Source organism: Glycine max, chromosome 7 (assembly GCF_000004515.6).
Source record: "Glycine max cultivar Williams 82 chromosome 7, Glycine_max_v4.0, whole genome shotgun sequence".
Taxonomy (NCBI): Eukaryota; Viridiplantae; Streptophyta; class Magnoliopsida; order Fabales; family Fabaceae; genus Glycine; species Glycine max.
Window position 1 is genome coordinate 28,623,860 of NC_038243.2, and position 72,089 is coordinate 28,695,948.

Below are 72,089 nucleotides of genomic sequence, written 5' to 3' on the forward strand. Positions count from 1 at the left end.
ACAACGAAACCAAGCAATTTCCCTGATTTGACCCCAAAGGTACACTTAGCGGGGTTCAACCTTAATTGATATTTCTTAAGCCTTTCGAACAACTTCCGCAGGTTGACAAGGTGTTCTTCCTCAGATTTAGATTTAGCAATTATGTCGTCCACGTAGACCTCGATCTCTTGATGCATCATATCATGGAACAAAGCTACCATGGCCCGTTGATAAGTTGCCCCGGCATTCTTGAGTCCAAAGGACATCACCTTGTAACAGAACGTTCCCCACAGGGTGACGAAAGTAGTCTTTTCCATATCCTCGGGCGCCATCTTTATCTGATTGTAACCAGAGAAACCGTCCATGAAGGAAAATAAAGCGAAATTGGCCGTGTTATCTACGAGGATATCGATGTGTGGTAAAGGAAAATTGTCCTTGGGACTGGCCCGATTCAGGTCCCGGTAATCTACACACATTCGTACTTTCCCATCTTTTTTAGGAACTGGTACGATGTTGGCAACCCATTCTGGATACCGAGCGACGGCCAGAAATCCAGCGTCAAATTGCTTCTTCACTTCTTCTTTTATCTTCAAGGATGTTTCGGGCTTCATCCTCCTCAATTTCTGTTTTACCGGGGAACACCCGGGATTTAGAGGTAATCGGTGCTGCACAATGTCAGAACTCAAACCGGGCATATCTTGGTATGACCAAGCAAAGATGTCTTGGTAGTCTTTTAGCAGGATTATTAATTCTTCACGGATAGGTGCGGTAATGCCTGTACCTATCTTTACTTCCCTCTTTCCACTGCCAATTCCTAAGTCTACTAGCTCTGTTTCTTCTTGATGAGGCCCCATTTCTTGGTCCTCATGGGCGACCATTCTTTCTAGTTCCGAAGGAAGTCCCACATCCTCATCTCCTTCATCTTCCGTTTGATTCATTTCTTGCTCGAAGTTGATAGACGGGTCCCAGGTATTAGTACCTTCGGGGGACTCGTCATCGAATCTGCCGTTTCAGAAAAAGAAGTAAACATGCAAATGAATGAGAATGGGTAGAGACCAGGAACAGATGAAGAAAGATCCTTGTATTATAAATTCAAAAACAAAAGACACAAAGCCTTAACAAAATGAAAACTCTAAAGCCTAGGCCCAACTATAGAGCTTTTAAAACCGTAAAGGTTTACATTATGCTTGTTGCGTAAATGCCGGGGCGTTCCTCCACTCGCCAATTTCCCAGCTGGAAATCAGGAGGGCATGGTCGTACCAAATCCAAAGTACTCGGAACATCATCTTCGCATATCGCGAACACTTGACCTTTGTCTCCCAGACCCGCACTTATAAAGCTTCTACTTATGTGGCAGGGCGGGCTTCCTTCACTTTCTTGTCTCCAACGCGAGCTCTGACCACTGTTCTTCCTTCCCGCGATGCTTCTTTTCATGTCCGCCTGAGTGGGCTTATAGCCTAAACCATACTTCCCACGATTTCCTTGGGTTTTATCAGGCTAGTTATGCCGCCATTGTCTTTGCCTAAACCCATCCCGGGTTCATAACCGTTCCCCAACATAACTCGGGCCATCATTACCGCTGCATCGGACAGACAAGGTTGCCCAAAGAGGGAGTCCACGGAGGAAATGCTGACCACCTCAAAAGACTGGAAAGCAGTTTCTAACGATTCTTCTGCGGCTTCCACATAAGGCATGGAGGATGGGCAGCTTACCAAGATATCTTCCTCGCCTGACACGATGACCAAGTGCCCCTCCACTACGAATTTCAGCTTTTGGTGGAGTGTAGAAGGCACAACTCCCACTGAGTGGATCCACGGGCGCCCCAACAGGCAGCTGTAGGGGGGTTAATATCCATTATTTGGAAGGTGACTTGACAGGTGTGAGGGCCTATTTGTACTGGGAGATCGATCTCTCCCCTAACCTCTCGGCGAGTGCCGTCGAAGGCCCGAACCACCATTGAACTTGGTTTTAAGTGGGAAGCATTGAATGGTAACTTCTCCAAAGTGCTCTTAGGCATCACGTTTAAACTGGAACCATTATCGATGAGTACCTTGGCTACGATATGGTCCATACACTTGACTGATACGTGTAAAGCCTTATTATGCCCTCTCCCCTCGGCGGGGATTTCTTCTTCGGCGAAGGCAAGATAGTTGTTGGCAGTGATATTGTTGACCAGCCCTCCGAAACCTTCTACCGAGATATCTTGGGCCACGTGAGCCTCGTTCAGCACTTTTACTAGCAGAGCCCGATGAGGCTCGGAGCTCATAAGTAACTCCAACAGCGAGACCCTAGCCGGGGTTTTGTTGAGCTGTTCGATAACCTTGAATTCGCTCTGCTGAATTATCCGAAGGAACTCGCTGGCTTCCTCTAGCGACACCTCCTTTCTACCATCCTTTTTCTCCGGGGGCCCCTTTGCTGGAATATCTTTATTCGAAGCGTGGGGTGCTTCGCCATCTTGTTCCTCCACCACTTTTCCTTTTCCCTTGACGTCGGCGGGTTGGACTGGTAGGTCCGGAGGTGCGAACACACGACCACTACGGGTCACACCACTCAGTCCCGTGATATTTGTTACTTTAGCTGACAGCGAGCTGACGTCAGTGACTTCTTCTTCCTTCTTCCCCGGAGGTGTATATCTCCACGGGACCGCGTGACTATTTTGGTACGGGAAAGGAACAGGTTTGGCCATTAAGGGGTGTCCGGGCTTTTGCAAAGCTGCGCTTTTAGTGAAGTATATCACCAAGGGTTTGGGCTTCGCAACACCGCTCCCCTCCGTAGATTGCATACATATATGCTGCTCTTCTTTTCCTTCAATGCCGACTTCCAGTCGACCTTGATCTATCATCCGCTGTAACAATTCCTCTACTTCCAAACACGTCTCCATGTCATGCATCTCGCCGGAATGTAGCAGACAGGAATCCTCCTTACACCCACTATGGGGAATCACACCTCCCTTTTGTAGGGCCTCAAAGATAAACCTCCTAGGGGTTGCCATATCCCTTAAAGGTTTAGACCTGTGCGGCCTATCGGATTCAACTGCATTAACTGCTCCCCCTCCATGATTGGCGAGCGGGTTGGTTCTCACATTGGGCCGATCCTCTTGGAAAGTCAGCCATCCAGCATCCATTAAATGTTGGACCTTGTATTTAAGGGCCAAGCATTTTTCGACGGAATGCCCCGGGACACCCCCATGGTACTTGCAAGTTGCGTTAGGGTCATACCACTTCGGGAAAGGGGGTTCGAGGACCCTTCCGGGAGTTACCACGGCCAAATGATTGGCGATGAGGGATGGCAGAAGATCTTCGTACGTCATTGGGAGTGGGGTGAATTCTGGAAATGGCCTCGGAGGGAAGTTCCTTGTCGTGTTGGAATTACCGGCCGGTCGAGTCGTGTTCGGAGTTGGAACTTGGGGAGCTTCCCTCTGGGTGGGTGCCTTAGGTTGCACGGGTGTTGAACTAGAGCTATTCCCAGTATGAGCCGAGAAGCTTGGGTGATGTTGCGCGTACTGATGGGTACCATGAGGTGTTTGCTGGGTTTTGACCCACGCAGGTGTTGAAGAGACGGCATGGGCATCTCCCTCCTTCCTTTTTGCCCCTGTTGCCCCGATTCTTTTGGCATTCGCGTTTGTGGAGGAAACGTAATCAAACTTTCCTCTTTTCAATCCAACCTCGATTCTTTCCCCGGCAAACACCAGATCCGCAAAGCTGGACGGAATGTAACCTACTAGCTTCTCATAGTAGAACACTGGCAGAGTGTCCACCATCATGGTGATCATCTCTCTCTCAACCATGGGAGGAGCTACTTGTGCCGCCAAATCCCTCCATCGCTGCGCATATTCTTTAAAGGTTTCACCCTCTTTTTTGAACATATTCTGCAGTTGAGTACGGTCAGGAGCCATATCAGAATTGTACTGATACTGCCTTAGGAAGGCGGTAATCAGATCCTTCCAAGTACGGATACGGGAAGCCTCCAAATTAGTGTACCACACTACCGCAGCTCCGGCCAAGCTATCCTGAAAGAAGTGTATCAACAGCTTTTCATCTTTAGAGTGGGCGCCCATCTTACGGCAGTACATTTTGAGATGGTTTTTGGGACAAGTCGTCCCTTTATACTTGTCGAAGTCCGGCACTTTGAACTTCGAGGGAATAACAACATCGGGTACTAAGCAAAGATCCGTCATGTCTGCGAACGGATAGTCCCCAAATCCTTCTACGGCCCTCAATCTTTCCTCAAGGAGATCGAGCTTCCTCCTTTCTTCAGTTGCTGGGGGCGGCCCTTCCGTGGATAGAACTATTGGTGGTACTGCGATGTTGGGTTGAGGCAACGTGCCTGGTGCCGGCCCTTCGGGGATCGGGGGATAGAACTCGACATCCCTCCGAGCATAATCTTGAGGGTCTTTGTGGACTTCGTCGGGCTGCTGAGGAGGCTCTCTTTCATGGACGGGAGAAGCAATGTGGCCCGCATCTTCTTGCAAGACGGGTGGTGAATAGTTGGGCGGCAATCCATAAGGGTAAGCCGCTCGGTTGTATCCCAGGTGAGGGCTGCCATCGTGCCCCAGTGTGTCCCTTCCCCGTCCTACTATGTTTGAGGGAGGATGGTGCGTAGTCGCCAAGAGAGTCGGGTCTACTTCGGCAGCCGAACTGACAACGGCGGCGGTGGCCGCGTTCTTCTCTATGAGCTGCTTCATACTTAACATGGCCTCCATCATGGAGGCCATTTGTTCTTTCAGAGCCGACATGTCGGCTTTCATCTGTTCCTGCGTCTCCTCTTGATCACCCATCATTCTAGATTTGGATCTGGTGCGATAGGGATCCCTTGCGGCGCGTTTAGTTATGGTGTTTTTCCCTAAAAAACCAAACGTGAGGAGTGGGTAAAGAAAGAAAATGCATGCTAGAGATGAAATGTAGGAGTGATTTGATTTGCACAAGCTTTTTGGAGTAGAAACATGGGACCAACTCATTTTATTTCAAAAAGGAAGTCGTATCTAGTCAAGGTCTTAGAGACCATACAAGTTTCCTAACGATTTCTAATTATGTGGGCCATTAAGTCTATCATATGCTGACAATAGCCGAGAAGCCCATGAATCTCTTCGGGGGCGGAGTAGGTGTCTGCCATCGCCTTGGCCTTGGCTAACAATCGGGGAAGTTCTTGACTCCCGTTCAGGTAAGAGCAAACTGATCCATCCACATGGTTGCCTCTTGGTGTAAGAGTCGATCACCCTTCCTCTAGCCTCTTTTTCCGCGTATACTTGGGCATATTCGTCCGCAATCCTATGCTCGTGGGCCGCGGCTAGACCTAACTCTTCTTGGTACTTGGCAATGATAGCTAGCATGTTGGTCTCCGTCTCGCATAAACGCTGAGACAAGCTTCTTTTGGACCTTGAACAAGCAATTAACTCCTCTTTCAAAACCATGCTATGTGCTCGCGACTGGTCCCTTTCTTCCTTTCGCAACTTGAGTTCACTATTGCTACCCCATAGAGCTCCGCGAAATTTGTTCCGGCCATACTCTTCCTTGCGAGCCCTCTTGGTCTCTTGTTCAAGGGCTCTTGCGGTAATTGCATTCTCTTCCCGTAACCCGGCACACTCCTTCCGAACGTGTGTAGCGGCCAACTTGAACTTCTCCTTGGCAAGTTTTGCCTTTCCTAACTCGCTTTTGAGAGCTTGGACTTCTTCGTCCTCTTCCGGTGCTTCAAAACTCTCTTTGCTGACGACTTTTAACTTGGCGAGCCAATCTAAACCTCGTATATGAACTTTCAGCCATTCGTGGTACCCACCAATGATGCCATTACGAATGCCTCTAAGCTCTTGATCTTTCTTTAACGGGGTTTCCCACGCCTTATGGATTCTTTGTATAGTCTTGGAATTTTGTGCGCCGAAATCCCTCACAAGGAAAGGAGACATGCTTTCTTCCGTCGGTGCTCCCCTCATGGGGTACCCTAGTTGTCTTATAGCGAGCGCGGGATTGTAGTTAATACAACCCCTCGTTCCTACCAGCGGAATGTTTGGGTATCTTCCACATGAGAAAAGGACTCCTTCTTTTCCTTCCTTCCATCGGGGGAACCAACTGATTGTTCTACCTCCTATCCCGGCCAAGAGCTGGTCCCAATCTATTCTCCTCTTTTCAGTACACGAGCGATGGCTCAGGAGCGGACATGGATGTCTTGTGTCTTGTTGGAACAAGTGTGAAACCAACCAAACACAGAGGGCGGGTAAGCAACAGATGATCCGTGCGCTACTCTTTTCGCACCTTCGGTCAAATGTGTCAAATAGATCTGCCAAGACAGCTACCACCGGACTTTCCTTGCTATGGTGGTAGGCAAGGAAAGCGTCGATTGCTGCTAGGTCTACCAAACCATCCACGTTTGGAAAGAGGACGACCCCAAAAATTAGCAAAGCTAACACATCCATAAACGGGACCCAGTCTCCTTGATTGGCCATACCCCTCGCCTTGTCTTCTAGGTACTTCTGTGGTAGGCCCGCTATGCCGTTCCGAGTCTGTTTTATGCGGTCCAAACCTCTTGCTGAATCCTTGACCACAGTTGCAATTCTGCTCAAAGAGGGGAGACACCCGGAGGAAAGATATGGTTTTCTTCCCCCGAGAGGACATCCTAGAATTTCCTCAAATTCTTCAATGGTTGGTACTAATTGGAAGTCTGCGAATGTGAAGCACCTCAAAGGCTGGTCGTAGTATTGGGTAAGTGATGCAATGGCTTCTATGGACACCTCTGCTATGGTCAACTCTAAGATCTTTCCGTAAGTCTTGCGGAAGGCTTGCATTTGGAGGGGTTCCATCAACTGCCCTAATTCCTTGATGCTGGTGGTATCTAGGCTTTTGACCTTGACTTGGTAGAACCTCTTGCCGGTTTGATTTGTTCCCATGCTTACTAAAGTGAGACAAAAGCTGGTGCAAATCAAAACTCCGATATCTCATGGGTGAGATGGATGAATGCATGATGGAATGCATATGACACAGATGCAATCTAGGAATGCGGGGGTCCGGGGAATTTGTCCCCTTCTTAGATACGACGTCTAGGGGTAGCGAAATGCCCCAACGCACGTTTTTAAGAAGGCGACACGGACCCTCCGTTGGTTTGTTTACAGTAGGGATCAAGACAGAACCCATATGCAATGCCTATGCAAAAGACACAATGCGGGAATGTGCACAGTATGACAATATTTACCGAACATAAGCAAAAGGGTATATGATACTCATGCATGGCAGTGTGAAAAATGGCACGCAGCGTGTTTGCTTCGTGCCCCTATTTAAGGGACCTATAAGGGAGAGAACTAACTAGGCTTTTAGCAATAATCCCCAAGGTAGTTATATCTCTCTTGATGGTTTCTAGAGGTATCATCCCCTTTGAAGAACATATTGTAGCAGTAGGGACTACTAGCAACAATAGGTTTTCAAAGAGAAAAGCTCTAGATGAGGGTTCACTGTAATCAAGCAAGTCGGAGACCTAGCATGATCACAGATTCACCTCCACTCCTTATGCTCCCATGAACCCGGGTATAGGGCCCTTTTTCACTCACAGTGTGTGCAAATAGTGTTGGTGTTTGTGTGCATCAAATGAATAAATATTTACTTCATGCATACATTTAAAACGCACTAAAAGCAACAAAGAGTTTATATACACAAGAACATAATGAAAGGAAACCAACAAAGGGGTAAGTCACGGTAAAACATTGCACAAAATTAAATGGCCTAACTCTCTAAAAACTTTCCCCAGTGGAGTCGCCAACTGTCGCAACCTACCCTTCGGCGGGAGGGCGACGCGTGACTCGCGGGATGCGTGTTCCACGAAAGGAATACGCGCGGAGTCGCCACCAACGTTTATTTGAGGAAAACGTCGGAAAAACCGGAAAAGACGCGATCTACGAACTTTTAAGTGAAAGGTTCGGGAGTTGTATTTACGCGCGGGGAAGGTATTAGCACCCCACACGTCCGTCACAAGGGACGACAGCCTTTAATCGAATGTGCAAACATGACTTTGATTTTTACGTTCCCTTTTATGTCCTTATATCCTTTATACCCTTTTTATATTTTCTCTTTTTGTGGTCGACAAGGGTGTTTCCCTTTGCTCCTACGTATTCCTCAATTGGGATGAGAAAATCAGACCTACGTAGTTCTTTCTTATCAAGTGATTCTTTTTTACTTTAAGAGGTGATCATTTTAAGGCGTTGGACCTTAAAAATGATCCATTTTACTTAGTGAGAAAATGAAATGACAAACTTCAAAAGCCTATTTTTATGGACGAGCTTGACTAGGCGAATTGATTTTAGCCTTTAGTTTCACTTTAGTTATTAATCAATTCGATTAAGAATGAGAAATCCCAAAGAGAAAACGTCCGATTGATTTTCCGCTTTATTTTACTAAAAGATGTCTTTTTGATTATTATATTATTTTTTACCTCTTTTTGATTTCCAACGTGGTTACGGCACGACCGAACGGTCGAAATTTATTTTAACCGAAGTTAATGGATAATACAATTCAAACGTTCGGTGGAAATTTATTTTATTTTTAAGTTAAGCGAGAAATGACTTAAGTAAAATGGCTTAAGCACGTCAACAGGGGGTATAAAAAGTAAACAAAACGAGAATAAAAATGCACGAAACACAATGTGGACCACTACGGGTACATAGAATGAATCGAAAAGCTTGGTTCGAGGTACTTACCTGTTGAAGATCGAAGAACGATGAAGAACGAATGAAGAACCTCGAAGAACGGTTGAAACCTTTGCGAAATTCTTCACGGAAAACGTTACGGAAACGTTTCGGAAGCGCCTCGGCTTAGATTTTCTTCACGGAAACGATTTTTCCAAGCAAATTCGAAAGAGAGAGAAGTGCCAAAGGGGCTGAACCCTTTTCTTCTTCACTTCCTCCCCTATTTATAGCAAAATAGGGGAGGTGGTTGCCGCCCAGCTCGCCCAGGCGAGCTAGGTTGCTTCCTCCAGAAGCAACAGCCTTCTGGAGGAATATTCTGGAGGGCCCAAGTGGGCCTGGGTGCTATTTGCACCCCCATTTTTACTAAGTACACCCCCCTGCTGTTTTTTTTGGTGATTCTTTTTTCGTAAAGTTACGGAAACTTACGAATTTCGTAACGATACTTGTTTTCTTTCCGTAATGTTACGGAACCTTGCGGATTACATAATCATCCCCCTTTTGACTTACGGAATGTTACGGAACCTCACTTAATTATGCAACGATGCTTCCATTTGATTTCCGGTGTGTCACGGAAACTTACGGATTGTGCATCAATATTTTTTTGATTTTCCGGCATGTCCTGGAATTTCACAAACTGCCTAATGATGGGTGTCAAGCACCTCACAAGGACCAAAGAAAGGTCGCATGTCACCAAGCAAAGGTCCCCGGACGAAATTAGGGTATGACAAGTACTATTCTGATATGGTTCCGGATAGGATGCAACTACAGAACATGTGCAAAAAGGGAGACGATAATCGTGATGGTAGACACATTATCGGTACTCTACTATGAAAAGATGGTGGGCTACGCACCTTCAAGTTTTACAGATTTGGTCTTCGCCAGCAAAAAGATCGAAGTGGATCTGAAAAGAGGCAAATTTAATCATCCTGCTTGGACAAATGAGAAAACTGGGGCAAATAAAGAGGGTGAGGATGAGGGAGAAACCCATGCTGTGACTGCCATTCCTGTACGGCCAAGTTTCCCACCAACCCAACAATGTCTTTACTCAGCCAATAACAAACCTTCTCCTTACCCACCGCCCAGTTATCCACAAAGGCCATCCCTAAATCAACCACAAAGTCTGTCTACCGCACTTCCAATGACGAACACCACCTTTCGCACAAACCAAAAACACCAACCAAGAAATGAATTTTGCAGCGAGAAAACCTGTAGAATTCACCCCAATTCCAGTGTCCTATGCTGACTTGCTCCCATATCTACTTGATAATTCAATGGTAGCCATAACCCTAGCCAAGGTTCATCAACCTCCATTTCTTCGAGAATACGACTCAAACGCAACGTGTGCTTGTCACGGAGAAGCCCCGGGGCGTTCCATTGAGCATTGTAGAGCTCTGAAGCGTAAGGTGCAAGGTCTAATTGATGCGGGCTGGCTAAAATTTGAGGAGAATTGCGTGTAAATCCTGACATTGACAAGAGATGCCACACATGGGGCAATTTTGAAAGCTGTTGTTAGATGTCTCTAATGACTCATCAGGATTTTCAGGTGCGAGCCATTGGTTTGTTTGCTCGAGCGACATGCGCTCCTGAGTGCTGACTTCCAAGACCGTTCAATCAGAGATTACTCGTCTTGCACGTTGGTGGGGTTGTCGTAAAACGAAGAGTAAAGTAAAGTAAAAAAAAAAAAGAGGGGGCATTTGATTGACTGTGTTTTCAAGTAAAAATATAGACGTTCATGTGACCTCATTTTATCATTCCGGAAAGTTTGTCTTCTTAGAGAAGCGAGTTGTCAAGAATAGGATGTTGGACAAATGGCCTCAGTTATCTTAAGAAAGGGGGGGTTGAATTAAGATGCAAAGACTATTCCCCAATTGAACTATCACTCTTTCTTTTTGGATTAACAATGCACCCTTAACATGAATTACTCAAAAGACAATTCAAAATAAACTTCTTTAAAGCAAAAGATAAATAGCAATAAATAAAAGAAGTTTAAAGGAAGAGAGGAATGCAAACTTGATTTATACTGGTTTGGCCACTTCCCGCGCCTACGTCCAGTCCTCAAGCAACCCACTTGAGATTTTCCACTCTCTTTGTAAAACTCCTTTTACAAAGTCTGAACCACACAGGGACAACCCTTCCCTTGTGTTCAAGAATCCCCTACAACAAGAGACCCACGGTCTCTTAATCCCTTTTCAGAAATAAGAAGAAGAGGTCTCTCTTAAAAGAGATGGATTGTACAATGAAGATCAATCAAAATTCTTTATTGAATATGCAAGTGGTTGACCAAGGAATCTTTTGAGAGGATAAAGACATTTCAGTTTGGAAAAACTCTTAATCTTTTGAGAGGATAAAACTTTTTTGGGCAATGAAAACTCTCTTTAAATTCGTGTTTCCAAGTCACATATAAATAGACCTTTGATGGCCGTTCATAAACCATTTGAATAGATGTGACTCCTGGGAATTATATTCTGAAAATCCCCTCTGGTAATCAATTACAAGACTGGTGTAATCGATTACAGGTTTTAAAAAATTTGAATTAAAACATTTTCAACTGCTAGTAATCGATTACCAGAAAGCAAATCTCAATTTGAAATGATAGAATTCTTTGGTCAAACCTCTCGTTTTTCAATTTGGAAACTTCTTCCTAAGATTCTAGAGATCAACTTGATCATATATCTTGATTTTCTTGGATTCTTGGATTCTTGTCTTGAATAAAACTTGGAAGCACTCGATCCTTTGGCATCATCAAAACATCAAAACATCTTGCTTCTACATAGGAGTCATTTGACTTAATCCATCAAAAAAATCCTTCAACTATTTCTCGTCCTTGGAAAATTCTTTTTGCAAGAATCAACTGCTTCTTTCATTCTTCCTCACTATGAGGCTATGAAAACAAGACAACCATTGGTACCTCAAAGCCTTACACTGGGGCAATGAGGGGCATCGTGCATGAGCCTCAAGTGAACCTAGGGGCAGATTAGAAGTTCTCACCCAATAGGTTCCCTCCTACAAGGTCATGACGAAAGACAACGATTGGTACCTCAAAGCCTTACACTGGGGCAATGAGGGGCACCGTGCATGAGCCTCAAGTGAACATAGGGGCCGATCAAAAGTTCTCACCCATCGATGTTTTTAACAAAAAAAAAGGGGGACAAACCCTAGGATTTCAATGGATTGATTAAACATCAAACGACTCCATTGCCGTCATTCCAAAATGGTCAAATGACTAAATCAAACAGAACAACACTCAGAGGGAGTTCTCGGAGAGATTTGCAAAAGATAGGATAAGGTTGCATGGACTATCACCTCTTTCAAAAGGACAGTCAATTTGTGTTTTCCAAAAAAAATCAAATCAAAATCAAAATCACAAAATAGGGAAAGAATGTCATGAGCATTGTACAACTTTCCATTACATTGCATTGTTTCATATGAAGTCTGCATTTACCAAATTTCACGACAAAGGTTGCATGCATCTGCATCCCTAAAAATCATGTTAACTGCATAGATTTCCTACATCTAATGTCCAAATCTTGTGGATTAGGGATGACCGGCCCTCTCGATGAGTCGATCTCTTGCTTTCTCATAATGGTGGACCCTTGGGTACTTGTACCTATCACCTTTAGAGGACTACACGTCCTCGCCTGAAGAGGACTACACGTCCTCGCCAACAGAGGGCTGCACGCCCTCGCCATCAGAGGACTGCATGTCCTCACCTTCGTAGGGCTACACGCCCTCACCTTTAGAGGACCACATGTCCTCACCTTCAGAGGGCTACATGCCCTCGCCATCAGAGGACCACACGTCCTCACCTTTAGAGGACCACACGTCCTCACCTTCAGAGGGCTACACGCCCTCGCCATCAGAGGACCACACGTCCTCACCTTCAGAGGGCTACACGCCCTCGCCATCAGAGGACTGCATGTTCTCACCTTCAGAGGGCTACACGCCCTCGCCATCAGAGGACTGCACGTCCTCACCTTCAGAGGGCTACACGCCCTCGCCATCAGAGGAAAACACGTCCTCACCTTCAGAGGGCTATACGCCCTCGCCATCAGAGGACTGCATGTCCTCACCTTCAGAGGGCTACACGCCCTCGCCATCAGAGGACTGCATGTCCTCACCTTCGTAGGGCTACACGCCCTCACCTTTAGAGGACCACACGTCCTCACCTTCAGAGGGCTACACGCCCTCGCCATCAGAGGACTACATGTCCTCACCTTCAGAGGACCTCACGTCCTCACCTTCGTAGGGCTACACGCCCTCACCTTTAGAGGACCACACGTCCTCACCTTCAGAGGGCTACACGCCCTCGCCATCAGAGGACCACACGTCCTCACCTTCAGAGGGCTACACGCCCTCGCCAACAGAGGACCACACGTCCTCACCTTCGTAGGGCTACACGCCTTCACCTTTAGAGGACCACATGTCCTCACCTTCAGAGGGCTACACGCCCTCGCCATCAGAGGGCTGCATGTCCTCACCTTCGTAGGGCTGCACGCCCTCACCTTTAAAGGACCACACGTCCTCACCTTTAGAGGGCTACACGCCCTCGCCATCAGAGGACCACACGTCCTCACCTTTGTAGGGCTACACGCCCTCACCTTTAGAGGACCACACATCCTCACCTTCAGAGGGCTACACGCCCTCGCCATCCGAGGACCACACGTCCTCACCTTCAGAGGGCTACACGCCCTCGCCATCAGAGGGCTGCATGTCCTCACCTTCAGAGGGCTACACGCCCTCGCCATCAAAGGACTGCATGTCCTCACCTTCGTAGGGCTACACACCCTCACCTTTAGAGGACTACACGTCCTCACCAACAGAGGGCTGCACGCCCTCACCTTTAGAGGACTACACATCCTTGCCAACAAAGGGCTGCACGCCTTCACCTTGAGACGACTACACGTCCTCGCCAACAGAGGGTTGCACACCCTCACCTTGAGAGGACTACACGTCCTCGCCAACAGAGGGCTGCACACCCTCACCTCCAGAGGACTACACATCCTCGCCTTGAGAGGGCTGCACACCCTCACCTTTAGAGGGCTACGTGTCCTCATTTTCAGTGTGCTCCACATCCGCACCTTAAGAGAATTTAAGGTCCTCTATCCTTAAATGCTTAACCGAGACTTGCACTCCCGGTTAAGGGACCAGTAGTTTCCTTTTAACGGTTCCTGGGCCACCCCCTAATATTGGAGGGCGACCAACTGTGCAAGCACAACCAGAGAGGGAGGCTATCACGCAGCTACTATGCATACCGGGGCAAGATTTCACCCGGGCCGCTGCAAAGAGACGAGTGTGGATCATGAGCACCAACATGACCACTCTTACACAGATATAAATGACGTTGTTACTTAGCAACATTCTGCCCAGTGATCGTAATGCCGATCTCCCCCTGCGGAAGTATCAGTTGGTCTGTGCCGTCCCGACATAGGTAGGTATGCATTATTTCCAACTAATTTCTAATGCCATCTACTATTTGCAGGGATCGCACCCACAAGACACCCAGTGGACCCGGAAAAGTCCAACAGGGCCCTGGGGTTTCCAGCTCTGGTTACGGGCCTCTATCAGTCCTACAGGGTGCCCGTACCCCCCCCCCCCCGGCAAGGTCACGTCATCATAGGTAAGTATGCACATCGCTCAACTGATTTCTGATTTCCTCTATTGTTTGCAGGGATCGTGCCTGCAAGACACCCAGTGGACCCGAAGAAGTCCAACAGGGTCTTGGAGTTGTCAAGCTCTAATTACGGGTCTCTGTCAGTTCTACGGAGTACCTGTCACCTCCAGCAAGGGCATCAGGCCCCCTACTAATCGAGCTTTCATCAAGAAGTACTGCGTCTCCAGGCAGGCGCAGGGCGAAACATCACAGCAGCCTGGGGATGGCCGGCAGCGGGCAAAAGACGCACCGCCATCACCTCTAGAGTTCACCTCTGCTCATCCACAAAAAGGTTTGAGTATTGCCTACACCACATGGCCGACCAATAGGCGACCAAGTCCAAAGCCAAAGGTAAGCAAAGTACTAGGTCAGTGACCGACAAGTCATAAGGCGTCCAGCTCAAGACGTTAAAGAAGCGCTACTAGGAGGCAACCTAGTACCTTTTGAATCTATGCTTGTTATTTGATCACTTTTTATAGTAGGACGCACCTAGTTGCTCATGATCCTGGGAATTTAAATAAAACAAGCGCAAGCTCGGAAGGTAGTCATACCTCACAAAATATATATATGTATGTTTAGGTAGTGAAAATACCTTAGATATGCATGTATGTAAACAAAAAAACACTTCACAAAATATATATATGTATGTTTAGGTAGAAAGATACCTTGGATATGCATGTATGTAGCAAAAAGATACCTCACAAAATAAAATATATATGTTTAGGTAGCAAGATACCTTGGATATGCGTGTATATAGCAAAAATACCTCACAAAAATATACACATGTTTAGGTAGCAAAATACCTCATGAAAAAAAAATGAAAAAAAAACAAACAAGAAAAAGAAATAAACAAATGATAATGATAAAAAAAAAGAAGAAAAAAAAAAGTTGTCTAGCTTAAAAACCAACATGCTTTTGAAAAGAGATGACTTCCAACTCTTCTTAGGGAAATTCGCCGATCATAGCTAGTTTTGGAAAAATGTGTGTACACCTGAAGGGTGAATGCTGCGAAATTTTCCCGAGTACCCGAAATGGACTCGGATGAATGCACAAATTGATAAAAGAACATATTTTGGAAACATTGGGTTGACTAAAATAGAGGAAATGAATCTTGAGCCCTAGCATCACATGACCATAAAAATTTGACACTTGAGTGTCCACATAGGTGCATGCATGACCAGTTTTGCATAAAGTTTCCAAATCATCATTTTTGCATTTGTGTCATGGAAATAATGCGGGGCATCCCTTTTATCCTTGAACCAAACCAAACCCTGACATGTATCATGTCTAGCCATTCTACAAGTCTTGAGCCAAAATCCTGACTCACCATAAACCTTGACCCAGGGTGAGAATGTCAATCCTTACCCTCGGAAGCAAAAAAAGAAAAGAAGGAAAATTTCCAATCAAAGAGAAAGCAAAAAGAAAAGAAAGGAAAATTCCCAATCAAAGAGTGGGAGAAAGCAAAAAGAAAAGAAAGAAAATTCCCAATCAAAGAATGGGAGAAAGAAAAAAAAAGAAGAAGAAGGAAAGAAAGCTCCTGATCAAGGATCGAAAGAAAACAGAAGAAATGTGCAGAAAGGTCTTTGGACCGGACAATATCTGTACAATACAGAATTGTCACCAAATGAACCAAAAAAAAGGGGAAAGGAAACCACGACCTGAAAGTGGTCTTCTCCCTTTGATTACCAACCAAAATCCTGTGCATCGGTGACTTGTTCGCCTCGCGCAAAATAGAAACAGAAAAGGAAAAGGCCAAAAACACACAAAAGCCAAAAAAACCCACCAAAAGAACCCATTCCCAAGGGAAGTCCTATTGATCCATGATCACGCATGTAATCTTTGATTTGATAGGAAATAATTCGCAAAGTCAAGTCGTGACATATCTATGGTTCGGAATTAGGATGAAACACTTACCTGTGCGAGATTGATACTCTTTGAGTGATTTTCTTCTATTTTTGTCGAACCCGGTGTTTCCTCTAAATGGTCATTTAGAAACGAAATGCTAAACATCCAAAATCTCATTTTGTGGTTATGAGAAAATTTCATCAGCAGACTCTCCTTCCCTGGTAGACGCATTGTTTTTCACTCAAAAAAAGCATATGCTGCTCTAATCAGTTGGAATATTTGTCTCTTTGCTAAAGCATGTTTGCATTTTAGGAGAGAGAACACCGAGACTTTTTCAAGTCTCACAAGTTATCAAGAACTACGTAGGTCTGAGTTCCTCATTGGAGGATACGTAGGAGCAAAAGCCTCGCTTTTGTCGACCACACCGCTTTCTGTTACCATGACCCAAGAGCTGGTAGCCTGCGGAGACACCTTACGGTTATCCGCACCTCGTCATTCAGTGACCCCAAGTGTGATTGACGAGCAGAGGCCAATGTGGTCATCTGCGCCCTTTCCGGAGATGTCAGCATCTTCCGATGGAGACTTTTCAAGTCTCACAAGTTATCTAGAACTACGTAGGTCTGAGTTCCTCATTGGAGGATACGTAGGAGCAAGAGCCTTGCTTTTGTCGGCCACCCCACAATCTCTGTCATACTGACCCTGAGGTCATGTGACATGCGGAGACAAATTATGGTCATTCCGCACCCCTTTGTCATTCAGACACAGTCGTGTTCGATGGCACGCAGAGACAAATTATGGTCATTCTGCACCCTTTTGTCATCCAGAGGCGACGGGCCCGATGACATGCGGAGACAAATTATGGTCATTCCGCACCCCTTTGCCATTCAGACACAGTCGTGTCCGATGGCACGCAGAGACAAATTATGGTCATTCTGCACCCTTTTGTCATCCAGAGGCGGCGGGCCCGATGACATGCGGAGACAAATTATGGTCATTCCGCACCCCTTTGCCATTCAGACACAGTCGTGTCCGATGGCACGCAGAGACAAATTATGGTCATTCTGCACCCTTTTGTCATCCAGAGGCGGCGGGCCCGATGACATGCGGAGACAAATTATGGTCATTCTGCACCCCTTTGCCATTCAGACACAGTCGTGTCCGATGGCACGCAGAGACAAATTATGGTCATTCTGCACCCTTTTGTCATCTAGAGGCGGCGGGCCCGATGACATGCGGAGACAAATTATGGTCATTCTGCACCCCTTTGCCATTCAGACACAGTCGTGTCCGATGGCACGCAGAGACAAATTATGGTCATTCTGCACCTTTTTGTCATCCAGAGGCGGCGGGCCCGATGACATGCGGAGACAAATTATGGTCATTTCGCACCCCTTTGCCATTCAGACATAGTTGTGTCCGATGGCACGCAGAGATAAATTATGGTCATTCTGCACCCTTCGTCAATCGCGGCCGACAAGCCCGTTGACACGCGGAGATTTACATCATCTTCCGCACTTGCAAGATCTGTCATACTGACTTTTGAGTCACGCTGACGGGCGAAAATACCCGAGTGGTTATCCGTATAAACATTCTTTTGCTATCTGTAAGACAGAACGCTTGATAGCAGACGGAGACTGACATCGTCTTCTGCACCTTTTGTTCCCCCGGGAACAACAAGTCATTTGCATGCGGAAATTTTATGGTCACCCGCGACTCTCGTCAACCGAGAGGAACGAAATTAGTGTCTTATCTTTACTTTCCTTTTATCTCCAATAAAAGACAAGTAAAGAGGGGCAACTGTCATACCCTAATTTCGTCCGGGGACCTCTGCTTGATGACATGCGACTTTTGTTTGGTCCTTGTAAGGTGCTTGGCACCCATCATTGGGCAATTTGTGAAATTCCGGGACGTGCCGGAAAATAAAAGAAAATATTGATGCACAATCCGCAAGGTTCCGTGACACACCGGAAATCAAATGGAAGCATCGTTGCACAATTAGTGAGGTTCCGAAACATTCCGTAAGTCAAAAAGGGGATGATTATGTAATCCACAAGGTTCCGTAACATTACGGAAAGAAAACAAGTATCGTTACGAAATTCGTAAGTTTCCGTAACTTTACGAAAAAAGAATCACCAAAAAAAGTAGGGGGGTGTACTTAGTAAAAATGGGGGTGCAAATAGCAACTAGGCCCACTTGGGCCCTCTAGAAGATTCCTTCAGAAGGTTGTTGCTTCTGGAGGAAGCAACCCTGCTCGCCTGGGCAAGCTGGGTGGCAAGCTTCTCCCCCAATTTTCTATAAATAGGGGGAGAAGTGAAGTGAAAAAGGGTTCAGCCCCTTAGGCACTTCTCTCTCTTTCGAATTTGCTTGGAAAAATTGTTTCCGTGAAGAAAATCTAAGCCGAGGCGCTTCCGAAACATTTCCGTAACGTTTCCGTGAGGAATTTCGCAAAGGTTTTGACCGTTCTTCGACGTTCTTCATTCATTCTTCATCGTTCTTCGATCTTCAACGGGTAAGTACCTCGAACCAAGCTTTTCGATTCATTCTATGTACCCGTGGTGGTCCACATTGTGTTTTGTGTATTTTTATTCTCGTTTTATTTACTTTTTATACCCCCTTTTGACGTGCTTAAGCCATTTTATTTAAGTCATTTCTCGCTTAAACTAAAAATAAAATAAATTTCCACCGATCGTTTGAATTGTATTATCCGTTAACTTCGGTTAAAATGAATTCCTACCGTTCGGTCGTGCCGTAACCACGTTGGAAATCAAAAAGAGGTAAAATAATAATATAATAATAATAAAAAAAAAATAATACCTTTTAGTAAAATAAAGCGAAAAATCAATTGGACGTTTTCTCTTTGGGATTTCTCATTCTTAATCGAATTGACTAAAAACTAAAGTGAAACTAAGGCTAAAATCAACTCGCCTAGTCAAGCTCGTCCATAAAAATAGGTCTTTGAAGTTTGTCATTTCAATTTCTTACTAAGTAAAATGGATCATTTTCAAGGTCCAACGCCTTAAAATGATCTCCTTTTAAGTAAAAAAGAATCACTTGATAAAAAAGAACTACGTAGGTCTGATTTCCTCATCGCAATTGAGGAATATGTAGGAGCAAAGGAAAACACCCTTGTCGACCACAAAAAGAGAAAAAATATAAAAAGGGTATAAAGGATATAAAGACATAAAAAGGGAACATAAAAAATCAAAGTCATGTTTGCACATTCGATTAAAGGCTGCCGTCCCTTGGGACGGACGTGTGGGGTGCTAATACCTTCCCCGTGCGTAAATACAACTCCCGAACCTTTCACTTAAAAGTTCGTAGATCGCGTCTTTTCCGGTTTTTCCGACGTTTTCCTCAAATAAACGTTGGTGGCGACTCCGTGCGTATTCCTTTCGTGGAACACGCATCCCGCGAGTCTCGCGTCGCCCTCTCACCGAAGGGTAGGTTGCGACACTCTTAAATTTGTATCTCTTTGGCATTTTAGTTCTTTTTTTTTATGGAAGATTTTAGTTCCTGAAACCAAACTAAGAAAAACTTAAATAAATTCTTGAAATTTTTTAAAGATTTCATTTAAGTTCATGAAATCAACCTTTTTTTCTCATTTGAGTCTCAAAACTTTTGTTGTTATTATCACTTAAGTTCTCTGTCCATGGACAAAAAAACACTAAATTCAGAGATTTATTTAAGTTCTCCTTAGTTTCAGAGACTAAGACAATTAGAAAATACAAATTAAAGGACTAAATTAATTATTTACTCACCAAACTATTATAAGTCACCTCACACAATCCGGACTATGCTTTCACAATGCAATTAAGAATACAAACAAATTAGCAAAATATGGCAAGAATCTAGGGGTTATTTTTGGATTTGGGTGATCACTTTGGGGGCATGTGACCCTACTACAAAACCTCCCTCCACAAAAAGTGTAAAATGATAGAACTACCCTTGTTGCGTTGCTGTATTGGGACACAGTAAACAAACATTGGCAGCATGGGTATCAAAAGAAGAGTTGTTGGTAGGTGCATCCATTTTCGAAAGTTGAGAGCTTGGACATACTAGTGGCTGGTAGAAACATGCTAAAATTTATGGAAATTAATCCTCTATATAGTTTAAAAGGTTCACTTGTCTTGTTCCAAAACCTAGTTCTATCAATCTATCTTGAATGGCCAATATCAGACTTCAATGCCCATCTTACTTTGGGGATAAGAAATTGGCTTTTTTGCATTTTTTTTACCATTGACTCTTTAATTTTTAGCATATTTTACCCCAATAAATCAAGATTGAGTTAAGGTTATTTAGTGAAACTTGCATGAAATTCAACAACAATAGAATAAGGAGTGCTTACAGAAATCTAGGCTTGGGAAAAGCCAACCACTACAAAGTTGTTGTCACAACAAGCAAGAAGGTGACTCTTATAGCGTATCTGGTTTAGCAGCAATGTTGGCATGACTAGTAGTTTATTCTGTTACTTCTCATTTGGCTTTACCATAAGCAAACTATGATGGTCTATAGGAATTCCAGTTTTTAGGATAATCACATGTTAATTGGTTTGGATAATGTTTTTAGGTAGAAAAACATTTGCAGCTTAGGTTGATGAACTTTGTCTACTATTCTCAGCTAAGTCACTAAGTCCGAGAAGCTCAACCCTCACTATAAGTGATAGAATTCAATAATAGCCATTTATTCACTATCTATGACAGTAGATAACATGTTTGTGATAATTGACCTAATATCATCGAAGCCTGCAGTTGATATGAACAAGAGCAGGGATGACAGATTGAGGCAGATAACATGGCCACAACACCAAAGAATGTGGTTGTGATCCAGGATGCATCTAAAACACTTAATTTAAGAGTTTTTATTGGATTATAAATGGCTCATCTCTTAAGCCACAAGATGTGGTGACCCTAGTTGCAATCCTGCATGAGGTTTATCATCCTAGTAAGTAATCTTCCACAGATAAGGAGCTTTTAAGATTAATTTTTTTTATGGGATTGTCTAACTTATCATTAGTAAAAATGAGCCATCATAAATGATTGGTGCAATTAATATCTTAAAGTATATAAGAGAATTGCACCAATCATCTCTGTTGAAATTGTTTAACCCCATTTTTACATGGAGTAAGTTACACAACCCCTTTTGATATTTCAGAAGTTTAATTATTTATCCCCACGAAAAAGAAAAGAAAGTAAAAAAAATAAAAATAAAAATCACAGATTAATCAATGGTCGAGCAACCTCCGACAAGGTTTTTTGAAGCAGTAGAGGGCAGTATTACTTGGAAAAACAACAGATGTAAATTCCATATATAACCATAGTTTGGTTCCTATTTAGACTATGTTTCGTCTGTCTGAGGAACCATTTATATGGTTTTTACTTATATACTCAGTACCTCTGGTACTTCTTTTACAATTATATATATACATATATTTTGTCGATAAAAAAAATAGTGTTTGAGTAATTCAGGATGAATAACATTGTAACCCTTTTCAGAAACATATTCATTTTACTAAGGAGTTGATTCATTCCAGGTGTGGGATGCTTTCCCAACATCTAATTTCTTTGTTTTCTTTATATATTCTTATGTACCACCCTTAAAACAAAATCAAATTATGTGTACAAGCATTATCGGCATATATATCTCAGAAGGCAATTGCAGCCACTAAACAACAATGAAACAAATGGATGACAGTGACACACAAATTAGGTCATGGAAAATAAAATCTATACAAATTACAGCAAATAACAAATATCCATGGATATCATTCAAATTAAAACATGATGGAAAACAGATAACACATAGGTACTTACAGTGAGCTTAGTAAGTCCCTGAATTGGTTCCAAAATGAGCGAGGCTTCAGCTACTGAACTAAAAAGGATGGTATCAAATAACAATAACCTGGACAAACTTTACCATATAACATAAGTCAAAATTAGTTCTCAAATTATTTTACCTTAAAATTTAGCTATATCTCCACATAAATCACAAATACAAATCAAAGCAAATTATGAACTCAACAAAAATAAGGTGACCAATTACTTGTGTTCCTTTCAAAAGCAGGATAAGAAGAAAAACGAATATGATGTCGTGTTTTATTCTTGTGATTAGCCATTATATTTCACCCACTGCTTCAAAATTTAACGAGGTTTTGTAGGAATTGAGTAAGTAGTCCTTAACAATTGCATGAATAAATGATTTTGTTTTTTGGTATATCAGAAGGATAACAAGAAAACAAGAAAGACCAAGATGTGAAAAAACAGCCACTAGCAGAGGTCCCTACTGAGGAGGAGGCTGAATGAAACGAATAACAAAATCATAGCAGACAACAACAGAAACCTTTCAAGTGTGAAAAAAAAATTATAAACTACACTGTTATAAACATTACCTATAATGTGGCTCAGCTTCATCGGAATGTGTTGCGGAGTAGTAGAAGACCCACAACCACTGTTGAGATGCCCTGAGAAGAGACGAAACTGAATGAATGAACATTCCATCAACCAATGCAAATGCAGGTATAAACATTACCTAAATGCGGCCTCAGTGTTGACGGAGGTTACGACAATGAGAGAAGGGGTTGCTAGCAAATGAGGGGGTGCATAGTGAGGTAGGGCACAAAAGAACGGGGTTACGACAAAGGAGAAAGGGGCGCGTAGTGTCTGATTGTAGGCGCCAAAGAGAGAGAATTAAACCAATAACGATACAAAGACGGGTCTCTGAACAGGACCGTCTTTGTATGGTAGCGAGGAAAATCACTTGTCCGCCACGTGAAACCAGCAGTAAGGATACAAAGACGGGTCTCTGCCTAGGACTGTCTTTGTATCCTAGCAAGGAAAATGACGTGTATGCCACGTGCAACGAGCAGTAAGGATACAAAGACGGGTCTCAGTCAAGACCGTCTTTGTCTCGCAACCACGAAAATCACATGACAGCCACGTGTTAAAGCACACCATACAAAGACGGGTCTCTGCACACAACCGTCTTTGTATCATAGCGACGAAAATCACGTGTCCGCCACGTGCAACCAGCAGTAAGGATACAAAGACGGGTATCCGTCAAGACCGTCTTTGTATCGTAATGACCAAAATCACGTGTCCGCCACGTGAAACCACTAAGGATACAAATAGGGTCCTGTGTACACAACCGTCGTTGTATCATAATCACATAATTACACATTGCCATTGAGTCTGCAGTCTACGACGGGCATGCGGAAACGACGTGGTTCGCTCCCTCTTAATTACGAATCTGCCACCGCCGCACATTCTACGATAGTTCGATACAACCGTCGTTGAACCACCGATGTAAAAAGCGCATTTTTTAGTAGTGATGGTAATTTTTTATTTTTATATAATGAATAAATAATTTTAATTTAAATTAAATCATAATTAAATACTATAATATATATATATATATATATATATATATATTTAAATGTATAAACTAGATTTTAATTAGATTTATAATGAACAATTTAAAATTTGATAAAGATTATTTTTAATTATTGATTATTGATAATTAAAAAAAATTAAAATTTAATTTCAAAAAAAGAGATAAAAGAGAATAGAGTGAAAGGTTTAGACGATTAAAAATTTCAAGTATATGGATAAAGAAAAAAAATATAGATTAAAATGATTAAGAGCGATAATTTTATATAATTGTAGGATAGTGGTTAAAATGTACTTTAAAAAAAGGAAAAATATAAAATATTCAATTAAGATAGTTAAAATAATAAAATTATAAATAAATTTGTAGGGTGAATATTCATATTACAAATTATTTATACTTATACATATATGTTATTATTTTTACAAATGTTAAAATTTTAGTTCAGAAACTAGTGCCTAACGTGGATCAGTCGTTGCTAACGTGGCATTGCATATGGAAATTGAACTATCATTTCATTTATTACATCATCACCTATTAACATATATGTTAATGTCACCTTGCAAGATTTCTAGGATTAAAAGTGTCATTAAATCTATAATATATTGTTGAAAATAAAATTGCATATAAATAACCCTCTCTCTATATATAGTTTGAGAGGTTCATTTTTATTAGATTGAAATAAATAAATATTTACTAATAAATTTAATAAATTTAATTATCAATGATGAAAATCAAAATACATGTATATACCATGTGACTTATAGCGTGACATTAATTTTAAACATATATAGTCAACTCGTAGTAAAATTGATTTATATGTAGGAAAAAAAAGTTTAAAAAAAAACCCACCAACCTCAAAGCCCGAGATGGGGGTGACCTCCAAGAGAATTTCTAAATTGAAGGAGAAAGTGGCATACTAATTGTACCCCAACTCTAGACTTAAAACGTTAGACCCTACAATTAACTTCTAAGAACATGGACTCAACGAGCTTAATTAGCCATTAAGCAAGTGCAATTTTGATAAAGAGATAACCCATAACCGACCAGGACAAGGAACAGCCACTGTAGCTTACGATAATGGAGGGGTGGAATATGCTTACATAAATAAAACAAACAATACTTAAATAGTAATAAATACCCTCATCACCCTCACACCCACATGGATTTTCTGTGCAACACGACCCCACCATCCTAAAACAAACAAATAAATACTTAATAATAATAACGCGTGTCTTATGCAACCTTGTCATCAACTTCACTTCTTCCACTTAGATACTCCCTCTTCTCTTCTATTCATTCACATGTTCTTCTCTATCTTTTCTGGTTTGGAACCAAAACACAAACACAAGAAATAATAAAACTAATAAACACAACACAACATATCAAGCATTGAGTGCAATTGTAAACAACACAACACAACCAAGGTTGAAGAGAAGTGAAAGTTGAATCCTGTGTGGCGCAGGAGAAGGAGGGTATGGACTCAAACTCAAAGGCTATGTGCTTCGTAACCCACCAAGCCATCTTCAACGCGGTTCGATGTGGGGACCTTGAAGGGCTCAAGCAGCAGCTGAAAAACAAGGGTGCTGAGGGGGTTTCTGAGGTCATGTCTATGCAGAACGATGCAGGGGAAACCATTTTGTACATAGCTGCTGAGATTGGTCTTCGTGAGGTGTTCAGCTTCTTGCTTGGTTTATGTGACATGGAGGTGCTGAAGATCAGGGCCAAATCGGATTTGAACCCCTTGCACGTTGCAGCCAAAGGTGGCCATTTCGGTAGGTTTTGTTTCATTGATTTTTTGGTTCTTTAGTTTCATTTTTTCTTCTTTTTGACTCTTCAATTGGGTATCTGTACATTTCTTGGGGTTGGTTATGGCTTATGGGTTCTGCTATTGATGGATTGTTAAATCTAATTCACTATAAAACCCATTTTAAAAAAAAAAATGAGATTGATAGTTTTGGTTGATGGTATATATGTATTTAGCTTCCTTGGCTTCACACCTTTTGAACTTAAAGGGAATTGAAAAGACTAGAAATCTTTTCACTTATTTTTTAGATAAATCTGTGACATCACTCTAATCCCTATGATAGCACTAATTCCCAAGAATCACTTTTGATTAGGGAAATATTTTCTGATCAAGCATGGAAAGCCAGCATTCCAATGTAAAGACTCCCGGGGTTGAAAAAGCAATACTTCAGGCAAATGCTCCGAAGAGGTTTTGCCAGAAATTACATAAACCAAAATGAGGGAAACTCATTCTCAAATGTTCCAAATTTGAGTTTTCAAGAATTTGGGTTTATTTTTTCAATCTTAATATTTAAGTATTAAACTTCATGGAAAACACCTTAAAGACCTCAATATTCCACCTTCTTGGTGACATTTTTCTTTCCATTCTTTCTTTTTTCAACACATTATCAGTTAGAAGGATCAAATATTCTACTTGAACCATCAATTGCTATAGCCTGCAGATGTGCCTTATTTGATGTTGATTTTATTTTCTCTATTGGGTATGCTTTTAAATTGATCAAGTTAGTCATGCATGTCATAGGTCAAATGATAACACATCTTTTAAAATTTCAGGATAATAGTTGTAGTTTGTTTACTAAGTATGTGACACTATTGAACTCCTGGCTACAATTTCTGTTATAGTATTTATAGGTCCTAAAGTGGCAAAGACCAATGTTAGGAGGTCTCCTCTTTGACAGAGATTAAGGGTACTGAGGAAAACAAAATGAAAAGCAAAAATCAAGACATAGGGAGAATTATTACATTGCAATTATATCATACTTCACTGCTATACTGATGATAATAAGGATTTGAATCCTGATATGTTTGATTGTCAATCTTTGTCAGATATTGTAAGGGAAATTTTGAGTACTTGGCCTGAGGTTTGTAAGTTATGCAACTCCTCTAACACTAGTCCCTTATATTTCGCTGCTGTCCAAGATCATTTGGATGTAGTGAACGCAATATTGGATGTTGATGTGAGTTCAATGATGATAGTAAGGAAAAATGGCAAAACTGCATTGCACAATGCTGCAAGGTATGGCATCCTTCGCATTGTAAAAGCACTGATTGCCCGGGATCCCGGAATAGTCTGCATCAAAGATAGAAAGGGTCAAACTGCACTGCATATGGCTGTGAAAGGACAAAGTACTTCAGTGGTGGAGGAGATATTACAAGCTGACCTTACGATATTGAATGAACGAGATAAGAAGGGTAACACAGCTCTTCACATGGCTACCAGGAAATGCCGTCCACAGGTCAATAGAACCATAGTTGATTTCTTTTATTCTGTGTTTGCTTCAGTTTTAGTATAAACTGGTCCATCCAATCTTTCATGATGCTGTGATTACGTTAGCTTCTTAGTTTTCTTGGCCATTAACAGTATGAGGTGGCAGTTCACTCTTGCAAAGTATCCTGTATAAGCATCTATTCTTGCATTTGCTCAATATTTGTGAACATAAACACTCGACTTGACTACTCAAAAAAAAATATCACTCATCATGACTTAGCTCATTCTAATATGTCTTTTCAGAAACTTAGTTTCAGCCTTGTTTGAGTGGTTTAATGAATAAGAATGATAGTGAGTTTTGTTAAGAAATTTGTTTCAACTGTATGCAAATGATGACATGGGCTGAAAGTAGTGTGAGAGTTCACCTGTTCAGATGTGATTAAAATGTTAACTTATAGACAGTGTCTTTGTCCTCTCCCCCTCTCCCCACTGGTTTTAAGGGTACAGGGTTCTACTTCTACTGTATAGCTATGGTTCATTCTCTAACAATGCATTTTTCAAACCGCAAAATACCTAAATCTTATAATCAAAATTTGTTATACCCTTCAAAGATACTATTGGTGCTTCAGCTAGCAATAGTAGGACATATTTTCTTCATGCCCTGAACTCAGTTGTGTAAATAATAACATGCCGCAGAATCCAATTCAAGGAGAAGCAATTCAAACATCTATTAATCAACTTTGGTCACAGATGACCTAGCAAGGGATTTTAATCCTGTGATTTTGTATGCTAGTAAAATAGTAACAATAAAATACCACCACCCCACTGCCAATCTTGGATTTTGAGGAATGGGCTATGTAACTTTAACTCATTGTTTATCTCCAAACTGTCTTCGTTCATGTTTGGTTCAATGTTATGTTTAAGGCTTTTGGCCGCAAGTCAAACAGAACTTAGAATCTGTAACTACTGCCTCATTTATCTGTAGTTGATGCAATTTTGTTAGATAACGTGTGTACATGACACAAAACCAAACACACAGTTCATGTGATATAAGATGAGGTTCATTCACACACATATTTGATATCCTGCTATAGTAAACAAAATGCATGTGCTTGTTTTTTCCTCTCAGAATTGAGGCCTGCCTTTCTTGCTATTAGAATAAGTATATTACTCTAATACTTCAATGAATTTTTCCTGCCTCCACTGATACATGGTTCTTATTTCAGATAGTGAGCCTTTTGTTAACCTACACAGCTCTGAATGTCAATGCCATCAATAATCAGAAGGAAACAGCCTTGGATTTGGCAGATAAACTGCGATATGGAGATTCAGCTTTGGAAATCAAGGAGGCCCTTACAGAATGTGGTGCCAAGCATGCCAGGCATATTGGGAAAGTGGATGAAACCATGGAACTAAAAAGAGCTGTGAGTGATATAAGGCATGAGGTGCAGTCACAGCTCATACAGAATGAAAAAACTCGCAAAAGAGTTTCCGGTATTGCTAAGGAATTGAAGAAAATTCATAGAGAGGCAGTTCAAAACACCATCAATTCTGTCACAGTGGTAGCTGTCCTATTTGGGTCAATAGCTTTCATGGCCTTATTCAGTCTACCTGGTCAATACCGAAAGAAGCAACCAGACGCTGGGGAAGCAAATATAGCCAATGATGCCGCCTTCAGTGCTTTCTGCCTTTTGAATGCTACAGCTCTTTTCCTTTCACTTGCAGTTGTTGTTGCTCAAATCACTTTGGTGGCTTGGGATACAAGGTCTCAAAGGCAGGTTGTGTCAGTGATTAACAAGCTAATGTGGGCTGCTTGTGCCTGCACTTGTGGTACTTTTCTTGCTATATCATTCGTGGTTGTTGGAGATGAAACATGGCTGGCTATTAGTGTCACACTTTTGGGGGCACCAATTCTACTTGGTACTCTAGCATACTTGTGCTACTTTGTTTTTAGGCGACGCTTTGGACACTGCAGTGATTCCCAGAGATTAGTCAAGAGACCAAGTGGAAGCAAATCATTCTCATGGTCTTACTCAGTTAACATATCAGATGTGGATGATTATGATTCTGATCCTATGAAGATATATGCTCTATAAGTGAGTATGTCAACTTGAACCGGTATCCTGCCACCTTAATGGAAAGTGAAATGTTCACTCACTTGGATTCAGCTGCTTAAATTCCAGTTGACTAGTTAGTTTTACACAAGAGAATCGGTTGAGTAAGCTAATACATGTGACTGATAATCAGAATTCGGATGTAGATTTTTGTACATAGTTAAAAAAATATAGAAAGGAAGTCCTGTTAAAGCTTATATCTAGCACTGGATTTTTTGAAAGAAAAAAAAATCCGCTCCATGATTTGGTTGGGGTTGGACTTTAATTTGTTGACTAATGATATATTAAGCATAATTGAGAGGCATTTGTCTGCTATTAAGTTGAGATGGAAAAAAATGGAGTTATATAACTTTTGATTCCTATAAAATAGGTTTTTTTTTAGTTCTTTAAAGATTTTGTTTTTGTTTTAGTTCCTACAAATTTTAAAAAAAATTGTTTGTCTCTGCTATTTATTGAGCAAAGTTGGCAATCCATTGACTATCATGTCATCAACAAGGAGTCTCATAAGGAATTCACGTATAATTTTCTTTTTATAAATTGTGTTTCTAAATCCCTTGCCAACTAATGTGACATCATCAATTCTTTTAAATAGATAAGGATTTAAAAACATAATTTACCAAAAAAACACATACATGAGTGTCCTGTTAAATTCTTTTATGACATGACAAGTCAATATCATATCATCAGTTAACGCTATTTAAGCCAAAAATTATTTGGTGTCTTAAAATATTGCTTGACAAGAAAACTATCACTGCATTTTCCAAAGTTACTTTCCATTTTGAATCATGATCTCCAATACAGCACTTTCTGGTTGGTAGAGGGTTAGATGGCTGTTCATTTTGTGGAGGAGTGATGAGTTTCGGCTTGGGGACAACTAGGGTAGAGATACACATGACTATGACTACAAAAGCAGACCAATGTTAAAGTTCCATAAGGATACTGATTAGTTGAACATACCCTTTTGGTGGATTATCGCTTTCTCTATAATATGCTAATGGGGAATTGAAAGGTAAAGAGAAATGTTCCATCATTAACTAACTTTACATTTTTTGCATGAACATTATCACAAAGATAACATCATTTAAATTTCATCTCTTGCATTATATCTTTGCTTCAATTGTTGGTTGTATTTGACAAACACCAAATCATGCAACCTCTTGTGCTCAAGCCTATTTCTTTTTTTGGAATGAATCTACAACATAACAAATAAATGTTGATTTCAATCTCAAATATACTCCAAATAAAACTTGATCATCAAAATTAAATAAAATTAAAAAGTATAGCTAGAGTTTTGTCACAATTACTTGCTCAAACACACTTCAATTTCTTTTACATCCTGAAGCACTGCAAGTCAAACTCAAAATTTTAATAGCTAGCTTTTGCAAATTTGGAGTTTGTGACCCAAACATTTGCCACCAATATGCTGCAATACCAATTACCAACCAAGAGCATAACTTCAAAGTTAGAATTCTGAATTATAACACTAATACATAAAAAAATAGTATGGTATTTGTATTTGTCATATGGTAAAAGTTTCTTACTAGGAGAATGAGTTTTCTTTTGAGTCATTGCAAAGTTAGAACCAAAGTGTTCAGCACCAATCTTGTAAAGATGCAACTCGGTTAGAATTTTTTGTTGCACATCAAATTGTGGAATCAACTTCTAAATGCACTCAAACAAACCATTGGTGACCTCAAAATCAAACTCCAAGTCAGTGTTGTCATAAAAGAACTCTGGATTTAAGAAGTGGGCAGCTGCATGCAATGGCTTATGAAGCTGACAATTCCATCTTTTATCAATGATTGCAAACACATCTTTGTACTTGCTTTCATTGCTGTTAAAAAACATGATAATTGTTTCTTTTGCCTTGTCCATTGCTTCATAAATATAGCCCATGGCTGGTTTCTTTTCACCATCCACAAGACGAAGCACTTTCACAAGTGGAGCCATGACTTTAAGAATGTAAACCACACTATTCCAAAAAGAAGGCATGAGAACTACCTTTGCAGCTTCTTTTCCCTTAGGCTCCTTAGATAGCTTGTTCAAGGTCCATTCATCAGAAGTAAACATCTTTCTAATATTTGCTTTCTCTTTGTGGAGCCTTTCCAAGGTTAGATAAGAAGTGGCAAGTCTAGTAATAGCATGTCTCACCAATTCCCTCTTGTTTGTAAAATTTCTCGACAAACTTAAGGTATTAGAATGGGCATAGATAAATCCAACTAGATTAATTGCCCTTCTAATTGTCTTCCTTATCAAGGGAAGCTTCCCAATATCTTCAAGCATCAAATCAATACAATGAGCTGCACAAGGAGTCAAATAAATATGTTTCCTTTTCTCCTCCAACAACTTACCCGCTAAAACATAGTTGCTCCCATTATCGGTTACAACTTGAACAACATTCTCTTCTCCAACTTCCTCCACAATGGCATCAAGCAACTCAAAAAGCTTTTCACCTGTCTTTACAAAATCAGAGCCATCAACAAACTTCAAAAACATGGTACCAGCTTGAGAGTTAATCAAAAAATTAATGATGCATCTTTGTTTCCGATCAGTCCATGCATCAGACATAATAGTACAACCATACTTGACCCATTGCTCCCTATGGCCTTTCATCAAATTTTCAGTATATTCAACTTCCTTCTTGAGAAGTGGAACTCTAATGTCATGATAGCTAGGAATGGGTAAATGTGGCCCATATTGACCAATGGCTGCAACCATATTCTCAAAGTTTTTCAATTTAATGAGGTTGAATGACAAACCTGCTTGATACCAAAAGTGAGCAATATGTTGATGCACCTTCAATACTTCATTCTTATCCATTGACTCTCTAATGTTCATTTGCCTCAACATCTCCATTTTTCTCCGACTGATTGCATTTTCTGGATTTTTACAAAATTTGTCCATTGGTCCTTTTTTAGTTTCACACTTTGTCTTTGCACTTGCAGCAGCATTACAAGAGTCCGCAAACTCATCTTCTTCACTTCCACCACATCCAATTGGTTCACCAAATTCAAAATCTCTTATATTTGCCATATTACCACTGCCAGAAGTACTGTAAGTGGTCTCATTTTTTTGGTAGTCATATATTCCTTCAACTCTTCGACTACATTTGGTGGAGTTTTCTTGCAAGCTGCAACGCTACCCGACTTCCCAATCAGGTGTTGTTTAGCTCTGGTTATTCCTCCCTTTGTGATTTTTCCATAGAAATTACAAACAATGGTGTTTGTATCTCCTTCCACCAGTGAATGACAATATTTCCAGCCTGGGTCTGCCTTATTTTTTCTCGTTGCACTTGCAGTAGCAGCATCGAATGATGGTTCAGCCATTTAAAAGAGGATTGAACAAAAAAAATAAAAATTGTGGTGTCAAATAGAAAAAAAAATTAAAAATGGGACTGTCGAAAGTAAAAAGAGGGTGTCAAATAGAAAAATGGAAAAAAAGTTGCAAACAGTAAAAAGGGGTGTCAAGCAGCAAAAACAAAACCAAAAAAAAAAAAAAGCTTTGCCCACCAGTATAAGTCGCGGTTCTGCATGTGGGTTGGGGTCGTCTTCTCCGTTCGCGTTGTTGTCGTTCACGCCGTGCTCGTCTCCGCCGTTCACGCCGTGGGTCGTCGCTGTTGGCTGCTGTGTGCAGCGGGTCACGCGTGGCTGCTGTCGTGGCTGGTTGCAGGGGTTGTGGCTGGGTTCCGAGGTCGCGCTGTGTGTTGGAGCTTCGAGGGGTTGCAGCTGCGTTCTGAAAGGTAGGGAGGGGTCGTGGTTTTCATTAAGTTACCGGGTAGGGTTGGGTCGGGTCAACTCAACTCCTACCGCGGACAAAAAAAAAAACAAATTCCGTCATTTTCCGCCTTGCCGCCACATCCGCCATGGCACCGCCATCTTTAACCCGCCACGCCACCGCTATTCGGTAGCGTTTTTTCAGAAATTCGCTACGCAACTCCGCCATGGCCGCTATTAACAACACTGAATAAAGCAGGATAGCTCAAATGATGACAAAAATAATACATAAAAGAAAATATACTATGTTAAGCGATTATAAATCAGGCACCATCTCCCTCTTCCTCTCCATTTCCAATATTCTCTATATTCTATGAATTTTTACACAATAATTTATGTGAAACATAAAAACCAAAATACAAAATCAACAAGCAGAATGAAGAGGTCAGCAACCTTTGACAATGAAGTGGAAGAATTGCACAATTTTGCCTGTTTTGGAAAGCAGCCGATGCTGGTGCTGTATTTGCCGAAACTGTTGTAGCCTTGCAGCAAAATTTATTCCATTACGTGAGCTGCCACCGTCTTCGGCTATGTCACCATCCTGAATGGTTCGAAATCCATCAGGGACATTATGAAATTGGTAGGAATCCCCTGAAGGCATTCTCTTTAACTGCTCGCCATTGAATGAATACGATGGCACAGCTTTTAAACGCGTTTTTAGTATCTTAAAGGCGGCACTTTGCTGCATAGTAGTATAAAAAGAGTTAATATATAAACATCAAACCATGTATTCCTGAAAGACAACCTGCCTAAGAAACAATAATTTACACAACTATCCTCCCCGTTCCACAAGTCTTCGTTATTCATGAAGTGTAGATTGTAGAAGGTATAACTGGCAAGAAGATCAAGTTGATACATTCAACAATAGTTATTATCATAAGAATCACAATTCTTACTGGCCAGACAAACATCTCCAGGAAAAAAAAATATATATATATATTACTGACACAATGTTAAGAAAACATGCAAGTGAAACATGAAAATGAACTTGCAGAAGGCATTATATTCAATGACACAAGGGTGTCAAAACTTGTACCTTTTAAAAATGTATTCAGGAGTTGAACATCTAGATTGAATAAATTTGGTCTAGCTGCCTATTAAACCCAAATAGAAAATGTCTCAAAAATGAGATGGATGCAAAGGAATGTAGACACATATAATATACCACATTCCTTCTTTTGAAATAACAGTGCATTGAAACAAGAAAATTGGCTTTATTAAGAATGTAGTGATAATATATACACCAGAGAACAGGGAAATAATACAAAGCAAAATGTCACTTCTAAACACTAAAAATAATTCAAGTATTTTAACCAACGCAAGTCTCAAAAATCACCTCCAAAGAAGGATATTTGAACACATCCCGTTCATACAAGGAAATCAATGCCTCAACAATTTCTCAATAGGTAAGAAGAAATTGTTTGCAGATACCTGAGGAAGCAACATCAGAAGACCATACAATGCCTTGAATAGCCAAATATATCTTCCAGGTTCAAGAAGCTGCAAAATTAAATAATGACTTCAGCACATGAGAGAATCCATTTAAAAAGATAACTATCCCTTAACAAAATTGAAAAGAGGACCAATCATCACTTGATTCATCTCATGCAAGAGAAAATTACCCATATCAAACACAGTGAAGAAATGGCAAAAGCTAACGTGAGGATTGGCACATGAATAGTATAAGGTGAGTGTGTCAATAAAGGGCACCACAAAGGGATTGGGAACCACATTAAATATTCCTATATATGATTTTATGCTTATAGATACTATCACGATTTCAAATTATAATAGTTGATGCATTCCATCATTTTTCCTTCCCTTAACAGGGTTCCACATCACAAAGGATTTTATATGAATTCTATTACAAATGCACAATAGCCATTATGATAAGTTATAAGGGTGGGGTATATTACATCAATTACAAAAATGGGATCTGTATTTAAAATTCGATATTTATATATATTGCAATAAAGTTCTTTCTGAGTATGCATTGTTCATATTCAATCCATAATAACCAATACCATATTTATATAATGCTCTCAAATTACGATACAGGATAAACAGAGTAAGATAAATTATACAAGTAATGCCTATTAGAGAACTTATCCTATTAATATGCTAACCTCCACCTTGTAAGTTTAAAAAATTATAAAAGAATGATGACTGCATCAGATGTATATCGCAGATTAATTGTCTACTGAAGGTTTGATCCAAATAAGAACCATTTAGTGTTTGGTGTGTGGTAAGATAAATGAAACCTAAAGAAAAATTATCATATATGGTAATAAAATAATTGTTTTATAGTTTAGAAATAATAATAATAAGAAGAAGAAGAAGAAGAAACACAATCAACCATTCAACAACTCCATATCCATCATATTTTACCAGACAAAGTACAAAATATGTTATTAAAAGATACATACTGATGAAACATGTTTTAATTAAGCACCTGCTATCGAAGATAAGCAAAGATTGGAGTTTCCATCAAGCGAATCAATTTATCCAGTTGGACCAAAAATTTGACATTAATATCCTCCTCCTCCAGTGATTGAATCACAGCACTGGCATGTTGGTAAGTCTGTTGGGGAAGACAAAAATTTAATTTAAAAAAAAAGAGATCATATGATCCAAATATTGCTAAAGCTAGTATCCACAAAAAGACATTTTTACAATGTGTGCATGTGGCATGTGTGCACTTGCTAGAGAAAGAAAAACTTGAAATGGTAACCAATAATCAGAATCGTGTTATAGAGACCTACCTGAGCTAAAAAGCAAAGACTTATAATTGCCATAGGAGAATGACACCAAGAGGCATACAGAGAAACATACAAGTCCTTCCCAGCAGGATTTACCAGTGATTGCTTCAAAAGATCTCGAATCTCAGATAATTCTGATGATGTAAGTAAGATCAAATTCAGAGCCTGAAATATTTTAAAAAGGAAAAATAAATAAATGTGATGAATACTGCTTCATTACATAGGGCAGTCTAATCTTCAGACTCGTGAAAAAGAAGAATAAATACAACAATGGAACAAAAAGAAACAAAAATTACAATATTGATAATAGCGTCCTACAACTGTTGATTCCAACATCATCTACGAAGTTATACATCAGTCATTAACTTCAATTCCATAAAATAGATTGAAGCCTAAAATGCAGAATCATTGAGCATTATTGGATAAACAATGAAAACATTTTCCTGCCAAATAGCAGAAGCTTTGACCTTTGGAATCTCAAGCTTCAAATTCCATTACAGGACAATATATTTATTTTAAAAAGTAAAAACCATCAACTTAGTCCTCCAAAGTTATATGAGTCACCATATTAGTCATTCAAAAATTTGGATCAACAAATTAGTCCCTCAAAAATTAAAATTATCACCATATTAGACCTCCAAAGATTTTATTACCAATTTAGAGCTTTAAAGACTTAATCTGCAACCCAAGTAATCTCTCAAAGATCTAAAATGTAATCATATTGGTCGTTATGGAGGACTAAAGTGGTTCACAATAAGAATCTTTGGAGGTATAGTCTAAATGATGGATTAAGTCTCGGGGGAAAAATCTAAAATGTCACCATATCAGTCTTTAAGGAGAATTAAAGCAGTGATAAAAAAGAATATTTGAGGGATTTAGTAAGAAATTAAAAGCTTTGAGGGACTAATTTTGAAACAAAAAGAATCTTTCAGAAACTAATTTGATTGGCAAAACTTTTGAACGGTTAATGTGGTAACGTGTATAACTTTGGAGGATCAAATTGAGGGTCTTCTCTTTTAAACATGAATGTTTGGTATATCCACATTTCCATCAGTGTGATGTGTAAGTCTAACCAAAAGAAATTTCCCAACAGTCTAATAAAAGTGGAAACCACCACCAATAATTGCAAATAGTTCTCTCTTATCTTTTGCTTTCTTTTCCATCCCCGTAACACAATATATTAATGAAACAAAAACAAGAAAATCCATTGCAGCCATTATTAAGCACTTGAAAAAGTCACAAACCTGAACCATAATTGACGCAAAATCCAAATCAGTTTCTCCTTCTAATATTGTGGAAAGTTCACGGTAGACTCTCTCAGCATTCAAAAGAACACAAAGGCGACGGACTATCAAAGCACCATGCCTGGAATTTATAATATAAAATTAAAAATTTTAATGAATGAAAAAGTGGATATTAGAGGTAGTAACATATTTAGGTAAATTATAACTAGAATTCATAGGACAAAGGAAAATAGCTTACTTCTCCAAAAGAAAATTATCTAGTTGAAAATTGTGCACTAGAAAAACAACAAGCTGCCGGAAGAGGTGAGGATCTCTTGCAATGCATGCATGAACATCAAGAACTAGAAGCACAACCTATTTAATATTACCAAATTGAAATGAATTAAGGTTAATACAAGTGAATTATTGATTTCCCAAATTACAGAAAATAGCGTACCAGGAAAAGTTAAAAAATATCACTTTTTTATCCATTCAAAACTCAAGCAATCTTTTAAAAACCAAACCAGAGATAGAAATAATTGGTCAGATTCTCAGGTCAATGAGGTCATTATTTGATTGGTTTGACCACAATTTTTTTTGTTAGATCATGATCGAATTGAGGTTGAACCAGATAATGTTCAAACCATAGACATAGCTGGTTCATGATCCCAACCAGTTGAAATGGATGATTTGATACAATTTTCAAAGGATTGCTTAACAGCCAAGAAGGCATATACAAGATATCTATCTATATGGCCTTCTAACAAAACCAAACATACACTCCATTTTCAGAAACAATTTTTCATATAAAAAAATCACTTGAAAGTGTTTTTAAGGACATTTTGTTAGAAGTTACTGCTTGAGATATCAAGCTTCACTAATGACAAAGTGGAAAGTAAAAAATAAATTTTAAAGCAACAATATTGAGCCTTCATCCTTCTGATCTCCAATTTTATCATCTTCCATGTTCTCTATCTCAAGAAAACTACATATCTTAGAGAAATGATGTTACTAGACTCTGAGAACTATAATAGGATGGAATGGGAAATGGCAACTGCCCACTTTCAATCATCCCATCTATGTAATTGAAGCATTACCAACATCATGTTTGCTCAGTATAATATGGCTTACAGTACCTAGATAACCCCTTTAGCCAATAGGGCATGTGCTGAATGGTCTTCTTCATTTTGTCTAAGGATGTATTGCAAAGGGAGGCACCGACACTTAATAAGGGATATGAAGTCAGTCCAACCATAATAAAAAAAAAAAAAACTGTCCAATCTCTTTGCATATCATCTAATATTAGAACAAATTTAATGTATTGGCACGTAAAAAATACTCCCTTCAGTCCTTTATAAAAGATACAAATTACTAATTTATCAAGACCAATGAAATTAGTTTAGTTAGTTAATTTTAATTAATGCCATGAATCAAATTTTATTCCTGAAATACCCATAGAATTAAATCGTTTAAATGGTAGCTATATTTAATGACACTACATATTCAAGAGATAAATTTTCCCACAAATTAGTGTGACTTAATAGATCAATAAATACATCCACTTGCAAAGAAAATGAGTGGGTGTCTCACTAATAGATTTCACAATGAATTGAGGATATAAAAGAAAATTAGCAATTCACCTAAAAGTGGGTCTATGTTTCTTATAATTATGACCAAAAAATGCACTCATTTGTTTCTTATCTTAAGGACCGGAGAAAGTATTAGAGAATAGAAATCCTAGGCCACTCCATATTTCCAAACACTTAAGGTAGGTTGTTAGACTTAGCAAATCAACTACTTGTGATTGTTGAAGTTGAAATGATACGAATGCACTATAATTTATCCATGTAATATTTTGATAAACACTATAAATATACAGGTAAAACCACAACTTCATTAGAACATATGCACAAAGTTCACAAGAAATAAATGATTGGTTTGATGAAATAAAAAATAGAAGAAAAAAATGCTATCACCAGGATGCTACCTCAACAGATGAATCTGAAAGAGCTTTGAGTAGGGTATCAAATATGTCATTCAGAAATGTCAAAACCTGTTTCAGACAAGGAAAGTCTATAGTGAGCATGGACGTAACGAAAAGTAAAGTTTTGCACAAAAGGGAAACAACATTACAAAATATTTCATGCAAATTGAAAAGTAATTATTCAAAGGGGCTGATATTAAGAAAAATAAAGTTTTGCACCAAAGGGAAAAGATTGCCAAACTAGAAGGCACGGATACAACATGGGAGACATGGATACAACACAACATGGACACAAAGATTAGTCAAAATTCAAAAATTGCAGGACATGGCACTTCTATAATATGCATAAAATTAGCAGTTTTGTTAACATCAGTCCTTAGCAACCAATGTTGTTAATGGCGGATGGCGGTTCATGGCGGAAAGCCAAAAATCTGCCATAAAAATATGGTGGATGGCGGTTCATGGCGGAAAGCCAAAAATCTGCCATAAAAATATGGCGGATGGCGTAGCGGCAAATGGCGGACAAATATATATATATATATATATATATATATATATATATATATATATATATATATATATATATATATCAACAAAACAATAGATAAAAAATAAATATAAATTAAAAAATTAAAAAAAACAATGGATTGCATTCAACTAAACTAAAAAAGTTTCATGAGTTCACACAATAACCAACACCAAATAAACTCATTCAAGAGTTCAAAATAACAAAAGGATAAAAGCATAATGCAAAGTGCAAAGTTTCATGGTTTAGACATTGCAATTAGTAGACGAGGGCTGAACAGAAACAATAAAAACAGAACCAATAAAAATAGAACCAGGGTGTAAAAACTAAAATTAATAAAAGTTGTAAAAAGCAGCTAAAAAGGTTTGAAGTGTCCATGCCATGTCCAACATTAATGCATGTTTGACACATGTACAACACAACATGGTTAGGCTACTATTTAGAAGTATCATGCTTTCTTGACACCAAACAATAAATTGGTACACAAACTATATTTGTGCGTTGTGTGATAAACAAAGAAAAGAGTGAGAGTAGCATAAATGAGAATGTTAAGATATGTGGTCACACCACTGTCACACAAGAAAGGATAGGGTACAAAATGATTAAATAAGGGATATTAGTGTGGTACCCATCAAGGATAAGATGACACAAAATGGGTTAAGATGGTTTGGACATATGCAAAGAAAGCCCAGAGTGAATAATATCAGGGAATTTGATTGTTAACCGAACCTAGTGATGTCACATGATCCATGTAGCTGACCTCATCCAATGGAATAAAAACAATTGATGTTGTGATAAAGAATGAAAGTTATGTTATTTTATTCAGTTTGACAGTTATGACAACTTCAAAATTATTTGCAGAATTGAGTCAAGGGCCTGGCTGTTAAAGCTTAGAAAACTTACGATTCTATAATTCAGTTTTTTTTCTTCTAAAAGTTCCTTTTCTCCAAAAGCTATTTTCAACTTCTGAGGAAAGTCGTAAAACAGATTTTTTTATTTTAGGTTTTTGCTCGTTTTTTCAAAAGCATTGCATTTTTATTCTGAATTTTTAAGATATTTTTAGTTAAAAAAAAAAACTTTTTAGGAAAAAGCACAAACAAGCATGCACTTAATGGCTAAGACCTTTTCTACCATAATAAATTAAACCATATCAAATAAAATTACAGTAGATCCCTTATTCCTGGAATAACCAAAAGAAAGGCATAATCTCATTTGATATACAAGCAAAAGGTAAAAATATAAAAAGAGCAAAATAGCATTAGCTACTGGTTACAGCCAAGTAAGTTCTATTATTAATCAATAGAAATTAAACTCTCAGAAAACATATAATCAAGGGCCACTCATGATATATAAGGCATAAACAACAGAAGTTTCCAAAGATTTCAGAAATATCAAAAGTGGCATGGAATTGAGCTATATGACAAAGACTCCAAGGAACATATCAAAAGACTAGATTAAGTCCATGTATTCATAGCAGCCTCAAAATATATCAAAATAAAAGATGAATTAAATTGAATCACCACACTACGATGTTTGGATAAAAGGGTAGATATCCAGTGCAAAGCTTCAATACGAGTAGCCACCCATTCACTAGATAGTTTCCTAACCAGTCAAACCATTCCCAAAATCATTCTGCAGAATAATAAATGCAAAATAGAGTTGGCTAAACAAAAAAGATCCTCATAATCATTTCCCAATTGGTTCTTGGATTCCCATAGCACTATACAAATCAATAATTTTTTAACAGAAAGTATACTCAAATTGAAACCTAGCAATTTTCTCAGGTTAAAAAAACTACACCTCCTAGCAATGGAGAGGATTGCTCCTACATCAAATGCTTCAGCTGGATCGGCCTGGATTGCACGTAGCTCTTCATTGGTTTCACGAGCAACCTTATACATAAGCCAGAAATTATTTCTAAAGCATTGCTTTCCATCACAGGCAACAACAAAATTAAACATTATACAAAACCGAGAATTTAAAAAGGTAAATAAAAAAAAAAGTAAAGAGGAGGAGAAACAGGGAAAGCTCAAGTAAGCCCACCACTCTAATTTTCTCTTCTTTATTGGATATGCAAGGCAAAATGGCTCTAAGAATGTCAGCATAATATGGAACAAGCTGATATCCACCAAGTTTGACAAACTCATTTATCTGTTAAAACAAGAAAGCACAGACATTATTTAAGGAAAATAATAATGAACAACAAACAATACATAATATTTTGACCAGATGCCAACACTAAATGAAAGTTTAATTACAATAAAGACTTGTTTAACAAGTCAAAACATTGCAATACCACTCACCCATGTGATAGCTGTTAACCTAGTAAATTCATCTGGAGAACCTGCCCTTTGTACCAGTATTTCAGCCATTCGACCATAATCTACAGACTTCAAGAGTAGCACTGCTCGAGTCAGAAAATGACAAATGAACAAAACATGTTGTTTTTCTTTCAATATATTAGGTGAAAAAGATGCACATTGTACATCACAGTTAATAAACACAAAATGCACAAAGAGAAAGGAGTCAGCAAAGAGATTAACCCTAAAAGATGGGAAACATATGAAAGCAGACATATGCTGTAATAAACCCTCCCCAAGAAGCTAACAGTAAAAACAATGCCCTGCCCTAAAAGCAGAATTGTGGTATGAATAATTTCAAAAGGCTTGCTACTCCAACAAAAAGGAAAAAAGATACATTAGTAGAAACCTTACTGGCGAATTCTTAATCTCTTGAAGAAACTCAGAAAGGGCTGAATCAGCTTGTTGACGTATTTCATGACTTGAATCACTCAACATATTAAACAAACCTGAGATGTTTATGAACGATTAGCTGGTTTACATTGATGTTGTAGATAACATGTCAAGTGCATAGAAACAAAAAAAATTGATTCTTTAGCTGATACACTTACCATCAAGAAAATCAGGAAGAAAGCCAAGCATGTCAATATCCGGGACACTGTCCAATACAGTAATCCATCCTACCAAAAACTGATGGACATATGGATTCAATACATTCATGCGGTCCCTCAACAATGGTATAAATTCTTCAATACTGACAATCAAGAGAGTAAAATGGAGGCATGAAGCATTACAAATCAGTCTGAGATCTCTGTATTGACAAGTCTTTTAAATTTAAAACACAACAGGATACAGTCATACAGAGAAACATATAGCATAGAAGAAAGAAGAAGGGGCACCTGAACTGATCACTTTCAGTCACAATATTCTGTTTGAATAAATTAACATTTAATCATTAGTTAATCAAAAGGAACAGTAATTCAAATCACTATTAGATCAATACCTATTCAAAAAACATTTGATATGTACAGTTGTGCACACATGTAAATCTGCTCAAAGGATTGTTGGAGTTCAGGAGAAATTTATTATATTATACCTTAACAAGTTGATCTAAGAGATGAGCAGCACTTTGTACATTGGCATCTGAGTCTGCAGAAAGCTTGCATAAGGCATCAAAGATCTGGTTGAAGAATATAATAAAATCCCCTCTCACAACCTAGCATCAAAACAAGATTGACATGGGAGGATTGCACATTATCGTATTAAAGGTTTATATAGGTAAGAAGAATTAGCTCTTCACCTTTGCTATGTTGTATAATGCTTCGCAAGCATAATAACGAACTCTGCTATCTTGATCGGCAAAAGAATCTAATACAGGGGGTACAATTTGCTGTCAAATACAAAATATACAGGGGGTTAGATTGGGTTTTATCTTTGGGAGGCAGCACCAGAGGTGCTTTGTATTATCTTTTCATTCAGTACCACTTGTACTGTTTTTGCTTATCTTAATAATATATTATACAATTTTCCTTCCAAAAGAAGGAAAATGAATACACACATCAATTTTATACTTTTAGGTGAAATCATCTTTTTTGTTCTTTTAAACCTCGTCCTAAAATTTTGAACCATGTTAACATCAGCTTAACCAGAAAGAACAGAACCAGCATCCAAAGTAATTATCATTTTTCGTGTCGATAACAAGAACAAAATTACACGTATTATATTCCATTCACTGACATGCTTGAAATTGCAGTTTTATAATGCTTTCATTTTCAAAATGTCTTGTGCTATAGATGCTAAAAAATGCAGCTAAAGAAGGTTTAAACTATGGTAAAAACTAAAAAGTCATCAAATCTGCTTATGAATTACAAGACAAATAGTTTTTGCTGAATATTATCGCATATCCAAAATTACAGACATAGATATGCATCTAAATATGTATACACGAGTTCTGAAACTGAAAAGGAACTATTTTTATGGCCATATCTTTGAAAAACATCCCCCAGGGAGCTTCTGATACATAGGACTGATTAGATGGAATTATCCGCAGTTCTGACAACTTATCAAGTCAATGTGACTAACAAGCAGTACCCGGTTTTTATAGGCAGAAAAATAACACCATGCCCATGTAATATATTACTCGTACTCATAATGTTAAGAAAAAATCAAAGACCATCAACATTAACACATAATTAAAGAACAAGAAAAGGGTTTTTGAGAAAATCATAATTCTTTCCTCATGTAACAGCAAATTAATCCAAAGACCAAACAATTAACTGACGACACAAAGGTAGCCACACGCACTTATACTCTCTCTCTCAATCACGTGCGCATATGTGCACGCACACACAGCAAGAATATTCTCTTCCACTAAAATCCAGTGACCACTATCAAACTTCTAAGATACACCACCCAAAATGAAATTTGCATAATTTAATAAGTGGGAAGAGTTCAATTGTAATCCATGACAAAAATTACTAGTGATGGGCAAGGCAACCCCTTACCTCAAGATGCTGAGCAGCTTCAGTAGTCAACCCAACAGTGGCAGCAGCTAAGCTTATCAACCCTCCCTTCATTAATTTTTTTTAAAAAATGATCAAATTATTAAATTCAAACTAGAATTAACCCAAATTAAAGATAAATAACATAATTAGCACTACCTTGCGGTGATTTGCTTGTGGCGAAAAAGTATATTCCGTAGTCAACAAATTGATCACAGCAGTAATCCTATCATGATCCCCAGCACCAGCAAGCTGCTTCACTATCCCCTCAACCTATAATAATAACACAAAACCCTTTAAATTCACCAACGCCCTCAAATTTCACTAAATTGGAACAACCATAAAAAATAGAAAGGAACAAAAAATCATAATTACTGAAGAGAGAAAAAAAAAACCTCCAGTGCTGCATTCTTGCGCTTCTCGTAGAGCTTGTCGGCGAGGTTTCGAAGCACGGCTGCCGGAATCACCGAGAGAGCATCGGCCATGGCGGCAACACCTTCGCAATCGCAAATTCGAAGAACGAATTGGGAATCAAATTTGTTTGCGGATCTTTTCCTGCTGCAAACGAAACATCGTCGTTTCTTTCATTCCCTTAGGAAACGGAAATCACGAAGTGGAAATTGGAAATGGCGAGGTTTTCTTGGACTTTCATTTAGGTGGAAAATGCGATTGAGTGGGAAAATTGGAAATCGGATCTGAGAAAAACGAAAATTGAAATTGGAACTGAAACATAGAATTTCACTTTTCTTAGATTTTTGGTAATATTTTCTATCAGAGATTCCATTTTTGTGAAAATGAAATGAGGTTTTTTTGGTGGTGAATACGCTCCTGGTTGAAATAATTGTTTTCTTTAAATTTGTCCATTTTTTTCTCTCCGTGTTCCGTTATCACTTTTTGCGTGTTGCCATAATTTTTTATTTAAATTTAAATTAGTAATTTTTAGGATTTTTTTTCCATAAATATACCTTCTTTCCTGTTTTTTTTTTCAATTTACATTATTTTACAATTTAATTTCCAATTGTGATTTTCTCTCTTCTTTCTGTTTTTTTTAATTCAAAATATTATATTATATAATTTTTTTAATTGATTTTAAAGTTACTTATTTATTAAATTAAATTTTTTTATTTTGTTTTTTATTTTTTTAAAGAAAATTATAAAATTTAATTTAATAAATCAGTAATTTTAAAACCAATTAAAAAATTATATAATATAATATTTATATTTTACAATATTTTAAATTAAAAAGAACAAAAAGGAGAGAGAAAGTCTCAAATAATATATATTGAGAATTAAATTAAGAAATAGTGTAGATAGAAAGAAAGTAGGAGGGAGAATATGTATTTACGAAAAAAATCCAATTTTCAGTTTACCCACTTTTACTGCACTAGGTGATATAATAACATAACTGTCAAAATTCACAACGCTTTGCAATTATTTTTTCAGTGTGTTTTTTAATTTGTTTTAATATTACTAACTAATTTTCTTATTTTTTAATTAGCGAACATAACAAAAAATATCAATAACACATAAATTTAACTACAAAATTACATATAATGTAACTAAAAAATTATACTCTAATTTTATCCATTTTTTTATTTTTCTTGATCTGTATATTTTTCTTTAAAAAATAAAAAACAAAATTATAAAATTTAATTTAACAAATAAGTAATTTTAAAATAAATTAAAAAATTTATATAATATAATATTTATATTTATAATATTTTAAATTTAAAGAAAACAAAAAGAAAAGAAAGTGTATTCACATTCATCTGAATTTGCAGCTATGGGTCTCTTTAACCACTTTCATTTTATTGGAAATTAAATTACAAAATGATGGTGTACATTGGAAAAAAAAGGAAAGAGTGTGTATTCAAGGAAAAAAACCATAAAATGAAATTGGGAGTCTTTTTATAAGATACTAATTATAAGTAATAACTACATAATTAAGCTGTGCCACCCGTGACTAAAGACTTTAGATTTGGCTATGTTGAATTGAATGAAAGACAGAATTTCCTTAATTTGTGGGTAATGGTATCGTCATTTTTTGTTTTTCAACATAAAATTAGTAAAATGCATATTCTTTATTCTATAATTCACAATTTATAGTTATAGATCATAGATAACTCAAACTTATCCATTAAACTAGTCTGCAACCCGTGCACATACACAGGTTATTTGGTAAGCATTTTCTAAATGTTGATGGACACCAAAATAATAAAGTTGATTAACAGAAAATTGAAGATTATCAGCATAATGTTGATTGAGAACAAAGTTGATTAACAGCAAAATAAGATAAGTAAACATTAACAGAGTATATTACAAAATATAAGTTTTTATTTGTGAAATACATTTTTTTACCTATGCATAATTTTTTTAATATATAATTATATAATATTAAAATAATTATTTTACCCCTCTCTTGATTGTTTGCATTTATAAATAATGTGTTGCTGTAAGAATTGCTCAATGCAAAATATGCATAAAAAAGGAAAAGCAAAATAACAAAGGAAATTTTAAAGACACCGAAAGTAGCTACTAATGTAATGTTACATCAAATCAAATGGATTAAATATTAAATATTGTCCACACTCTAATTCCTGTTGCTTGTAGCGGCCCAAGGTTCAGAGAATAAGTGTTCAATTGGCCCCTGATGTCAGCCGGCACTATCTCAGATATGTAGAGAGGAGTAAGAGTAACAGCATGAGCAATGACAACCCCATCAATTATCCTCGCTAACAGAACAATAACAACATTAGGTGCCCACAACATTACCAAACCACTAAGGAAGAACATGATAGAAGATGTTATCAACATAGGGCGTCTTTCAACCAAATCACACACTGTCCCAGAGAAAATTGTCACAACAGTGTCGATTATACTGCCTTGCATGAGTATTAATTTTATATTATTATAACTTTTTAATGTATTTAACTATTGTATTTTTTAATAATAAAAATGTAAGTAGTTATTATTATTATTATTTAAGATAACATTTAATTTGTTTTTACTATCATAATTACCAAAAAAAACATATTAGTGTTAATCAAATTTAAATTAGAATAAAAATATATTTGTGTTATTAAGTAATTTGAATTAGAAAATATAATTTTTTTTAGAATATTCTAATCATCATTGGTTACTATAATTATAATTATCTTAATTAGAAAAAAAAAGTATATTAGTGTTATTAATTAGAATATTCTAATAATTAGTGATTATGTAATTATTATATAATAAGAATGAATGTAGTGATAACACACGAAATTTGTGACGTCAACAACAACAACAACAATAATAATAATAATAATAATAATAATAATAATAATAATAATAATAATAATAATAATAATAATAATAATAATAATAATAATAATAATAATAATAATACATAGTTATGAAATTTGGGTCAATAAATTATGACCATTAGCCATGAGCTCATTGATGAGGTTGTTGTAGTAGTTTACTCCTTCATGGTTTACACCTGCACTAAGTTTTCCTTCTGCAAATGATTTATAAGAAATTAATAATAGTTACTATGGAACACAAACTAAGGAAAAAAAATTATTTGGGTGGAATTTCAATAAAACTTGACCTACTCGGTAGTACCCTAGACCATGAAATGGAAAATCTATAAGCATCCAAATTCATATACTTCATGATTCCAATATCCTCCTAAAACAGGTGGACCAGTCTATCATGAGTCTACATATCAATTATATTCTTTATTCATATGAAAACTACTTCTAAAATACTACTATTGAAACCATATATACCTTATACCGATGATATGAGTCGTCTGCTACATCTCCATTACTTACATTTTTTATTTTTTCTGCATGCCATAAGTGGAAATTATACATTAAAACGGGCAATTTACAGTCAAACCCTGTTGATGATGAATCTTTCGATGCTTTCGTTGACCAGTAGCATATGCATTGATTGTTCTGTGAAACAAATGGACATAACTCCCATCTTTCTTAGCACCTGAAAAACAAAATAGACGTAATTTGGTTACACAGTCCCAGAAAAGGGACAATAGCCTAAACATGTAGAGTTAATTATAAGATAATCATAATTAGAAGCCACTAAGTTTTTCTGGCAATAAAATATTCTTCCTTCCCTCAACCCCCATCACTGAAGCATTAAACATAACTATCAACATGATTAGAATCTTGATTAGGTTCAAGTCTATCTAACAGGGAATTTGAGATTCAATGAAGAAATTGAGATTCAATGAACTTAAACTTTCAATGTGTTTTTAGATTATGTTGTGTCCTGTTTTATTTTTTCAAACATCAATTTAAAAACAAGCATTGAATTCTAAGGTGCAAAAGGCAGTCACATTACATTGATGTGTCATTCATGGCACTTTTCCATAACCTATTCAATCAAGTATAATAAAAAGAGTGGTAAAAGTTTACATATTTGAATTGAAAGCAAAAAGGTCAGAGAAATCTCACCTGGAAGATTTTCCGGATGTGTGTAGCAAATTCCTTGGTCTCCTTCCAGTGTTGGGATGAACTCATTGATAAACATGTAGCTGAAGATAGAGTAGTGCTTTTCACTTTCTTTGCAAATCCTCCAATGTCAATAAGCCAGCTCCTGTAGAGAAAATTAGCAAATATACTCTATATTGTCAGTCTGTGACTAACAAATAAAAAAGCTATACCAAGCATAACAGTAACTTAAAGAAGAGACATTCCTTTTTTTCCTTTTCTAATATCTCTTTAATAGGCCGATCAGCTGCAGTTACACACAAATTCTGCAATATAAGGGCAAGCATCAAATATTGAATAATAGTAACATTAATTTCAAAGAATAATATCATATAGTAAGATATAAAAAAATTTGTTGACATTCAATGAGTGTAATTTATTTGACAATACATTTTTAGAGAAAAATGAAACACCTTAAGTATGACTAAACTTCAAATTGAATGATTATGATTATTGTTAATAAAAAAATTATTAATTAGGAATGGAAAAATTATTACAATAATACATAACAATCATATGTTTATGCATGATTCCAAACACTCAGCATAACTAGAAAAATATATAGTCAGTTTTGCTTCCAATACAGACTTCAACTGCCATCATACTCATAATAAAAAGAAATGCCATCTAATTAACATAATATCCATAATTTGCGATTCACAATACTTCAATCCACAGTTTAGTTATATCTAATTAGCTTTTTTATTTCCTTTTTAACTTTTTTCTATATAAACTTTTAAAAACAAAACATTTCCTCACTCCATATATCATATATTTTCAAATACCAGGGATTTGAAAGTCAATTCAACCACACACAAAAATGAAGAGAATTTGTAAATCAAGCCAAAGCATCATCAACATTAAAAATACCAACACATGACTTTCTCCAACTATTGAATAGTAACTATAGCAATTAATCTCTTATTTCGTATAATAGATAAACAACAATAGCTTAACATCTTTGAACATCGTAATCATAATTTAGATTGTTCCCCTTAAAACAGAGAGGTTCAGACTACATGCAACATCTAGTGCTGATTTTTCAATTACAATACCCATACAGAATATAATGGTAAGGTAATAATATATTTACATTCTGAATGAAACAGCAGCGTCAGCATCCATATCAGTCACCTCTCTGACGAGGTTTTTGGTGGAAGGCAAACCAGCAGTTACATCCTCTTTAATCCCACATTCGTATGTCCCTCTTCGGATCTTGAAGTAACCATCCTGCAATTAAAGATTAAATTAGTCTATTAGCTAAGACATATCTTAGGTAACAGGCATTCAAGTTAAGATTAAATTAGTCCATCAGCTAAGCCATATCTTAAGTTACAGGCATTCAAGTTGAAGAATATTTCAAGAAACATACATCTCCCCATTCACTATTCCACTGATTTGCAAGAAGCTGAAAAAATGAAAAGCACCCAATCAGTAATTAAGTATAAAATTCTAAATTTCAGATGGTATGTCCCAGGGGACTGAAATGTCAATCGGGAACATATCAACATACCCAATAATCCTCCCCATCTTCAGTTGTTCCCCATCTCGAATCAACTCATCGTCTCTTTAATTACCACTACGACCTTAATCCTTGCCAATGAAAATATAATATCAAAAGTTATCCTTAGTAAAGTTGGGCTAATGCACTAAAAATAAAAATTAATATCATTCATTGATGCTATACTTGATCGGGACATCGCGATTATATTTGCATGCAAAAAGATCAACATGATGATACAGTCTTCAAACTAAAGTTCAATTGAAATAATAATTATATTTGCATGCAAAAAGATCAACAGCCCCAAGGTGACACGCAAGGGTTTAAATGAAGGACAAACGTCCAATACACACACCAGATGGCACGTCATGAGATAAATGATATTTTAATTTTCCTGAACCAAAGGATTAATAGTAAACCACAGAAGATGCTTTTAACTTGCAGTTTTATAAGAGAAGAAGAATAAATTATCACCTTAAGAGCGAGCAGAAGCAGCAACATTTCAACTGAGTAAAACCCTTTATCAACAAAAATAAAACTTTTTTTGTGCCCCCATGACACTCTGAACACAGAACAAAGCACAAATCAACGAATTTTGTAAATAGGTCAAAATAAAGAGACAAAAAACACCAAAATGCTACAAAAAGGAAACAACCTCTAAAACGCTTTCCATTCTCGCAATTCAACCGCTGAATCGTTACTCCTCCCAGAGCACCAACTCTAGAAAGCACGGGAGAGAGAGAAATGGAAAGCGAAAAGGCTCCGGAACGCACACTTCTAAACTCCACGGGAGAGAGAGAAATGGAAAAAAGCAAAACACGTGGAAAGCGAGAAGGCTCGAGAACGCTTCCAGACTCCACGGGAGCTAGAAAAGAGGGGAGAATGAAAGATCGGAGAGTGGTGAGATTCAGGGGAGAAAGCACGCGTCTGAGATGTACACAGAGGTAAGTGGAATGCGTGAAGAAAGCTCAAAATCCACGCGTCAACCAATCAAGAAGACCAAAATGCACAGCAAAATGACTAAAAGACCAACAAATTAGACACATGTCATCAGCTGAAGCATGGGCACAATTATAATTTTCCTAAGATTCTCTTTTATAATATAGAATATATATTTTCATATAATTTTAAATGTGAATATACTTTATAAGAAGGAGTTTTTATATTTATAAATCACTTTTTCTTTTGATTCTTATTAAATTATTTAAATTTAATTAAATTGAACTAGTAATGTATGGGCTTTAATACTGTATATTATTACTATCTAATGGTGTATTTGTCCATTTTACAATAATTATTTTAAAAATAACATGTTTTTGGTACACCATTTTTTTAATTTTTCAAAAATATAAAGTGTGAATGTTTGTTTTTTATGTTTGGTTTGTTATTTAAAAAAATATTTTAAAGAAATATTATTTCTTAGGAATGTTATTTTATCTATATATGTGTTTGGTTGTTCAATTAAAAAAATGATGTATTTAGTAAAGGAATTTTTTTTTTATTTTTTTGGATCTTAAATTTAGAATGTTGGTTTCTATTTTTAGTATTTATTTTTAAAAAACAAAATTCACAATAAACAGTGTTTCATAACAATTTTCCTGTGATAAAAATATAATGTTACTCTTATTAAGTTATTTAATGTGATAAATAATTAAAGTAATTAGTAAAAATATCACATTATTCTTTCATTCTTATCAAACTTATATAAATATTCTCAAGAATATTTATAGCCAATCAAACACATTTTACCTATCTTAGAAATCATAATTTTAGTACTTATGATTTGCAAGAATAATATTCCTAGAAATGAAAAAACTTTCTTTGTACCAACATCCGCTATGTCTCCTACAAAATCATTTTCATCGAAGAGGTGAAAACCAAGTTTCATGAGGTGAAAATTAATTTTTTTATGGTTCAAAAGTATCATGTTACTTATTATATCATGTGGTAAATAATTAACATTTATAGGAAAATTTTATTTCAAAAATACATAAAATTCTTTTATTGAAAAAATCTATAAATATTCCCAAGAATATTTATGATCAACCAAATAATAGATTTTAATCATCATTAACAAGAAGAACTTTATATATCTCAATATTATCATTTTAATTCCTTTTAATTATTGATAACTGTTTACAACTTATAGTATTTGCACCTTCAGATAACTTGACGATATTCCAAGTCATTGTTAACCAATGATTTTATCACATCATTAATAGCATTAATTCACTTTTAAAGGGTTAGAACATGTATGACTTGACTAAAGTTGATTAGATATTCCTCGGCCAACATTGATTCATGTTCTTAAAGAAATGCACCATAATAATCTAAAATTGCACATCTCCTTTCTCTAGTAGATCTTCTAAATGGGACTTCTTGAGTCTATTGAGTTTGAACTATAGGTGGTGCTTGAGGAGGAATCTTGGTGTCGTCTTGTCCTTGAATGATGTCAGGAATAACATCGCTATTAATTACTAGATCCATTACAAAGACTTGTCATTTGTTAATAACAAGTTCTTCATCAGAGACAACACACCTCATGTTTCCTTCTCCTCCAAACTCAACTTCCTCAAGATATCTTGCATTCTCGTCTCAAAGAAGGATGTTATAGTAGGATTGTAAAACTTATACTCGCGAGAGCATTCAATGTAATTATGTAACCAACAAAGTAGTAACTAATTATCTTTAAGTCTAGTTTTCCTTTATGTGGCTTATAAGGCCTTGCTATAGTTGGACATCTCCAAATGTGCATGTGCCTAATGTGGGCTTTTTCCCAACCCACAACTATAAGGGGTCGTTAGTAACTATAGTTGGTACCTTGTAGAGGATACAAGTTTCAATCTTAAATGTTTTTCTTCAAAGTGACTCTGGTAGAAAATAATCATACTTTTTACCATATTCTTAAGAGTTTAGTTTTGTCATTTTGTAACTCTATTAATGCTAGGTTTTCCCAACATTGCATATTGTAGAACAATTTCATATTTATTGAAGAAAAAACACAAAGGGCTCTAGATGTTGTTCACCTTATGTGTCATATCTACCATAGTAATCACCACCACAATCAGATTTTGATAACCTTAATTTTCTATCCTAATTGAAGTTCAACTTCAACTTCGAAACACTTGAAAACGTCTAGAGATTGAAACTTCTCATAAATTAAATAAAGAGTAATCGTCTATGAACTTGATAAAATACCTTCGTTCATTTCATGAATCCATAGGTGTCGCAACGTGCCCTTTTGCGGGCGAGCGAAGGCGAGGCTCACGGGTGCGCTTTCCAAAGGAGGAAAGATGCGCGGAGTCGCCACCAACGTTTATTTGTGGAAAACGTCGGAAAAACCGAAGGAAACCGGTCAAAATGAAAATTCTAAGTTCGAGAGTTGTATTTACGTTTGAGGAAGGTATTAGCACCTCTCACGTTTGTCTCAAAGGACAACAGCCTATCTTTTAGAATTGTGGAAATTGTGTTACCTTAACTTTTATTTCTTTTTATTTTTTGAGGTCGACAAAAGCGGGGCTCTTGCTCCTACGTACCCTCCATCAAAGAGGAAATCAGACCTACGTAGTTCTTCCTTTAAGCATGAATCAAGTGATTCTTTTACTTGAAAGGTGATCATTTTAAGGCGTTGGACCTTAAAAAATGATCCATTTACTTGATAAGGAAAAAGCTGAGATAAAACTTTCAAATCCTTTTTTAGTGATTTTTTTGGTGGACGAGCTTGACTTGGCGAATTGATTTTAGCCTTAGTTTTGCTTTAGTTATTAGTCAATTCAATTAAGAATGAGAAATCCCAAAGAGAAAACGTCCGATTGATTTTTGTGCTTCATTTTACTAAAAGGTATTTTTTTCCGATTATTATATTATTATTTTACCTCTTTTTTGATTTCCGACGTGGTTACGGCACGACCGAACGGTCGGAATTCATTTTAACAGAAATTAACGAATGATACAATTCAAATGATCGGTGGAAATTTATTTTATTTTTAGATTAGGCGAGAAACAACTTAAATAAATGACTGAAGCACGTCAAAAGGGGGTATAGAAAGCGAATGAAAACGAGAAAAAAAAATTCATGAAACAAAATGTGGACCACCACAGGTACATAGAATGAATTGAAAAGCTCGGTTTGAGGTACTTACCCGTTGAAGACTGAAGAAAACGAAGAATGAATGATGAATACTGAAGAACGGTCGAGAATCTTCACGTAATTACTCACGGAAACGTTACGGAAACGTTACGGAAGCGCCTCGGCTTGGATTTTCTTCACGGAAGTAATTTTCCTCAGCAATTTTGAGAGAATAAGAAGTGCCAAAAAGGTTGAACCCCTTCTCCCTTCACTCCTCTCCCTATTTATAGCAAAATAGGGGAGGAGCTTGCCACCCAGCTCGCCCAGGCGAGCAAGGTTGCTTCCTCCAGAAGCAACAGCCTTCTAGAGGAAGAATCTGGAAGGCCCAAGTGGGCCTGATTGTTATTTGTACCCCCCCATTTTTACTAAATGCACCCCCTTCTACTTTTTTTGGTAATTCTTTTTCTGTAACGTTACGAAACTTCACGAATTTCGTAACGATACTTATTTTCCTTCCTCAAGGTTAGGAATCCTTACGGATTATGTATTTACTCTTTTTTAGCTTTCGAAGAAGTTACGGAAACTCACGGATTGCGCAAAACACCTCTTTTCGATTTCCGCCACATTACGGAATTTCACGGATCGCGCAACCCTGCTTCCTTTTCATTTTTGACACGTCTCGGGACTTCATTTATTATGCAACAAAGGACGCCAAGTATCTCAAAGCGGCTAACCAAAGGTTGCATGTCATCAAGTAATAATCCCCGGACGAAATTAGGGTATGACAGTTGCCCCTCTTTACTTACCTTTTATCGGAGATAAGAGGAAAGCAAAGATAAGACACTGATTTCATCCGTCTTGCCCTTTCCGTGATTAGTCCATGACGACTCTCGTCTCTACTCCTTCTTTTTTCTTTTCTGCACAACACAATACAAACAACAACAAGAACAACAAATATAATATACATATACACATTTGGGAAAAGGAAACAATCGGGAACATAACAAAGATCACATTTCCAGTCAAGAGGATCCGCCCTTGACGATGAAAAACTATGGAGAATGGAGGATTGCCCTCAGCAATCACTACACATGGCTCCAAACTCGTGGGTGGAGGATGCATGAACGAAAACGCAATTCATGGGGCTCCGAAAAAGGGTTGAGAATGGAGAATTGCACTAAGCAATCACTACGCATGGCTCCAAACTCGTGGGTGGAGGACGCATGAACAAAAACGCAATTCATGGGGCTCCGAAAAAAGGGTTGAGAATGGAGAATTGCATTAAGCAATCACTACGCATGGCTCCAAACTCGTGGGTGGAGGATGCATGAATAGCACTAGGCAATAACATTCATGGGGCTCCGAAAAAAAGGTTTGAGAATGGAGAATTGCACTAAGCAATCACTACGCATGGCTTCAAACTCGTGGGTGGAGGATGCATGAACGAAAACGCAATTCATGGGGCTCCGAAAAATGGGTTGAGAATGGAGAATTGCACTAAGCAATCACTACGCATGGCTCCAAACTCGTGGGTGGAGGATGCATGAACGAAAACGCAATTCATGGGGCTCCGAAAAAAAGGTTTGAGAATGGAGAATTGCACTAATCAATCACTATGCATGGCTCCAAACTCGTGGGTGGAGGATGCATGAACGAAAACACAATTCATGGGGCTCCGAAAAAAGGGTTGAGAATGGAGAATTGCACTAAGCAATCACTACGCATGGCTCGAAACTCGTGGGTGGAGGATGCATGAACGAAAACGCAATTCATGGGGATCCGAAAAAAAGGGTTGAGAATGGAGAGTTGCACTAAGCAATCACTACGCATGGCTCGAAACTCGTGGGTGAAGGATGCATGAACGAAAACGCAATTCATGGGGCTCCGAAAAAGGGTTGAGAATGGAGAATTGCACTAAGCAATCACTACGCATGGCTCCAAACTCGTGGGTGGAGGACGCATGAAGGAAAACGCAATTCATGGGGGTCCGAAAAAGGGTTGAGAATGGAGAATTGCACTAAGCAATCACTACGCATGGCTCCAAACTTGTGGGTGGAGGACGCATGAACGAAAACGCAATTCATGGGGCTCCGAAAAAGGGTTGAGAATGGAGAATTGCACTAAGCAATCACTATGCGTGGCTCCAAACTCGTGGGTGGAGGACGCATGAACGAAAACGCAATTCATGGGGGTTCTGAAAAAGGGTTGAGAATGGAGAATTGCACTAAGCAATCACTACGCATGGCTCCAAACTCGTGGGTGGAGGATGCATGAACAGCGCTAGGCAATAACATTCACGGGGCTCCGAAAAAAAAAGTGGTTGGCAGGACCGAACGGTCCACCGGGTTTTTCCACCTGAAAGGCAAACATGTTTTTTGTAAAGAAAAATAAATCATTCGCGAGAGCACCATATCTTAGAGAAACAATATACTTGTGCCAAGGGTAATTTTCCTTGTAACCGAGAATGAAGGGCAGGATGTCAACTTTTAGCTTTTAAATGAACATGCAGGGGAAACATCGGGCTAAGCTGAAAGTAAATCACTCATAGTGTATAAAACTCACACAGGCAAGTGTTTTATCCTATTCCCAAACCGTAACTTCACCATGACTATATTTTGCACACGACTTCCTATCGAATCAAAGATCAAACGTACAATCACGGACCAATAGGATTTGCTCGAGGGTAGTATTTTTTGGAGAGGAAGCTGGGTGTTTCGGTCTTTTCCTCTTTGTTCATGTGGGGTGGGATATCGCTAGTCGAGAATGGCGATTCAAAAGGAAGAGACACAAAAAATGGGTTTTCCTTTGCCGACAGGTACTTATTTTGCCGAGAATTTATCTGATCTGAAGATTTTCCATTCCCTTTCTTTCATTGATCCAGAATTATTCTGTTAGCCTCTGCTCTTTTCCATTTTCACTTCCCTTCGACCTTCGACCGGGAATCCTTCCCTTTCTTTCTTTTTTATTGTTCTTTTCTTTATTTCCATCTTTTTCTTTTTCTTTCTTTCCATTTATTCCTTTTCTTTCTTTTCACTTCTCCTTCCCCACCCCTTTCTTTGGGAAACCGGGTTTTAGCATTCTATTCGCTCTCCCTTGAGGAGATTCCGCTGTCCTTTGCTTCGGGGAAGGAATGAGGATTCTTTTTTATAGGCCAAGGTTCAAAAAGGTCTAAGGTTGTGTTTCAATGGGGTCTTTTATCGTGGGAACCCAATCTTGATATCTGGGGCGACACAAATTTGGGTGTCAAGGTGTCGATTTCGGGCCGAACTTCCATATTATTCCATAAGGCACGCGTGACAATGATGATTTGAAAACAACGTGCAAAATTAGTCATGGCTACAGCCAGGTGGGCACTCAAGCATCCCGTTTATGGCATTGTGATACTACGGCTGGGAATTTACACAAACAGACCCAACGTTTCCAAGTTATGTTCTTTCATCAGTTTAATGAATTCATCCATTCTTATCTCAGTTTATTCCAGAAAATAAACTCTTAGCATCAGTCCCTTGTTTCCAGAAGATACGTTTGCTCTTTACGAATGATTTATACTTCTTAACTATAACATGTCGACCTTCGCGGTCTTTCTTTCTTTTTCCTTTTTGTTTCATTTTTATATATTCACAAAATTATACACCTATGGTCCTCTGAAGAAATTTTCTTTGTATATCTACACTCTTGTACATAACAAACTCTTTCTGTACATGCATTGGAACTCTCTCTCTTCACGTCACACGATCAAACCCTATTTACATTCAAAGATTTTTTCGTTTTTCTCCAACACACACCTATGGTTCATACAAAAGTTTCTTTATATACAGTCGTTGTTCACACACACAAGAATTTCTCTACACGTATTTTTTATAAAAAACCCTTCTATGCACATTTTCCTTTTTCTTTATATACGCAGACATTTATTCACAACACCTCTTTTTTTTTTTATCATGATTTTGGTTCATTTTATTTTTAGGACGACGTTCCAAAATGAAAAAATCTACGCGATTCCGGAATTTCTACAAACACTATTGACAACAACGAAACAAGTATTGACGTAACAACTCAAACGACATGTATGTACAAAACAAAAGTTAATCAACACGAAACAAACGTTAGTCCCTTAGTCAAACAAAAATAAGATGATATGTAACAGGAAAAAATGGAAACAAAAAGAAATACGGATCAAGGGATCTCCCAATCATGTGGCTCCGCTCCCTCCTAAGAAATCAAGTAAATCGTTCATCTCCTCGTCCTCGCGGGCCTCATCTGCCTCGTCGGGAGCCTCTGCTGGCGCTTCTGCTGCTGCCTCTCCTGCCCGGGCCTCAGGCCAATCTCCGGGCCATGCGACCTCTGCCCTGAATTGGTCCGGAGTAGGGCACGGAAAAGAAGTAAAACCCTGGCTCTGCAGGCTGAGGCTCAACTGGTAAAGACAATCATGGGTCTGTACATGCGTCCGGTGGTTGGCCGCCTGCTGGCGAACCAAATGCCGCAAATACTGCTCCGTATCAAACGATCCAGCTGGGCCAGCCTAATGAGGTGGCAGCGCGTCTGTGGCCTGCAGAGCATCGCCCTGAGCCTGTCTCTGTGTGCAATACTTCTCAATAAAAGCTCGGGTGATGGGCAGCCGAATCACCTTGGTAGGTGCGACGGGGACTCCGAACGACTGGCAGAGTCCTGTGATCAAGGCGGGAAATCCCAGGGCCCTGTTGGACTTATCCGGGTCCAGAGGGTGCCTGGTAGGCGCCATACCTGCAAATAGATAGATGGCATCAGCGATTAATTGAGCCACGTGAATGCTCATCCGTGTTAGGATGGCGTACACTAGCTGACACTTCAGCAGGGGGAGGTCGGAATTATGATCGCTGGGCTGGATGTTGCTGAGCAGCAAGGTCATCCAGATCTTGGTCAGGGTGGTCATGTTGGTGCGCATGATCCGCACTCGTCTCCCAGCAGTAGTCCGGGCAAAATCCTGCCCCAGTATACACAGTAGCTGGGCGATGGCCTCCTCATCAAACCCATCAGCCTGGTTCCTCCTCTGGCCATACTCGCACTCCTGGCCCTCCTCCAGCACTAAAGGATATCCCAGGAACTGGCTGAGAGCATCCGCATCGAATGGGATCCACTGACCCCTCACCCAGGATCGCATATCTCGTACACCCTCCACTGTAGGCCAAGCATTGGCATAAAACTCGAGGACTATGTCTGGGTCGAACTTGGCCATGGGGGTAACCAGTGATGCCCACCGACGGCGGACTATCTCCTCCTGGAAGTCAGTATACTCGTCGGTCCCTGAGCTGGACGCGTTGCTCCCGGAGAAATGACCATCCCTTGATGGCCTCGAAGCGCTGCTGGTGCTCAGCGCTCCTAAAATGGTGACTGTCATATTCGGGAGCGGAACTGGTTCCTTCAGCCACTTTATCCTTCCTAGATCTCTTTGAGGCAAGCTTCCTCGGGGACATTTCCTGCGAGAACAAACATTTAGAAGTTAGCTTTACAAGATAATGCTTATCTTAACACAAAAAATGTCATGCTAATCTCTCTGATTTTAGAACGAACTGACCCCTCACCCAGAAACAGCTGAAACACGTATGTGTGGAATATCCTACTATTTATATCAACATAGAGGCCATCCAACACATTTTAATTGTCATACATGTATGCATTTGAAAAGAACATACATTCTCACGCCTAAGGCATTGCGTCAAAACTCACATTTAATTTATATCCTAAACATTTGCTATTTACAAACTACCTACATATGTTTGAAATATATATCATACAAATTTTTATTGTTTCACTCACATTTATTCATTATGGCAAGCTATTTACATTATGCACACACTTGCATTCAAAAGGGAATCCCCTGCTATCATACATTCGTTTAGGAAGATAATCATTCACACTCGGCAAGGAATCCCATGCCTCTTATATTTTCACATATATCTACGTACCATTGAAAAGCATTTCCCACGTTACTTAGGCGCAAAGTATCAAACATGGGGCAGGCCAAATTCAAATAAAAACTCTCACAAGCAAGTCTTAATTTTCATGCTTTTCTAATTCTAAAACCAAATTTGGATTCCTAGCCATGAGTATGTCTTCTTGCATTGAAGCTAAAAAGTTTGGGTTCCTAAACTTGAAATCACATTTGGGCACCTATTTTGACTCTCCTATGCTGTCTCTACATACATAAAACAGTCCCACCATTCCAATTTTGCAAAATCATATCCATATATCATTGGGGCATTTCACCGAGCACTTGGTGGGTGCACGTTTGGACAAAAATTGCAAGAAAATGGGGACAATGTGGCATGCCTCATTGCTTCAGAATACAACATAGGCCTAAGGCCTTCTCATTCAAATCCTCAACTCATGAAATCAAGCATAAAAAACAGACCAAAACTACCCCACAAATATAAGCACGTTCTCACAATTTAGAGCACCAAAAGATGAAGAAAATACTCCAATGGGAAGCAAAAAACTCAAGGATTGAATACTTACTTGTTGGAGTGAATTAAAGCGTGAAAAGGGAAGCAAAAAAAAAACTCAACAATGGAAGCTCGGGGGCTACTGTTCTCGTAGTTTCCGTGAGCTTGGGGGTTTTTGAAATGAGGGGGAAGAGTTTTGGGTGAAGAAAACGTTCCCCCTCCACCCCTTTATAATTTTGTACAGGGGTTGCTCGCCCAGGCGAGCTAACTTGTACCCCCCCTTTTTCTTTTTTTTTGAGAAACATTAACCATGCCCCCCCCCTCTTATGGGTTAGCGTTTTGCCTACTTGAATCTACTTAAGTTAGAATTAGGCATCGATTACTTTATTTAAAACAAATAATAATAATAAAATACTGTGAATTCAGAGGATACTGGGCTGCCATGCAGCGACGTTCTCTGCTTATCTAGCGCCGGGAAGGGACAACGGTCGGCCGTGACCCTGTCCTCCATTCGCCTCCATCCCTAAGTACCTGCAAGTAGGAGACAAACAATACACGGCCAATCGTGACCGGCCATCGTCTTACCTTGGTTGACTTCTGCCGTCAACTCGTCTCGACTTCTGACCATGGCCCAAGAGGATTCTGCCCCTGTTACCACAAGATATGCATGTGTATGGGCATGTATGAATGTTCCTAATGCGATGATTTTCTTAGTGAAGGCTGGTTAAATTCAATTTTAAATAAGCGTTTGGGGCACCCCATACACCGAGCGAAGAGGGCTCAAGTTATAACAAATCTAAAACATAAGGTTTGAAACCAAAGGGAGGACTGAAACCTCGCCCATCTTTTCTTTTCAAAGAAACGAGACAAATACAGTGAATGGGAATCCCTAGAGGAAACCAAGAAGAACGAGAAAAACTCAGAAATAAAAACATGCAACGGTCCTCTCGATTGCCCCAGACTTCAAGCGTAATATCGTTTAATTACATCGGAGTTCACGGGCGAGGGCAGCTCCTCGCCATCCATGTGGGTGAGTATCAGAGCACCCCCAAAAAAAGCTCTTTTCACCATGAAAGGTCCTTCATAATTCGGGGCCCACTTGCCTCGGTTATCCTTAACAGCGTGGGACATCTTCTTTAGCACGAGGTCCCCCTCGTTGAACTTGCGCGGACGTACCTTTTTGTCGAATGCATTCTTTATCCTTCGTTGATATAGACGCCCATGGCTCATGGTTGCCAAATGCTTACCTTCAATAAGATTGAGTTGGTCGTAGCGTGCTTGGGCCCACTCTGATTCTTCTAGGCCTGACTCCGCTATTATCCTCTGAGAAGGAACCTCTACCTCAAATGGGAGTACTGCTTCCATCCCATAAACTATGGAATACGGCGTTGCCCTAGTAGAAGTTCGTACCGAGGTTCTATATCCGAGCAGGGCGAAAGGCAACATCTCATGCCAATCTTTGTATGACACTGTCATATTCTGAACAATCTTCTTAATATTTTTATTCGCAGCCTCTACGGCCCCATTCATCTTTGGCCGATCAGGGGTGGAGTTATGATGCTGGATCTTGAAATCCTCGCACATTTCCTGCATCATCTTGTTGTTCAGATTGGTGCCATTGTCAGTGATGATCTTCCTGGGGAGTTCGTATCGACAAATCAACTCCTTCTTTATGAATCTGACTACCACACTTCTCGTGACATTAGTATAAGAAGCCGCTTCGACCCACTTGGTGAAGTAATCTATCGCCACAAGAATGAAGCGATGACCATTCGACGCTTTGGGTTCGATGGCCCCAATGACATCTATTCCCCACATGGAAAAAGGCCAAGGAGCGGACATAACGTTCAAAGGATGTGGCGGAACATTGACATTGTCCGCGTATGCCTGACATTTATGACACTTCCTTACATGAGCGCAGCAATCACTTTCCATAGTGAGCCTGTAATAACTGACCCTAAGGATTTTTCTGGCCATAGCATGCCCATTCGCATGTGTCCCAAAGGAACCCTCGTGGATCTCCTCAATCATGAAGTTCGCCTCTTTGGCATCTACGCATCGTAGGAGGGTCATGTCGTGGTTTCGTTTGTACAAGATGGTACCACTTACAAAGAAACCAGTAGCCAATCTCCTAAACGTCCTTTTGTCATTGTCAGAAATCCCATGTGGGTATTCTTTGTTCTCGACATACTGTTTGATGTCGAAATACCACGGTTTCCCATCCCGCTCTTCCTCTATTGCATAACAATATGTCGGCCTGCCTTGAGATTTGAATTCGATGTACGGCAGATCCCCGTGTGGGGCAAGTTGAAACATGGATGCCAAGGTGGCTAATGCATCAGCCATTTGATTCTCTTCTCGAGGTATGTGGTGGAAGGAAATGTCGTCAAAGTACTTGGCTAACCTCAAGATATGAGTTTGATAGGGTATCAACTTCGGATCCCTAGTTTCCCATTCTCCTTTCAACTGGCGTATCGCCAAAGCTGAGTCTCCATACACCTTGAGTAGTTTTACACCAAAATCAATGGCCGCCTGAACCCCGAGGGCGCATGCTTCGTACTCGGCCATATTGTTGGTGCAATAAAAACCTAGCCTAGCCGTGAAAGGAATACACTGATCATCCGGGGATACAAGGACTGCCCCTACTCCGTGGCCCAAAGCATTAGATGCCCCCTCGAAGCAAACAATCCATTTGTCTATGTCCTCGTGCGCCCGCTTCTCTTTAAACAGGGCCATGATATCTTCATCTGGGAAGTCGGGGTGCATCGGCCGATAATCCTGGAGGGGTTGCTGGGCCAAATAATCCGCTAAGGCACTTCCCTTTACCGCCTTTTGGGTGACGTAAACGATATCGAATTCAGATAATAGTACCTGCCACCTAGCGATTCGTCTCGTGAGGGCCGGTTTCTCAAAGATGTATTTAACGGGATCCATTTTGGAAATAAGCCACGTGGTATGGCTGAGCATGTACTGCCTAAGCCGATGTGATGCCCATACCAGAGCACAACACGTCCTTTCCAGCATTGAGTAATTCATCTCACATGCGGTAAACTTCTTGCTCAGATAGTAGATGGCTTGCTCCTTTTTCCCAGAATCATCATGCTGACCCAACATGCACCCCATAGACTCGTCCAACACGGTCATGTACAGGAAAAGAGGTCTTCCTGTTACAGGTGGCATGAGCACCGGGGGATTTGCGAGACTCTGTTTGATCTTCTTGAAGGCCTCTTGGCAGTCACTGTTCCACAGGACCGCCTGGTTCTTACATAATGGCTTAAAAATGGGCTCACAGGTAGGGGTGAGTTGCGAGATAAATCTCGCGATATAATTCAACCTGCCCAAAAACCCCGAACCTGCTTCTCCGTGCGTGGTTCTGGCATTTCAAGGATGGCCTTTACTTTCTCGGGATCTATCTCTATCCCTTTCTGGCTTACGATAAATCCTAGCAACTTCCCCGACTTTACCCCAAAGGTGCATTTGGTTGGGTTTAGTTTTAATTGATATTTCCGAAACCTTCCAAACAGCTTACACAGATTGACAAGGTGTTCGTCCTCAGTCCGAGACTTGGCAATCATGTCATCTATGTAGACCTCTATTTCCTTATGCATCATATCATGGAACAACGCGACCATGGCACGCTGATAGGTTGCCCCAGCATTTTTCAACCCGAAGGCCATCACTTTATAGCAAAACGTCCCCCATAGGGTGATGAAAGTGGTCTTCTCTACATCTTTGGGTGCCATCTTTATTTGATTATACCCCGAGAAACCATCCATAAATGAGAAAAGGGCGAACTTGGCTGTATTATCTACCAATATATCAATGTGTGGCAGGGGAAAATTGTCTTTAGGACTGGCTCGGTTCAAGTCCCGGTAGTCTACACACATTCAAACCTTGACGTCCTTTTTCGGGACTGGGACAATGTTGGCCACCCACTCTGGGTACCGAGCTACAGCTAAGAACCATGCATCAAATTTCTTCCTTACTTCTTCTTTAATCTTTAAAGACATCTCGGGTCTCATTCTTCGTAACTTTTGCTTAACCGGGGAAGACCCAGGATTCAAAGGCAACTTATGCTGCACAATGTCGGAATACAGACCGGGCATGTCTTGATATGACCATGCAAAGACATCCTGATACTCTTCAAGAAGGGTTATCAAGCCTTGGCGGATAGGCGCGGTCATACCGGTTCCTACCTTTACTTCTTTCTTTTCCTCCGTGGTCCCCAAGTTCACCAATTCAGTTTCTTCTTGGTGAGGCTTCATTTCACGTTCTTCCTGAGCGACCAACCTCTCCAACTCTGGTGAAAGGATGTCCTCTTCCTCTTCCTCGTTTATCGTTTGGCTTATATCTCGATCGAAATCGATTGTCAAACCCTCGTTGTTAGGATCCTCAAAGAATCGACCCTCATATCTATACCAAACAAGACAAAAGAAACAAAAACATGCAAAATGATATGAGAAAAGGTGGAACTGCAAGAACAGATGAAACAAGATCTCTTTGTTTATTTAATAAGGTAGGTTTCACAAAACAAAAGAAAAAGGAAATCTATAGGCTCTAATTACATTGAATCAGCGGTATAGACTTCTGACTGGTTTATCACGCGCCAGTTCCCCACTTGGGAATCGGGGTGGCATGGTTGCACAAAACTTGGGGGGTCTTGAGGGAACTCCTCTTCTATCACGGCCACCTCCTCCTCAGATACCATTCCAGCACTGGTGAAACACTGGCTAATACGGCCGGGCCATACCCTATCCGCCTGAAGTCTTGACGGAACATTCCTCCTCCCCGGCATCCCGGGTTCATACCCTAATCCATATTTGTATGGATTTCCCTTGATATCGACCACGTCGGCATTTCCGAGGCCGTCCTTGCCTAGACCCATTCCGGGCTCAAATCCGTTCCTGAGCATAACACGCGCCACCATTATGGCCGCGTTGGAGAGAAAAGGTAGCAACGGACTTGGTTCCACAGAGGCGCAGCTCACCACTTTGAAGGATTGGAAAGCCGTTTCTAATGATTCTTCCGCCGCTTCTACGTATGGGGCGGAGCAGGGGCAGCTCACTAACATATCCTCTTCACCTGACACTATCACTAAAAGTCCACCCACTGCGAACTTCAATTTCTGGTGAAGCGTTGAAGGGACCACTCCCAGCGCATGAATCCAAGGTCTTCCCAAGAGGCAGCTATAGGCGGGATTTATATCCATTACTTGAAACACTACGTTGCAAGTGTGGGGGCCTATCTGAATGGGAATGTCGATTTCCCCCATCACTTCTCGCCGAGTACCATCAAAGGCTCGCACCACCATCGAGCTTGGTTTTAAACGTGACACACTAAAAGGAAGCTTTTCCAAAGTGGTCTTCGGCATTACATTCAAACTCGATCCATTGTCGATAAGTAACTTTGCGACAACATGGTCCATACATCTTACCGACACATGTAGAGCCCTGTTGTGTCCTCTCCCCTCAACGGGAATCTCTTCTTCCGCAAACGCGATATAATTGTTGGTGGTTATATGATTAACGATGCCTTCAAAACCCTCCACTGAGATATCATGTGCTACATGGGCATCGTTAAGGACCTTTATCAACAGCGCACGATGAGGCTCGGAGTTTATGAGTAGTTCAAGCAAAGAGATCCTTGCTGGAGTTTTATTCAGTTGCTCGACTACCTTGAACTCGCTTTGTTGGATGAGGCGAAGGAACTCATGGGCCTCTTCCAAAGTCGCCGTCTTTCCTTGAAGACCTTCTTTCTTTTCAGCCCCTCTTACCACTGGAGGATCTACTTCTTTCGAGGGGGTGGCTACGTCTGTGGGCTCTTGGACCATGGGCGCTTTCCCTTTGGAGGGCAACTCCTCCGGGTGAGGGGAAGCGAACACCCGACCACTGTGGGTTACGCCACTGAGGCCGGTGATGTTGGTTACCTTAGCTGACAGGGAGTCAACTTCGGTTGCAACTCTTTTGCTGGACGCGGGAGGGGTATACTTCCACGGAACGGCCTTATTACTTTGATATGCAAATGGCATTGGCTTGGGCGCCGTCCGGGGGTATATGGGTGTGGAGCCGGTCCCTTTCCTAGTAAAACATATCACTAGGGCCTTGGGGGTTTGAGGAACCTTCTTCTCTTTCGACTGCATGCAAATTTGTGGTTCTTCCCTCCCTCCTATGGACACTTCAAGCTGCCCGCAATGCATGAGCCGCTGAAGCAATTCTTCCATCGCGGGGCAGGTTTCCATGTCATGCGACTGCCCGAGGTGAAACAAACATTCATCCCTTTCGTCTCCACCACGGGAGACCATGCACGCCGATTGCAGTGATTGATAGATGAAGCGTCTAGAAGTAGCCACCTCTCCTAATCTCTTTGCCCGCGATGGCCCATCCTCTTTGACGGCGTTCACGCTAGCCCCTCCATGACTAGCTAGCGGGTTGGTTTTAACATTTGGGCCTTCCTCCTGAAACGATAGCCAGCCGGCACTAATCAGGTGCTGCACCTTATACTTGAACGGGATGCATGAGTCAATATTGTGTCCGGGAGCTCCACTATGGTACGCACACTTGGCACCCGGGTCGTACCACTTGGGGTAGGGTGGCTGGAAGACCTTCCCGGGTATGGCCACCACCAAATGATTCTCCAACAATGAAGGCCATAACTCGGAGTATGCCATGGGAATATGAGAGAAATTATCCTTCGGGTACGAGCGCTGTGTATTATTATAGCTCGTGCCGGGGGCTGTATTATTGACTGGCCGGGGCGTGGCTAGAGCTGTGCGTTGGGCCGGCATTCTTTCGGTCGTGGGTGGTCCTTTTACTTGAGTCGGGAGGGAATTCTCGACTCGGATTGAAAAGTTCAGGGGGTTAGGCTGGTATGAGCTTTGGATATTTTGGGGTGCTTTCATCCATGTTGGGGCGGTGGTGACCGCGTGGGTATCTCCTTCCTTTTTCCTCGTGCCCACTACTGGGACTCTTCTGTTGTTGTTGGGGGCCATATTGGAAGCATATTCGAACTTGCCTTTTCGTAGTCCGGATTCAATCCTTTCCCCGACGAAGACGAGATCTGCAAAGTTAGCTGGCATGTAGCCTATCAGCTTTTCATAGTAGAACGTGGGTAACATATCTACCATAATTGTGATCATCTCCCTCTCCGTCATGGGCGGTACGACTTGGGATGCGAGATCTCTCCATCTTTGGGCATATTCCTTAATGGACTCATGCTCTCGCTTAGTCATACTCTGAAGCTGGTTCCGATCGGGAGCCATGTCTGTATTGTACTGGTACTGCCTAATGATGGCAGTTGCCAAGTCCTTCCATGATTGGATCTGGGAAGCTTCCAGATTGGTATACCATGCTACAGCAGCTCCGGCCAAGCTGTCTTGAAAGAAATGGACCAACAACTTTTCGTCCGTGGAATACGCCCCCATCTTTCGGCAATACATCCAGAGATGCCCTTTTGGACATGTCGTCCCTTTGTACTTATCAAAGTCTGGTACTTTGAACTTGGGAGGGATGACGATGTTGGGCACGAGACATAAATCCGCTAAATCCGAGAATGGGTAATTTCCAAGGCCCTCGACTGCTCTTAACCTCTCTTCAAGTGCCTCAATCTTTCCCTTATCTTCCGCGAAGGGAACAGATTCTTTTACGGGTGTGGGTGAAGTCGGTATATGGCGGACTATGTTCGGTTGGGGTAGTTCATGGAGGGATGAATCTTTGAGGTGGAGCAGGGGGCCAAGATGGGTATCTCCTTCCTCATCGTCTTGCCCGGGATAGTCGTCATAAGGTGGGAGTTGCCCCTCGAAAGTAGGGGCTTGGCTTAAATCTTCCGGGGTGGCACGGGGAGTGAAGTCCGGAGGCAAGCCATAGGGGTAAGCTTGTGGACTATACCTTCGGCCAAACACTGCCGTGTTTCTGTCTCGACCCGGATTTAAGGCGGGCTGCAGCACCGGCTCCGCTTCCCTAACTGTACTGGAAGCGGTTGTCGTGGCTTTATCCTCTATAGTTTTCTGGAGTTTTAACATGACCTCCGAGATGGAAGCCATTTGATCTTTTAAGGCCGATAGATTGACCTTCATCTGTTCCTGCACGCCCTCTTCATTATCCATTTTTCTGGATCGAGTGTTATAGGGATGCCTTGGTGTTTTCTTAGTTATGATGAAATTCCTAAAGAAATAAACAAAGGTGAGTATGCCACCAAAACATGAATATGCAAATGAATGATCGGAGCACTTGGATCCACCCCAAGGGTTTTTTAGATAACGTGATGAGTTCAGAATTTCTCATTTTATAAAAAGAAAAATGCTTTCATCTAGCCAAGATTATACAAAGGTGTTACAAGAGAACCTAACGGTTTCTAATTATGTGGGCCATCAAATCTATCATGTATTGACGGTAATTGATTAGCCCATGAATCTCCTCGGGGGCCGTACACACTTCGGCCATGGCTTTTGCTTTGGCTAATAGACGCGGGAGGTCTTGACTTCCATTCAAGGTCAAGGCGAACCTATCCATCCACATAGTCGCTTCTTGATGCAATGCATCAATCACCCTCCCTCTTGCTTCTTTTTCGGCGTACTCTTGGGCAAAATCCTCCACTAGCTTTTGTTCATGGGCCACAGACTGGTTCAACTCTTCCTTGTACTGCCCTATGATAGCTAGCATGTTTTGCTCCGTGGCTTCCAAGTGTTGAGCCAAACTCCTCTTGGATCTTGTGCACGCAACTAACTCTTCTTTTAAGATCATGCCATGCACCCGTGACTGGTCTCTTTCCTCTCTTCGGAGCTTGAGCTCATTGTTGCTACCCCACAATGCTCCTCGGAATTTCTCTCGGCCATATTCCTCCTTGCGGGCCCTTTTGGTTTCTTGTTCATGGGCTCTTGCAGTGGCCGCGTTTTCCTCTTGTAACTCGGTGCACTCTTTCCGGATGTGTGTAGGAGCTGATTTGAACTTCTCCTTGGCGAGTCTCGCCTTCCCTAGCTCTAATTTGAGAGCTTGGACTTCTTCATCTTCCTCTGGAGCTTCGAAGTTATCTTCATTGATAACTTTCAATTTGGAGAGCCAATCTAACCCTCGCGTGTGAACTCTTAACCATCCATGATAACCACCGATGACGCCATTTCGGATGCCTCTAAGCTCCTTGTCTTTCTTCAACGGACTTCTCCACGCCTTGTGGACTCTTTGTATCGCCTTGAGACTTTGCGCGCCTAGATCCCTCACAAGGAAAGGCGAGAGACTTTCTTCGGTTGGTGCTCCCCTCATGGGATACCCTAGCTGTCTTATGACGAGTGCGGGATTATAATTAATACAACCCCTAGTCCCTATCAGTGGAACATTAGGGTAGTCCCCACATGAGAAGAGAACTCCTTCCTTGCCTTCCTTCCAACGAGGAAACCAATTGATCGCGCTGCCCCCTATCCCCGCCAAATGTTGGTCCCAATCGACTCTTCCTTTTTCGGCGCATGAGCGATAACTTTGAAGCGGACACGAGTGTCTTGTGTCTTGTTGGAATAGGTGTGAAATCAACCATACACAGAGAGCGAGTAAAAAACAGACAATCCGTGCACTGTTTTTCTCACACCTCCGGTCAAAGGTGTCAAACAAATCTGTCAAGATAGCCACCACTGGACTTTCCTTGCTATGGTGATATGCGAGGAAAGCATCAATGGCGGCTAAGTCTACCAAACAGTCAACGTTCGGAAAGAGGACAACCCCAAAAATCAACAAAGCTAATATATCCGCAAACGGGCCCCACTTCTCTTGGCTCGCCATACCCCTTGCCTTGCCTTCCAAGTATTTCCGAGGCAGGCCCACTACGCCGTTCCGAGTTTGCTTCATGCGATCCAACTCTTTTGCTGAATCTCCAACCACAGCTGCAATCTTGCTCAAGGAAGGAAGAAAGCCGGAGAAAAGATATGGTTTTCTCCCCCCAAGAGGGCATCCTAATATCTCCTCAAACTCTTCAATAGTTGGTACCATTTGGAAGTCCCCAAACGTGAAACACCTCAACGGATGGTCATAGTATTGGGCGAGGGATACGACAGCTTCCGTAAATACCTCCGCTGCGGTCAAATCTAGAATCTTCCCGTACACTTTGCGGAAGGCTTGCCTTTGGAGAGGTCCCATCAATCGTCCCAATTCCTTGAGGCTAGTGACATCTAGACTTTTAACCTTGACTTGATAAAACCTCTTGCCGTTTTGATTTGTCCCCATCATTTACATAAAAAAAAGGGTGGATCAAGACTCCGACATGAATGATGCAATGCGTATGCATGAAACAGAAAGAAAACAACACAAAGGGGTAATTCACATATACGAGACCGCAGAGATCCAATTTTAATGCTACGTTTGGGCATGATGGCGCCTCGACGTAGCTTTAAAAAGGTTATGTATTACTCCAAACATCACTAGCAAAACTATGAACTAGTGCCATTTACCAAAAAATGCATGAGAACGAATGGCACGGAGCGTGTTTGCTCTTTGCCCCTATTTGGGAACCTATAGGACAATATCTAGGGGTCTCTAATAACTACTCCCCAACAATTCATAACTCACACAGCTATTTTCTAGAGGTATCATCACTCAAGATAATAATATTGTGGCTGTATGGAATACCAGCGACAACACATTATAAAGAGAGAAAGCTCTAGACGAGGTTTCACTATTATCAAGCAAGTCGGAGACCTATCATGATGATAGATTCACCTCCACTCCTTAAATTCCCATGAACCCGGGTATAGGGCCCCTTTTTTACTCAAACCCGTGGGTGCTTAGAATGCAGTGTAAAGAATGCGAAATAGACAACAATTATTTACATTTTACACAGTTCAACAAATGCACACACGAAGTTTCACAAATCCACAATTCCTTAAAATAGGCCTAACTCACAAAAATCGTCCCCAGTGGAGTCGCCAACTGTTGCAACGTGCCCTTTTGCGGGCGAGCGAAGGCGAGGCTCACGGGTGCGCTTTCCAAAGGAGGAAAGATGCGCGGAGTCGCCACCGATGTTTATTTGTGGAAAACGTCGGAAAAACCGAAGGAAACCGGTCAAAATGAAAATTCTAAGTTCGGGAGTTGTATTTACGTTTGAGGAAGGTATTAGCACCTCTCACGTTTGTCTCGAAGGACAACAGCCTATCTTTTAGAATTGTGGAAATTGTGTTACCTTAACTTTTATTTCTTTTTATTTTTTGAGGTCGACAAAAGCGGGGCTCTTGCTCCTACGTACCCTCCATCAAAGAGGAAATCAGACCTACGTAGTTCTTCCTTTAAGCATGAATCAAGCGATTCTTTTACTTGAAAGGTGATCATTTTAAGGCGTTGGACCTTAAAAAATGATCCATTTACTTGATAAGGAAAAAGCTGAGATAAAACTTTCAAATCCTTTTTTAGTGATTTTTTTGGTGGACGAGCTTGACTTGGCGAATTGATTTTAGCCTTAGTTTTACTTTAGTTATTAGTCAATTCAATTAAGAATGAGAAATCCCAAAGAGAAAACGTCCGATTGATTTTTGTGCTTCATTTTACTAAAAGGTATTTTTTCCGATTATTATATTATTATTTTACCTCTTTTTTGATTTCCGACGTGGTTACGGCACGACCGAACGATCGGAATTCATTTTAACAGAAATTAACGAATGATACAATTCAAATGATCGGTGGAAATTTATTTTACTTT

General features: G+C 39.6%; 2 protein-coding genes and 1 long non-coding RNA gene across 9 annotated transcripts; 1 reads left to right on the plus strand and 2 right to left on the minus strand.

The window, feature by feature from the left end:
* The first annotated feature begins 24,742 nt into the window (after positions 1 to 24,742).
* LOC100815454 (ankyrin repeat-containing protein At2g01680) lies at positions 24,743 to 29,062 on the plus strand. Its single transcript, XM_003529171.5, has 3 exons — positions 24,743 to 25,291; positions 26,370 to 26,779; positions 27,978 to 29,062. Exons 1-3 carry the CDS (start codon positions 24,994 to 24,996, stop codon positions 28,845 to 28,847), a joined length of 1,578 nt encoding a protein of 525 aa, XP_003529219.1. The 5' UTR covers positions 24,743 to 24,993; the 3' UTR covers positions 28,848 to 29,062.
* Positions 29,063 to 29,598: 536 nt separating this feature from the next.
* Positions 29,599 to 44,801, minus strand: LOC100791693 (protein VAC14 homolog). 3 transcript variants are annotated; one of them, XM_014778074.3, is made up of 19 exons: positions 44,327 to 44,801; positions 44,091 to 44,204; positions 43,935 to 44,000; positions 42,731 to 42,820; positions 42,527 to 42,646; positions 42,330 to 42,358; positions 42,042 to 42,184; positions 41,845 to 41,939; positions 41,434 to 41,520; positions 41,174 to 41,281; positions 40,931 to 41,022; positions 40,651 to 40,732; positions 38,608 to 38,673; positions 36,880 to 36,995; positions 36,642 to 36,762; positions 35,401 to 35,562; positions 35,091 to 35,219; positions 34,070 to 34,138; positions 32,898 to 33,320 (listed from the first exon to the last, which is right to left on the minus strand). In XM_014778074.3, exons 1-17 carry the CDS (start codon positions 44,414 to 44,416, stop codon positions 35,094 to 35,096), a joined length of 1,707 nt encoding a protein of 568 aa, XP_014633560.1. In that variant the 5' UTR covers positions 44,417 to 44,801; the 3' UTR covers positions 32,898 to 33,320; positions 34,070 to 34,138; positions 35,091 to 35,093. The 3 variants fall into 3 exon arrangements, with proteins under 3 accessions (XP_040873067.1, XP_014633560.1, XP_014633561.1); XM_014778075.3 differs by having other exon boundaries at positions 33,975 to 34,138; XM_041017133.1 differs by lacking the exons at positions 34,070 to 34,138; positions 35,091 to 35,219; positions 35,401 to 35,562; ... (13 more) ...; positions 44,091 to 44,204; positions 44,327 to 44,801 and adding exons at positions 29,599 to 30,057; positions 33,675 to 33,968 and having other exon boundaries at positions 30,170 to 33,320.
* A 1,659-nt stretch (positions 44,802 to 46,460) lies between these two features.
* LOC106799473 (uncharacterized) lies at positions 46,461 to 50,912 on the minus strand. Of its 5 annotated transcripts, XR_005892280.1 has the most exons (9): positions 50,584 to 50,912; positions 50,403 to 50,490; positions 49,941 to 50,020; positions 49,800 to 49,835; positions 49,521 to 49,657; positions 48,392 to 48,693; positions 47,705 to 47,915; positions 47,528 to 47,603; positions 46,461 to 47,430 (listed from the first exon to the last, which is right to left on the minus strand). It is a non-coding gene; the product is annotated as an uncharacterized lncRNA (long non-coding RNA). The 5 variants fall into 5 exon arrangements; XR_005892283.1 differs by lacking the exon at positions 47,528 to 47,603; XR_005892281.1 differs by having other exon boundaries at positions 46,461 to 47,603.
* Positions 50,913 to 72,089: the final 21,177 nt, after the last annotated feature.

Coding starts and splice junctions, on each gene's coding strand:
- LOC100815454 (XM_003529171.5), top strand. CDS start 24,994: ATGGACTCAAACTCAAAGGCTATGTGCTTCGTAACCCACCAAGCCATC. Junction 25,292..26,369: donor AGCCAAAGGTGGCCATTTCG/GTAGGTTTTGTT, acceptor AATCTTTGTCAG/ATATTGTAAGGGAAATTTTG. Junction 26,780..27,977: donor CCAGGAAATGCCGTCCACAG/GTCAATAGAACC, acceptor TTCTTATTTCAG/ATAGTGAGCCTTTTGTTAAC.
- LOC100791693 (XM_014778074.3), bottom strand. CDS start 44,416: ATGGCCGATGCTCTCTCGGTGATTCCGGCAGCCGTGCTTCGAAACCTC. Junction 42,359..42,526: donor TCTTAGATCAACTTGTTAAG/GTATAATATAAT, acceptor TTATTCAAACAG/AATATTGTGACTGAAAGTGA. Junction 41,940..42,041: donor TCTTCCTGATTTTCTTGATG/GTAAGTGTATCA, acceptor TAAACATCTCAG/GTTTGTTTAATATGTTGAGT.